General features: G+C 38.3%; 2 protein-coding genes across 3 annotated transcripts; one reads left to right on the top strand and one right to left on the bottom strand.

Annotated features, from left to right (window-relative positions):
* Window positions 1-21,649: 21,649 nt before the first annotated feature.
* Window positions 21,650-56,669, bottom strand: kcnj9 (potassium inwardly rectifying channel subfamily J member 9). Its single transcript, XM_049477437.1, has 8 exons — window positions 56,315-56,669; window positions 43,695-44,144; window positions 42,034-42,253; window positions 40,270-40,471; window positions 35,377-35,569; window positions 31,193-31,390; window positions 30,142-30,272; window positions 21,650-29,370 (listed from the first exon to the last, which is right to left on the bottom strand). The coding sequence occupies exons 2-8, from the start codon at window positions 43,990-43,992 to the stop codon at window positions 29,089-29,091; spliced, it is 1,524 nt and encodes a 507-aa protein (XP_049333394.1). The 5' UTR covers window positions 43,993-44,144; window positions 56,315-56,669; the 3' UTR covers window positions 21,650-29,088.
* Window positions 56,670-60,632: 3,963 nt separating this feature from the next.
* Window positions 60,633-68,890, top strand: LOC111189548 (calcium-binding mitochondrial carrier protein SCaMC-1-like). 2 transcript variants are annotated; one of them, XM_022663203.2, is made up of 10 exons: window positions 60,687-60,973; window positions 62,076-62,202; window positions 62,378-62,465; window positions 62,595-62,706; window positions 63,403-63,561; window positions 63,658-63,810; window positions 64,426-64,530; window positions 65,004-65,171; window positions 65,670-65,820; window positions 66,956-68,888. In XM_022663203.2, the coding sequence occupies exons 1-10, from the start codon at window positions 60,812-60,814 to the stop codon at window positions 67,135-67,137; spliced, it is 1,407 nt and encodes a 468-aa protein (XP_022518924.2). In that variant the 5' UTR covers window positions 60,687-60,811; the 3' UTR covers window positions 67,138-68,888. The 2 variants fall into 2 exon arrangements, with proteins under 2 accessions (XP_049333535.1, XP_022518924.2); XM_049477578.1 differs by lacking the exon at window positions 63,658-63,810 and having other exon boundaries at window positions 60,633-60,973; window positions 66,956-68,890.
* The last annotated feature ends 3,199 nt before the right edge of the window (window positions 68,891-72,089 follow it).

Here is a 72,089-nt window from a genome sequence, read left to right as displayed (position 1 = left end):
TCAAATAATGTAAAAAAAAAAGAAAGAAAAGAAAACAAGTTCATATTTATAAAGTTTTAAGAGTTCATAAATAATCAATATTTGGTGCAATAACCCTGATTTTTAATCACAGTTTTAATTTCATGCATCTTGGCATCATGTTCTCCTCCACCAGTCTTACACACTGCTTTTGGATAACTTTATGCTGCTTTACTCCTGGTGCAAAAATTCAAGCAGTTCAGTTTGGTGGTTTGATGGCTTGTGATCATCCATCTTCCTCTTGGTATCGGCCCAGAATTCCCACACCGGTGCATCACAAGCTACAAGGTTTGACGAGTCGTGACAGTGACTGCATATGTTCTAATATATGTTCCGAGTTCAGAGTAAGAGTCAGTGTAGAAATATTATATTCCACGTTATTATGGAGCATTTCTATTGGTCTAAAAATGTGCCATATTCACAAAAGGAAGAATATAACAGGTATCAGAATTATATCGGTATCTGCTGATAACTGCTTTTTTTTTGAATCATCGGCATATGACTAAAAGGTTTTATTCCAACATGAAGTGAAAAAACAGCAAAACTGGAGACCAGGAGTTTGAAACCTTGAAAACAAGGTTTGACCAGGAGTGACAGTGACTGCTTATGTTCTTATATATGTTCTTAATAATCAGTAGAAGTCAGAGTAAAAATATTATATTCTCTGTCATTATGGGGCATTTCTATTGGTCCAAAAATGTGCCACATTCACATTATAACAAGAAGTGAAAAACAGATATCAGAATATCTGCCGATAATTTTGTTTTTGTTTTTTAATCATCGGCATCTGATGATATGGTCAAATCTTTTAATGTTTTTAATACTTGCTAATGTATTTATTGTATGCTTGAAAAGAACCAAACAACACTAAATACACTACTATAATTTGTTTATTTATTTAAATATGTTTCAATGTTATAAAGGTATAAAATTATAGTAGGATGTGTGATTTCTCTTTAAGCAAAAATGCGTATATCACATCAGCAGCATTTATGTAGTATCAGACATCGGTATTGGCCCACAATTCCTGCATTGGTGCATCACCTGATACAAGGATTGATGAGATATGACAGTGACTGCATATGTTTCTTATATATGTTCTTACCAATCAGTAAGAGTCAGTGTAAAAATATTATATTCTACATTATTATGGAGCATTTTTATTGGTCCGAATAAAAAACAGATATCAGAATTGATATGATGGATATCTGCCGATAACTGCTTTTTTCAGAATCATCGGCATCTGACGATATGGACAATATTTGTATATTTTTGATACTTGCTGATGTATTTATTGTATGCCAAAAAAACGACCAAGCGATGCTGACCACACATTTTTATTAGTATTAAAATTTGAAAGTTATAGTGGGATGTGTATTCTGCTCTCTCTTTTTAAAAATGCATAAATTGGTATCAGCATGTTCTTTACTATCAGTGCTTGTTGATGTAAAAAGGTTTATTTCAAGGATTTAAGAGCATTTCTTTCAAAATAGATAGATTTACATTATAACAAAAGGAAAAACGGCGAAACTGAAAAGATACAAGGTAAAGCTGCAACGATTAATCGACATAATCGACAATGTCAATTATTCAGATTTGCTGACTATAAATGTAATTGTTGACTAATCAAAAATGTGTAACAGTGCCACATTACACAAAGTGCTGGAGAGAGAAGTGCAATGGGAGACGGGTAACTGGAGCTCTCACACAGTTTACACTCAACTCCAAAAGTGCTCAAACACAAATTACAATATATACTCCCTAAATATCAGTACTTTCCACATATAAACAACATCTAGACAACATCATTTAAATGTATTTTAAATCTCATGTTCAGCTGTTTCTATCGTTTTTAGAGATGAAGGACATGGCAGAAATAATCGTTGACTAATCGACCAATAGAAAAAATAATCAGCAGATTAGTCGACTACCGGAATAATCATTAGTCGCAGCTCTAATACAAGCTTTGCCTAGGCATGGCAATGACTGTGTATGTTCTTATATAAGTTTTTAACAATCAGTAAGAGTCAGAGTAAAAATAGTATATTCCCTGTCATTATGAAGCATTTCTATTGATGCAAAAATGTGCCACATTTGCATTATGACAAAAATTGAAAATAAAAACAGCAAAACTGGAGATACAAGGTTTGAGAAGACATGACAATGACTGCGTATGTTCTAATGTATGTTCTTAACAATCAACAATATTATATTCTTTGTCATTATGGAGCATTTCTATTGGTCCAAAATTTTGCCACATTCACATTATAACAAAAGGTGAAAAGCAGATATCAGAAATATATCAGTATCTGTAATATCAGTAATAGCTTTTTTTCAAAATCATCGCCTTCTGAAGATATGGTGAACTTTTTTATACTTTCAATACCAAACAATGCTGACCATGCAACTGTAAAATAATTGACTTAAGCTAATTTTTATTTATTTCAAAAATACAAAAATTAAAGCGGGATGTGTAATCTCTCTTTAAGTAAAAAAGTGTTTATCGGCATCAGCATCATATATGTAATATCAGACATCGGCCCAAAATCGGCACCGATGCATCACTAGATACAAGATTTGACGAGTCGTGTCAGTTAACTGCACATTTTCGATTGCACATACTTTACTATCAGTGCTTGGACATATAAAAATAAGTCATTTTTGAGCTTTTTTCTCAAAATAGATAAGATTCATATTGTAACACAACGTAAAAAAAACAGCAAAACTGAAGATACAAGGTTTGGCAAGGCATGACTGTGATTGTGTTTGTTCTTATATATGTTCTTACATATGTTCTTAACAATCAGTTGAATCAGAGTTAAAATATTTGACTCATGTATTTTTGAGGCATTTCTATTGGTCCATTCATTAAAAAATATATGCCATATTCACATTATTACAAAAAAGTGAGATATAAGGATTTTGCATGACAGTGACTGCAAATACACACACACACACACACTTATATATATATATATATATATATATATATATATATATATATATATATATATATATATATGCTCTATAGCGTGTGTGTGTATATGCAGTATATATACATATATATATATATATATATATATATATATATATATATATATATATATATATATATATATATATATATGTATATATACTGCATCTCTGCTCATCCACATGTGCTGCAGGAGCCACCGCGCTGCCGGGCCCGGTACAGCTGCAGCCCCGGACTTGTTTACCGGGTTCGGGAGGGATGCTCACCGCGGCGGCGGGACCCCCGACCCGGGGTTCTGCGGTGCCCCTGCTTATAGATACGGGTCGGAGGGGAGCGCGGGGCCGCGTGCGAGTGTGATATGAGCGCGAGAGCTGCTGCTAGTGCTCTCACAGCGGTGTTGCTAGGTAGAAAAGGGGTGTTGCTGCCTCATCCTGATGGAATATGAGAGAGAGAGAGAGAGAGAGAGAGAGAGAGAGAGAGAGAGAGAGAGAGAGAGAGAGAGAGAGTGCAACAGCAGCACTGCTGCCCGCGAGCGCACAGAGACAGCCGCTGCCATCTCAGCTCCGCGGAGGGATCCGGAGCTCGTCTCTCCATCCCTCCATCTCTCTCTCCATCCCTTTTTACCCTATTAAAACCATGCATTTGATTTATCTCTCTGTTTCTGAGCTGCTGCATAACGAGCTCGCGTGCCTCTACCCTCTCCTCTGATCCGCTGAAACTCTGAATCGGACGCTGTGATGCTGAAGTTTGAAGGTGTGGAGATGAGGAGGTGATGATGATGATGATGAGGAGGAGGTGATGATGATGAGGAGGAGGTGATGAGGATGAGGAGGAGGTGCATGAATGGACTGGGTGCAGCACTGGAGCTCTGCGAGAGTCTGTGGGTGATGCTCTAGAAGTCTGAGTGTGCAGAACTCTGCATGCATATGCTACTAGCTGGCAACATGGCAACAGCTGCCCAGGCATTTATTTTAGCACACACACACACATATATAAATAAATATATAAATATATATATATATCTATATATATATAGGCCTGGACAATGTATTGTCCCAAATATACTCTCTTGCAAAAATGAGAGCATTGTCTTTTTAAAAACAATAGTCATTTTATAACACTGATATAAGCTATATATAACACTCTAGTATAATAATGCAGCAGCAGCGACATTGGAAATAGCATATAAATGAAAATAAAAGCACTATTTTTTTTTTCAAACACAGTTAAAATACCAGCTAATTCACGTTAATGGACTCTCCTCACTAATGGACGTAATGTCCACATCAGCAGAAACGACTGCTGTTATGTCCATATATTGTACAATATGCTGACAGTGTAATTATTGTGACACAGCATCTCCAGCCGATTCATCAGTGATTATTTCAGCCCAATCGCTCACTAATTCCACTCGTAGGTGTGGCTCTTGTTTTAGTGCTTGTTTTAACTTTACCTGCTCAAGTGTGCACACCTGTATTTCAGAAAACAATGAACAATTGAACACAACATAAAGCTTTCTTCATTTTCCATTGCAACAAAACGACAGAAACAGCCGGACAAAACATGGGATTTAAATGTAAAAAAAAATGCAAAAGACAGAAAGACTTTTAAATGTTGAAAGTAGTTGTGTTTAGACACTTTTAAAGACAGAGATCATCGAGCAGAGAGTCCACTTTGTTTCGTGCAGTTAAGTTACAAATTAACGATTAAAGCTGGAATCCCAGCATCAGCTTCCGGAGCCCTGAGAGAGCACAATTGGTCTTGCTCTCTCTGGGTGGGTACAGTAGATGGCGCTCTCTCCTTTCCATCATCACTCCTAAGGTGATGTGGATCAGCACAAGGCTGCATCTGTGAGCTGATGTATCAGAACCGAGTTGCTGCGCTTTCCTCCAAGCGTTAGCACTGGGATGCTACTCGATAATGTTCAAAAACAGGCGGAGTCTGACTTCACATGTGTTGGAGGAGGCGTGTGCTAGTCTTCACCCTCCTGGTGTTGTGGAATTACTAGTGATAGGGGGAGTCCTAACGAGTGGGTTGGGTAGTTGGCCGTGTAAATTGGGGAGACAATGGGAAACAAAAATTAGAAATAAAAATGTAAAAAGCTGGGGAGTAGAGTCAATGCAGAGTCTAGAGTGTAGCCTAAACAAGTGACCTACACCTTTGTGAGCAGTTAGTGAGTGAAGTTAACTGTGCAAGCAGACGTGCAAAGACTATTCTCTTTCTAACATTTCTGTAGAGGTGTGGTTACAGTACAGGCTATAGATAGATTATGCCAAACATTTATTGTCTACAAACTTTTAGGATTAACTTGTATAATCGATTATCTCGACTAATTGCTGCAGCCCTACACTAGCAGGTAGCTTCTTCTGCTTGTCAGCATGAGCAGGTGAGCACAAGCACACACACCAACACACACACACACACACATCAAATAAACACCCTCTCCCAGAGAGTTTCAAACAAATGTTGCACCTAGCCATATTAGCAACTTTGCACTTTTTGCAGGGAGGGAGGAACCCCAAAATAACAGAACACAGGCGGCTGAGGACCACCCCTCCACCCTTTACCCTTCCTCCATACACACACACACATACACTCCTCCAGATATGCACTACCGTGAAATTTCCACCTCTGCACCACACACACACACACACAGAGTGCACACACACACACTCTCACACACACTGGGGGACTGCTGGAAAGGTGTGTACAGAGCATGCTATGACCTACGCTGCTGCTCCTCCGCTCTGCTGCAGTGGGCTACGGTGCACCTACATTAAAATAGGCCGCTCACACACACACACACACACACACACACACACACACATATATATATATACTGGGGTTGGGCAAAGTGAGGATGCGCCGAGCACGTTCAGTAAGCACGCCGCAGGTGCAGCACGAGCCAAAAAAAGCAAGCAAGCAGGCAAAGGTGCTGCTGCTGCTGCCGGGTGGGATTGGCTGGTGGGGTTGTTGGGGCGGGAGGGGGAAAGGGGGGTAGAAAAATGTCAGCAAACGGACGACTCGCGCGCCAGCCAGCCAATCATCAGTTTCTCCCTCTCTCTCTGGGTCTCTCTACCCCTCTCTCTCTCGTTTCTTTTTTTTTTTTTTTTTTTTTGAAATATTGCCCACGTCGACCAGCGCTAGCATATAAACACGTACCTGGCCTAGACGCCTTTAAACTGCGAAACGCACGCGCACGGGACTGTTACGTATATCTGCTTGTTTGCATATTTTTTCAAACCCCCCTCACCCACCCTCCACCCTCCCTCCTCCTCCCAGTTTTCGCCACGGAGAGAGAAAAAATCTGCAGATGCAGATAGATGATGCCTCGCTGCCGGGGTCTGCGTTTGCGCGCGCGCTCTCGCGTGCATGTGCGAGCTCAATTGCGATTGAGAGAGAGGGAGTGCAGCGCGAGTGCGAGCGCGCGTGTGCAGCCTATGCCAATGCGCGTGTGCTATGTTGCTAGCTATATGTGTTTGCGCGCGCGCGCGTGTGTGTATGTTAGCGCACACGGACGCGCGCGCTGACACACGGTACCGCTCCCTGTACTGCGAACGATGGGGGGGAAACAGCAAAACACGCGCGCGCACGCACACATACATACAATCGCACAAACACACTCCTATAAACACGCAGAAAAACAGAAGCCGTGCGCAGCGCGTGCAGGCCGGGGCTGCGGCTCCCCGGCTCGCGCTCCACCTTGCTTACCTGCTGCTGCCTCGTTGTGCTGCGCGCGCGGCCAGTGGCGCTCCGCGTGCGCCGCGGCGTCGCTCCTGCTGCTGCTGCCGCGAGCGAGCGAGCGCGCGGCTGCCACTGCGCGGGGCTGGAGCTGAGCATGCCTACAGCGGGCCGGCAACGAGCTGCGCGAGAGACAGCGCGAGCGAGGGCTCTGCTGCTAAGCACGCGCTGCGCTCGTCATTCCGGCACGGTGGGAAGGAGGTGGTGGGGGGAGGAGGAGGGGAGGAGGGAGGAGGGAGGAGGAGGAGGGAGGAAAAGAGAGGGGATAGGGTGAGTTCAGGTAAAGTGGGACACCGCTTTTACCCGTTATGACAAGATAAAAACGGAGCATCAATTAAAAAAAAAAATGGGATCATAGACAATTTTATAAAATTAATTATTTAATGACTTGAAAGTAAACACTGATAAAGTTTCTGAATGCACAACTAAATCACACTGTCCATATATGGAAAGAAAGATCCTAAACATTTATATACATAAATATATAGCTTAAGGTTTAACCCCGCCCATTCTCACACTGAAGTTATAAGTAGTGTTACCCAGCGTTAACGCTGTCACTCACATCACTATAAATTTAATTCTGATTTATATATCAGCAGCTTAGTCCACTGCACCACCCACAGCATGTCACCCTGAGTTTGTTATTCTCTTCTACATTAAATAGTGCTTAAAATTGTTTAACTGTTTAAGGGCAAATATGCATCATAACAATCAGTAAAATAAAGAATCAGCGTTTATGAGTGCTGCTGAACTGCTAAGAGGAGAACCAACAGTTCCGAGCTGAAGCTGGAGAACCTCAGACCACCATGTATATGATTGGTCCTCCTTGATGGAGTCCTCCAGGTGGACAGTGGTTGTTTCCGGTTAAGAGTACGCTGTGCGCTATTGGCTGCCCCTTCTCATCGGTGTGTGGATAAGTGCTGAGTAGTATGGATGGTTGTGTGTAAAACATGTAAATTGTAAATAAGTTGAACTTCATGCATTCATTCATTTATGGCCAATTGAGAATTTTATTAATATAATGAATTAGCATAAATATAAACTTAAGACTTAACTAACTTAACTAAATGAAGGTTTAGGAGGGTCTAGTTAAAGTCTGATTGAGATGCTGTGGATCATAGACTGTATATAAAGATGGACGCCGTGTCGCCGTTCCCATTCATTCAATGAAAATGAAGCCAAAATCTTCCGCCATTTTGGCGATTCAGAGACCAGAGTCTGCGCAGTAGAGACCAGAGGAGGGAGAAAGACTGTGGAGAGACCGCCTACTCATTTAAATAACCCCGCCCCTGAGGGCTGCCTCGCGGTCACAGACTGCAGAGCGGGGCGGAGCGGAGCTGACGGTCTGTTATTGGTCCCGCCCATAAGCACCCTTTTTACCATAACCACACCTTTTTTGAATAGAGCCGAATAAAGTTTTAAAATCGAATTCTGTGGGGATATAAAAATTTGACAATATAAGCAGAGGTTACACTAGCTGCTGCATTTAAATAATGGAGGTAGAATTACAGTATATTAGAAAAAAAACGTGATTGAAAGTTGTTCTGTTTTGCCATTGAAACCTATGGGGATGGGTGGAGTTACACAGCTTTCTGCAGCCGAACAGCAGGGGGCGCCACACCTGTGGTGGCTTCACTATTAAGAGACGATGCTCTTTCCAGCTATATACAGACTATGCTGTGGATGATCTTAAACAGAACTTTTCTGCTGAACAATCCGACACAGAGATGAGAAAGACTCGTTATCAGTTATCAGTAAAACTTGATATTTACCTTTTATATTTACTTAGGTTATATTTGTCTGATTTTAAAGTTAGTTTTATAGCTGGAAAAATATAAGTATGGTAAAAAAAAGCAAAAACAAAAGATTTTTTTACACAGATATGAAACATATTACATGCACAGCTTTTTGCATTATAATCGCAATTCACAATGCATAATAAACATGTCTATAATGTGTTATACATCTTTATAAATAGGTATAACCATGAATACATTATAATGTATTAGAGGCAATAAGTTTGTTTATAGAGTCTAATAGACATGAATAGTATTTGTTCATTATACAGTAATAAAGCCGGAAAAACTGCAGAAATGTAGAGTTTACAGTAAAAGACACTTCTAATATACACTCTTCTGCAAAAGCCGTATGCTTGATTTTAAATCATTGCTGTGAGGATTTATTTTGTAACACTTTTCTACGGTGATTAAATAGAAAGTGCATGCACAGTTAAATGCATTTGTCAGTAATGGATGCACTCATTAAAAGGAGTGTCCAGATATGTTTGTATATATATATTGCAGGATCAGTATTAATGGGACAGTGTGTTTAGTTTAAGGGGATTCGTGCAATACGAGTAAAACGCAGGATATGGGGCGGTGGGGGATGGGGATGAAGAGAGGGGGAAGGAAAGCAGGGGAATAGGGGGTGAGTTCAGGTAAAGTGGGACACCTATTATATATATATATATATATATATATATATATATATATATATATATATATATATATATATATATATATATATATATACTGTATATACAGCTCTGGAAACAATAAGAGACCACTATAAAATAATCAGTTTCTCTGATTTAACTATTTATAGGTTTATGTTTGAGTAAAATGAACATTGTTGTTTTATTCTATAAACTACAGACAACATTTCTCCCAAATTCCAAATAAAAATATTCTCATTTAGAGCATTTATTTACAGAAAATGAGAAATGGCTGAAATAACAAAAAAACGATGCAGAGCTTTCAGACCTCAAATAATGCAAAGAAAACAAGTTAAAAAAAGAATAATACTAAAGCTTCATCTAAGGAAGAGATCAAAGCTGAACTGCTTCAATTTTTGCACCAGGAGTGGAATAAGGTCACCCAAAAGCAGTGTGTAAGACTGGTGGAGGAGAACATGATGCCAAGATTCATAAAAACTGTTTGGTTATTCCACCAAATATTGATTATTTCTGAACTCTTAAAACTTTATGAATATGAACTTGTTTTCTTTGCATTATTTGAGGTCTGAAAGCTCTGCATCTTTTTTTGTTATTTCAGTCATTTCTCATTTTCTGTAAATAAATGCTCTAAATGAGAATATTTTTATTTGTAATTTGGGAGAAATGTTGTCTGTAGTTTATAGAATAAAACAACAATGTTCATTTTACTCAAACATAAACCTATAAATAGTAAAATCAGAGAAACTGATAATTTTAAAGTGGTCTCTTATTTATACACAGTATAGACATATATATATATACCAACTTGGGACCAACTTAAAAAATGAATTTGTTACAGCTTAATTTATTCATTTTTCTCAAATTATATTTATAATTTGGTTGAAATGTTATATATTTTTAGGCAATTTTATTAACTTTTCTCAAGTTAATTTTCTGATTCAGTACAAAGTAAAAATACTAATCACACCCTAATCAATACTCAATACTAATCATAAAAATATTCATTGGTTCAACTTAACTCAGTCAAGTCATCATTTAGATTTGACTCAGATAAGTTGTAAAAACATACAATTTTATGTTTATTCAACTTAACTGAGTCAAAGCTAGATGTTTGTTAATTCAACAAAACTTTAATTAAGTTGTTCTGGATGACATTCAGGGCTGTTTATTGATTTAATAAATAAATAATGTATGAGGACACACCTGGGCAACAAAACACAAAACTAACAGTCACATGATCCATTACTTTTACTGGTTCAGGTGGGTTCAGACAGAAGGTGCTGAAATAAAAGCTGAAATGTTGAGATTTTGTTGATCCCATATGAACTTTAGTCAAATTCAAATGTTTTCTGTCTACATGTGAATGGTATAAGGCTACAAATAAAAATATCAATCAATCAATCAACCTTTATTTTCACTCAGGAAAATACTCAATAATCAATAATCACTCGAGTGACCCTCATTTACAGTGTTGCCGAGCATTTGCAGCATCAAAGAGATAAAGAAAAACATTTAATACGAAATTACAAATAATAAGGAATAAAATAGTAAAAAGAAATAATAAAAGAAATACTCATTTTACTTATTTTAAATCAACATTTAATACATAGATTAATACAAGAACAAAACTGATACATAAAATGTAAAGAATTTAAAATATAAAAAATAAAAAGTTAAAATGAAAAGAACGATAAAAAATGAGAAAATGAATAATATTGAACTAAGAACATAATAATAAAAATATAAAACATTAAAATAAAAAATAAAATAAAAACTAACAATAAATACATAAGATAAAATAAATACAAAATTAAAATAATAAGAAAAAGATAAACTCTTAAAAAAACGTATTTAAAACAGTCACAGGAATGTTTTTAAACCAAATGATTGATTCAGTAAAAATAAATGAAGTAAAGTTTACTAAAAGAAAGGATTGATTCAGTAAAAATAAATGAAGTAAAGTTTACTAAAAGAAAGGATTGATTCAGTAAAAATAAATGAAGTAAAGTTTACTAAAAGAAAGGATTGATTCAGTAAAAATAAATGAAGTAAAGTTTACTAAAAGAAAGGTTTGACTGAAGTTCAGTTCTCTTATTTACTCTGTGTAACTCTATTTAAGTCTTGAAACCGAGTTGAAGTTACTTAAGTTTATCTGAAATTAAATTTACTTTAAAAAAAGCAAATGCAGAAAGTTGCAAAACTTTTTTAGGTAAATTTTATGCGTAATTTTTTTTTCAGTGTATTCGGGTTAGGGTTTAATGTTTAGACATGCAGAATGTCTTTTAAAAAAATACCAGTAAAAAGACCAGTAAGGCTCTGCTGGCAGCTGTTATGAGTTATTATAGACAGTGGTTTGGAAAAGTGTGATGTGCAATCTGGAGAGAACCAACAGAAAAGCTACTGTGGCACATCATATATGTTATCAGTATAAAACTGGATGACTTGATGCATAAAATACTGTAGACTTTAATAAGGCATTCGAAAACACTATTGAAAAGTGGCCTAATGCACAGTTTTTCAAGACTTTCGGGGTGCAAATGTCCAGTTGCATGCAATGTGCTACTTTACAGAGGATAATATACAGGTCTACTGATTTTATATCATTTCTAAAAACAGCAATGATGTTCAGTTTGCCTGATAAAACTGAGCAGGCCTCATAAATACACTCATATACACACCTACCTCACCATGAAACACTGACCCAGAATCCCCAGCGCTCCCAGCTGGATCAGAACTGCATGAGCGTTATCTACTCTGACATTCCTCACAGATACGCTAGAGGAGAGAGAGAGAGAGAGACAGAATAAAAGAGATACAGAGAGAGATAAAGAAAGAGAGATATACAGTTGCAAGAAAAAGCATGTTAATTTTTTGTGATTATACTTGTATTTCTGCATAAATTGGTCATTAAATGTGTTCTGATCTTCATCTACGTCACAACAATAGACAAACACAGTCTGCTTAAACTAAAACCACACAAACAATGAAATGTTTGCATGATTTTATTAAACACAACATGTTAACATTCACAGTGAGGGAGGAAAAAGTATGTGAACCCCTAAACTAATGACTTATTGGAGCTAATTGGAGGCAGGATGTGATAAGATGTGTTGGGATGTTAAAGCTGTCCTGCCCTATAAAAACACAAAAGATCGAGCTCTCAGAAGACCTATGTTCAAGAATTGCTGACTTGAATCTGAATGAAGCTGGAAAGGGTTACAAAAGTGTCTCTAAAAACCTTGATGTTCATGTGTCCACGATCTACAAGACAGACGCTCTACAAATGGAGAAAGTTCAGCACTGTTACTGGAGCTACTCCCCCTAGACGTGGTAAAGTCCTGTAAAGGTGACTGTAAGAGCACAGCACATGCAGAATGAGGTGAATCAATGAGGTGAGGAAGAATCCTAGAGTGTCCGCTGAAGACTGAATACAGAAATATAGAACACATGCTCTGGAACATTTTTGTTGACAAATCTACAATAAGGGAAACATTAAACAATAAAGAATGGAGTTGATGGGAGAGGACAAAACGGAGGAAGCCACTGCTTTTAAAAAAAACATATTGCTGCACGTTTGAAGTTTGCAAAAAAAAAAAAAAGAGCACCTGGATGTTCCACTATTGGCACTACTGGTTAATATACTGGCTGTGAACAGAAGAAACCAGAATTGAGTTGTTTGGAAGGAACACACACACAACACTATGTGTGGAGAAAGAAAATAAAAAGACACAGCACACCATCAACAAAACCTCCTCCGAACTGTGAAACATGGTGCAGGGAGCATCATGGTTTGGGGCTGCTTTGCTTTGCTGACTCAGGGTCTGGACGGATTTTGCCGTCATCAACGGAAAAAAATGAATTCCCAAGTTTACCAAGTTTACATTTTGCAGGAAAACTTAAACTTAAAACATCTTTCCTCCCACTGAAGCTCAACAGAGGACGGATGATGCAACAGAACAACGACCCAAAACATAGAATTTAATCAACAACCGAACGACTTCAACAGAAGAAAATAAATAAATACTCCTTCTGGAGAGTCCTGACCTCCTGAACCCAACTGAGATGCTGCGGCATCATGACCTCAAGAGAGAGATTCACACCAGATATCCCATAATATTATAGCTGAACTGAAACAGTTTAGTGAAGAGGAATGATCCAGAACTCCTCCTGACCGTTCTGCAGGTCTGATCTGCAGCTACAGGAAACCATTGGTTGAGGTTTTTTGGTGCTAAAAGAGGATCAACCAGTTATTAAATCCAAAGATGAACAATACTCTGTTTAAAACAAAATAAATCCTCCAACTCGCTAATCTGTGATAAATACACCACAAACAGCCTGATACAAAATACTGTATAACCTATATTTTAATCTAACCTACATATTTATACATATCCTGCAAGATTTTTATTGTTATTGTGCTTTAATTTATTCTAAAGTACAGTATATTTGCAGTGTATGTGAATGAATTTCTGTGTCAGTGCCATTCCCTTTATTATGAAGGACATCTGCATTATTATAATAATAATAATAATAATAATAACAATACAAATATCAGATTAAACTGTATCTCTGCATTATTCTCATAATTCTCCTGATAATGATATTACAAGTTATTTTTGTGATTACAATATTTTTGGTGATATGAAAAAAAAAACACTGTCATATCGCAAGAATACCACAAGAACATTCTACTGCAAAAAAAAAATATATATATATATATATATATATATATATATATATATATATATATATATATATATGAGTATGAGTGATATCTCCTATCACTCATACTTTAATATACCATATATTTATCCATATTTTGGTATAAATTCCTGTTATTAATGCTCAGTTTACTCCTAAAATATATAAAATGTGTATATTTGCAGTGTATTTGCAATGTGTGTAAGAGTTCAGTGCCATCCTCTGTTCGATAAAGGGCATCTGCATTATAATATCAGATTATACTGGAACTGTGAGTGTGAAAAAAACTGCATTTCCCATTACTCCCAGTCTATAGAGCATTATTACACATCCAGTGCAGTATTTGACTTTGAGTTTGGAAGTGAAAAAGACTGTTCACTGTTCCTCACTGTTCACCATCATCCCACACCTTTAATATATAATATATGTGTATATTTGCAGTGTATTTACAGTGTGTGTCAATGCCGTCCTGTGTTCTGTGAAGGACGTCTGCATTATAATATCAGATTATACTGGAACTCTGCGTTATTCCCACTGTTCCCAGTCTATTGGTTATCTCTGCTCATCCACTGCAGTGCTGGACTGACTTTGTGAGCGACTCTGCTCTGAGCGAGTGAACAGAGAAAAGAGAAAAACAGATTTAAAGGAGGGAAAAATCTTCTTCCCATCCCTCAGACTGTTCCTCACTCCCACCCTGCCCAGCGTTCAGCATCCCGCACCCTCCCCAGTGCTCCCAGTGCTCCCAGTCCGAGTGCGGGGTGATCAGGCAGTGGTGGGAAGGTGTGCTGTTGTTCCTTTAAGTTGGGAGATGCTCTGTTGGTTAGTGGACCTGTAGAGACCTATGACCTGTATCTGTTACTAGGTAAAACAGCCGAGCTCAGGCTGGTCCAGAGAGCATGCTGCCCTCCGCAGGCTCCCCGCGGAACTGCAGCGCATCACCTACCGCATGCCCACCACAGACCTGCTGCCTCAGAGCCCAGCGCAGCCGCCTCCCAGAGCATCCGCAGGCTGCGGCGCATGCAGCACATGCAGCTCGTGCAGCGCATGCACTGTACGGTGCGGTATAATGTGGGAACAGTGTGGTCGCACGGATGCTGTTCAGTACATTCAGTCAGAACCCGCTTTGGGTCGCCATCCTGACCCGTATTCCCATAGCAACAGCATCAGCATCATCAGTGAGTCCTGACAGCACAGCACTCTCATCAGCACCGCATCCACCCCCCCAACCACGCACTCACACACACTCACCTTTACAGACTTCAGGAGTTTCCATCACATCACTCACGCTCACATTTTCCTCATGTGTGATTTATACACTTATAGACATTAAAATGAAGAGATCACTTCAGTTTCTGAATCAGTTTCTCTGATTTTGCTATTTTTAGGTTTATGTTTGAGTAAAATGAACATTGTTGTTTTATTCTATAAACTACAGACAACATTTCTCCCAAATTCCAAATAAATATGTTGTCATTTACTGCATTTATTTGCAGAAAATGAGAAAAAAAAAGATGCAGAGCTTTCAGACAAGAAGCTCATTTTTTTTTTATAAAGTTTTAAGAGTTCAGAAATAATCAATATTTGGTGGAATAACCCTGGTTGGTTTTTAATCACAGTTTTTTTCATGCATCTTGGCATCATGTTCTCCTCCACCAGTCTTACACACTGCTTTTGGATAACTTTATGCTGCTTTACTCCTGGTGTAAAAATTCAAGCAGTTCAGTTTGGTGGTTTGATGGCTTGTGATCATCCATCTTCCTCTTGATTATATTCCAGAGATTTTTACCAATATGGTAAAAAAAAAATAAAAAAAAATAATAATAATTTCTTATCTTTTTTCATCTTATGTTTATATCCCATTATATAATATTCTGGTGATTGCTTGATGATGGTGAGTTATGAGTGAGTGTGTGTGAATGCTGGCTCTATTTTATTAATGGTAATTCATATTATCCTCAAGTTATTCATTTTTTCTGAATATCAGCATTATGAGAGAATGCTGCTGCCATCTAGAGCACAGCTGAGGAAACTGAATTTTTAAAAAAAATCCTATTTGCTTCATTTTAAATAGAAGCGTTTCTTTTACTTTATTTTTAGTATATTCTCATTTTGATTTTGTTTTTGACAAATTTATTTAACTTTTTGCGTTTTGGTTAGAAAGATAGAAATGCTACAGCTCTCAGTTTGTGTCTGTTAAAATGTTAAAATGTTCAAATTTGAACAGTTTTCAGTCCTTCAGTATTTTCTATGTTGAATTATGGTTAAGGTTTTTAGTTAACGGTGCTGCTGCTGTATAATATGTATTATACGTATTCTAAACTATGCTCATTTTTAAATAGTCATAACAACTGTCCTATATATACGGTGGCCGAGAAAGCCCAGCGCAGTGCAAATTGAAAAGCGCTGCAAAAGCACAAAACACATCCATCAAAATTACAACACAGGCGCAGCAAATAGAAAAACGCGCTGCAAATACAACCACAACACAACGGAAGTGAGTCACAACACAACGGAATTTTCCCGGGGGACCTTAAAAGATGCTGTACCAGCTGTATACAAAGGACAATAAGTGGCAAACAAGCTTCTGAAAAGTAAGTTATGTTTATTACCTGTGATTACCACGGTTGTGTGCATATTATTAAAAGTTCTGCTTCACAAAACGCCTTGTTTGCCACTTATTGTCCTTTGTACACATAGTGAAGTCCGAGACGTTACTGAAGACGCAGCTTAGCTGGTACAGCATCTTTTAAGGTCCCCTGGGAAAATTCCGTTGTGTTGTGACTCACTTCCGTTGTGTTGTGGTTGTATTTGCAGTGCGTTTTTCTATTTGCAGCACGTTTTTCTTTTTGCAGCGCGTTTTTCTAGTTGCTGCGCCTGTGTTGTAATTTTGATGGCTGTGTTTTGTGCTTTTGCAGCGCTTTTCAATTTGCACTGCGTTGGGCTTTCTCGGCCACCGTACCCTATATAACAATTATCTTATATAACAATTATCTATATAGCAATTATCTTAAGAAGGTGATGAAATTATGTGATAAAATGTAATGCACCTTAAAAGTAAAAAAAAAACTTTTATTATAACATTTTAAATGGGGAAAGTTGGACTGGAAAATTGTATTAAAGTTTAAATCAGGGAAAATATGACAACTTATATCTCTACGTGAAAAAGAGAAATTAAATAAGGAAATTCTTTAAAAATATAAAAGTATAACGGTAAAGTTTGATTATTTATTAGTAACACCAAAATCAATACAGCACACTGTATATTTAAATAATACATATCTACTAGTATATTTAGTTATATTTTAAAAATAAAAGTAACATACTCTAAAGTCCTGCTGCTCCTTTATTTACAGCGTTTCTACAGAACCAGTCAAAAGTTTGGACACAGCTTGTCATTCAGTGTTTTTCTTTTTCTCCTACATAGTAAATGAGTAGTGAAGTGATCTATCAGATTATGAAGGAACACATAAGGAATCATGTAGTAACTTAAAAACAGTGTATTTAGAGCATTTAGATGCTCTTATCTGGGGAGCTGTTTGTTAACTTCTGTTTTTTGAGGCTGAAAACTCTGATTCAAACCTCGCTCTTCCTTTCCTGGAGCGGTCCCGATGAGTGCCAGTTTCATCATTAATAATGTTTTTGCAGTAGCTGCACTTGAGGATTTCTGATCTTCATTTCTTCTTTAAGGTTTTTTTTTATTTTCTTTATTTAGTTGAGTAGTTGTTGCTTCTCATAACCTGGATTCGAACATTACTCAAATATTCACCTATTATTCACTGTATACCTGTAACTCTACCTCTTCACTACTTTACTTTAACTGATGCTCTCAAACACTTTATTAAGAGACAAGAAATTCAAGTAATTAACTCTTGATGAGTTCAGCACAGCTGTTAACTGAAAGCCTGAATTCCAGGAGACTCTACCTCATAAATCTGACTGAGAAAATCCAGCAGAGATGTTCAAAACTCATCATCTAAACAAGAGGAGCTTCTTCTTTAGTATCTTCTGTACTACAGCGCAGAAGATTTAAAAATTCATATAGTGTCCAAACTTTTGACTGGTACAGTACATCCTAATGCGCATGTTCTGTTTTGAATGTAAATGGCAATATTAAGACATGGTCATTTTTATTTTATAAAATAATTCAGTGATAGATAAATACTGTAGATATTTATATTGTCCAGCTATAATTAAAAGTTTATTAAACAGAGCTGTAAAACAATCAATGTCAATTTCTGCAGATAATAATAAAATATCTCTATTCTGCTCTATTTGACTGAATGGAATTTAAAATTATCTTTAGATTTATTCCATTTAATGAGTTTTAGTATTATGAGAGAATGCTGCTGCCATCTACAGTACAGCAGAGGGTACTGTTTTAGTCCTCTTTCAAACACATTTTCATTTATGAAACACTTTTTATTGACTTTATTTGGTTTTCTGTAGTGTGTTTTCATTCTGTATAATCTGTAAAGCTGGTGTCAGTGTCATTATTTTATAATTTAGTTTAATAGTGAGGTTACAGCTTAAGCTAACTGGAATTTAAAAGCTTTATTAAAGACATTTTACTGCTGAAAAACATGATTTATAAGGTGCTGTTTTGTGTAGAGGAGATGAGTGTGAGTAATTATGTAATTAATCATTTATAAACTCTGATTGATCTCAGTTGATTCATGTGAACCTGTGTTTTTGTCATCACTAAGAAGCGCCCTCTAGTGGTGTGATAAACTCAGCAGAGATTACTGATGTAGGGTTTTCTCCTCTCACTACAATTCCCAGCATGCACTGCAACATAATGGGAGCTCCAACTTCCCTCCTCCCAATAACAAAGGTTATTTGAATTGTAGCCAACCTAGTGATTTTGTATCCAGATTTAATAATAAATAAAATAAAAAAATAAAAAGCCACAGAGTAGCATAAAATCTAACAACGTTTTATATAAACCTACAGCCAATAACCACAGAGGAGAATCACCCAAACTGCTCAGCACTCTCTCTATCTCCCTCTCTCTCTCTCTCTTCATCACACCACCAGAGGGCGCTCTAGAGTGATTCCACAATGAATGGGTTCATATGGAGCAACTGAGAAAAATCATTTATTAATGTTTAATAATCTTAATACTGACAAAAAGTTCTTATTTCCTCAACCCAGAACCATATCACATGTTCCAGTACCACATGTTCCAGAGTGATGAACAGTTATAAAGCATTTATACATGTTATAACTCCGGCATCGCAGCCTAGAATCTGTTTACTGGAGGAAAAAAATGAAATATACAGGTAGGATTTCTTTGATTTTTAACAAAATACAGCTCTGGAAAAAAAAATGATTTTGCTATTTATAGGTTTATGTTTGAGTAAAATGAACATTCTTGTTTTATTCTATAAACTACAGACAACATTTCTCCCGAATTCCAAATAAAAATATTCATTGGTCATTTAGAGCATTTATTATTTAGCAGAAAATTAGAAATTTGGCTGAAATAACAAAAAAAAAGATGCACAGCTTCTTTCTCCGACCTCAAATAATGCAAAGAAAAAAACAAGTTCATATTCATAAAGTATTAAGAGTTCAGAAATAATCAATATTTGGTGGAATAACCCTGGTTGGTTTTTAATCACAGTTTTTGTTTTCATGCATCTTGGCATCATGTTCTCCTCCACCAGTCTTACACACTGCTTTTGGATAACTTTATGCTGCTTTACTCCTGGTGCAAAAATTCAAGCAGTTCAGTTTGGTGGTTTGATGGCTTGTGATCATCCATCTTCCTCTTGATTTCCAGTTTTGTGTCACCTTCAATGGTGCAGCAGTTTTGTCCAGGCCCACTTCTCTACTGTTTAAGGTAGAACCATGGGACTGTGTAAATATGACTGCAGCATTTAAGGTGGAACTGAAACTTTATAGAAGTTAACTTAGCATTGGAAATTAAGCATTTTAGTTGCTTAGTTTTTAAGGTGGAATGGGATAGTAGGGAACTTACTAAAGAAACAGTGTATTGGTGTTTTTGGGGAGTTCTATAGAGAACTCTATAGAGTTCTATAGAGTATAAAAATCAGTATTTGTTTATTTGTGGCTCTTTATAGGGTAGTTCAGATCTGCGTCTGCAGGACGGAGAACTGGAACACCGTTCCTAGAGTTCCTAGAAGAAGAATTAGCTTAAATGACGTGTAGAAATAGAGAAAGAGGATAGATCAGTGGTAGAGGAAAACAGAGAGGGCAGTCAGAAGGTCAGAGAGCCGTCGTCGATACTGTAACATTTACCCACAATCCTCCACAGACTCAGACTGAGACATGCTGCTGCATGAGAAGCAGTTATAAACCCCCTGGTGTTCACACTGGAACCGAGTGTGAATATGAATTTAACTCCCGCAGACACAGACATGCAGCACAGCTACAGAGTACTGCTGCTGCAAACTGCAAATTCATACTGGTTTTATACAAAACGATCAAAAACAGCAGGGAAATTAATGCAGGATTATTACTGAGGAGCCACAAAAAAAGTTTATTATATTTTTCTCACTATAAGGCGCACCATGTTAAAATGCCAATTATGCAACACTAGTAAGGAACAGGGGTGTCGCCATGTTTCCCTACTAACTCAGCAGGTCTAATTATTATTTTATTTTTTTTATCAATCTAGCGCTGGATGTTAATCTACACAAATTTCTCTCCTAAAAACTGTTTATTTGGTTGATTAAAACACTTCCGTTTATTTAGAGTAAGCTTAGATTTCCAGATTTCTCCAGCACTAAGGCTGGGTGCAGCAGCAGCAGCAGCTTTAGCATTAGCGACTAACCGCTAGCGCTAGCCATGGTTAGCGGGTAATGCAGCCCGACAGCTCTACACTGAGAAACCCTGAGTGTTCTGGCAACCCAGGGTGATGTTAGCTAGCATTTCCCACGTCCCACGTAGCTTATTGTAACACGGTAAACGCAGTAGCGCAGTTAGCGATTAATGCTAATGCTGCTCCAGCAGTGCTAGCCACGGTTAGCAGCAGGCTACTGAATTATATATGTGTCTCTTAATCGTTTTCATCTCTTTAATAATTATATTAATAAACAATCTAGAAAAAAAAAAAAAGAAAAAAAAAAAAAAGAAAAACACTGAATGAGCAGGTGCGTCCAAACTTTTGACTGGTGTACTGCATAAGTACGTGTGAAGCAGAGAGCAGCAACTGTGATTGGTCGGCTGAGCATCATATTGGAACTTTGGCATTTCTACGTTATTTGCACAAGTATAAATGCTCACAATGGAGTAGACCATTGATCAATTATATCAGTTATCAGTTATACCGGTAATGCATTGTAACCTGAAGCTCCCGAAGCTCTCCATGTATTACTTCGCCACATAAAGGTAACCTAGCAATGCTGCAGCGCTTACAAGCCAAACAGCACAGCTACAAACAAACAGAGCAGCAATAGAACTTTTTTTTTAAACTGGGGGAGTTTTTATAACCAATCAGATCCTATTTTCTCCTCCTCTTTAACTGTGGTATAATCGCAATAATACACTTGAGGTTTGAGATATAACTCAGCCTGTGGCCTCGTATCTACGACCACGGCACAGCAGTGCCAATATTACACGTTATAGCACGAACCTCAAGTGTATTTTTGCTTTATTATATCTTCCTAATACAAGGTATTTTACTATTTTACTAGACCTACCACCCAAATAATTCACAATTTATCAATTTATCAGTGTATTTCCCTGCATTTCGGCTTGTTTCCATAAAAAAAAAAAAAAAACACATTTCCAGGAGATCGTGTTGAATATAGTTTTATTGTGGTTTCTAATACAGGTAATCGTACAGATTAAAAACACTGATTTAAAAAATGCCTAGAGCAGCAAAAGCAAGAGGAACAGAGTCCAGGGATGAGGAGGGGGTTGTGCTTTTCGTACAGTATGTGCAACACTGATCTGCCTGCATGAGCTCCAGACCACATACACACCACATACACAACACACACTCTCCACCATCCTCCCCACCAATCAGAATCAGCCCAGGCTTACACCATCCAATCTCTACAGGGAGCATCCAAACCCTATTCGTTCCATATTAACACTTATATTACATACAGGGCCAGAGAAAAATTACTTTATTAATGTATTAAACCTGTGGAGTGATACAGACTTACATAATTCCAAACACCAGACTGGTGCATTTAGACAAGCATTAAAACCTACTGTATATATAATAATCTATAAATAAAATTACTGATATATTGAGAGTCTGGAAATTTCTAGAATCTGAGAACAGCACTGTTCCCTGGATAACATTCAGTGTGGTAATTTACTTTAAACAATTCTAAACATAGATTTTATTAGTGTTTAAAGGAGAACTATGATGTGAAATGGACTTTGGGACCAAACAGGCTTTACAATGGGTTTTAATGGGGCATATTTAACCCTGCAGAAACAGTAAATCACTTTTTCCACTGTTAATCAGACTCAATGTAGCTTTATGCTTCATTGGTAGAATCCAGAAAGCCCTGACATTCAAAAAAAGGCATTTAGAGCTTTAAAACTGCACAAAAAAGTTTCATAAAAGCCACGTAGGTAAACTCCCATAGCGTAGGTAAATCTCTGGGAGCCGCCATCTTTAATTTTAAGTCACTAAAGTATAAATCCACCATCAGCGTTCTGATTTCGATAGTAACCAGATTTTTTTTAGCAACAGCTGGAATTCATGCATTTCCAAGAAATTAATTTTGCAATCTGCTTAAAACTATCCTACTTATTCGTTCTCGAGCTCGAAGGTTGACTTATTGTGACTTCTAAGAGAAATATTTAAAGATGGCGGCGCTATGGGAAGTAAACATCGCTTTTTAATAAACGTCTTGTGTAGTTTTAAAAACTCTCCGGATTCTACCAATTAGAAGTGTGGAGCTACTTTGAACCTGGATAACAGTGGAGAAAGTTATTTATCTGCAGGGGCAAAGTATGCCCCATTTAAACCAATTCTAAAGTCTGTTTGGGCAAAAATTTGACAAAATACTGGATCTCAGAAAGCTGCAGGAAAGCAGAGGTGGGCTATTCAACAAAGGTAAGAACTTTTTATCATGTTTTAATAAATACATCCAAATTCCATTTCACACTGGAGTTCTCCTTTAAAGTTCTGTGACCTTCTGCATGTTTTATTAAAACCTATTATGTCGAAAAAAATCATGTCGCTGTCATATTAAAAGCATTTCTTTTCTTTCTTTTTTTTCATTTTTAGGTTTATCCTTTATCAATTTCAATTCTTTCCGTTAATTTGGAAGATCAGGACAAATGCATGCCTCCTCCAATACATGTGAAGCCAGACTCCGCCCCCTCTACACCTGCAGCCAATCAACACAAAATCAACAGGTGGAATCTCAGTGCACTCAGAGGAAACACACCTGCACTCACCAGCATCACAACGGCAGTGATGAGGAGGGAGAGTGCCACCTACTGTACCCACCCAGAGAGAAACAGCATCACCTATCACTCTCTCTCAGACTCCGGCTGCTGATGCAAACAGAGCATAAGCTGGAATTTAAAACATTGATATTAAAAGTTCAGAATATGCGGCTTCAAGTGATCCCGCTGCCACTATGATCTGGAGATTGCTGGTCCGAATCCTGGTCATGCAGCTTGCCATCAGCTGCCGGAGTCCCGAGAGAGAGCACAGTTAGTCTTGCTCTCTCTCTGGGTGGGTACAGTACAGTAGATGGCGCTCTTCTCTTTCCCCTCATCACTCCTAGGGTGATGTGGATCAGCACAAGGCTGCGTCTGTGAGATGATGTATCAGAATCAAGTCGCTGCGCTTTCCTCCCTAATGAGTGGGTTGGGCTATTGGCCTTGTAAATTGGGTAGAAAACGGGATAAAATAAATGTATATTTTCAGAATATTTTTTATACTCAAAAAAGTGTATTTTGACATGTAATAGCATATTTAGTCATATAGCCTGCCCCTAGTGGTGGGACGTAGAACTGTAACAAGAAACAGAAAGGCAGAGGGGAAAGTGTATTGCAGGAAGTTTCTCTCTTACGTAATAATACATTCTAAAGGGAGGAGTTTTAAAATATATATTTTTTGACAGATATTACACTTTGAAATGCTGTTATTACACATTTTTATTTTTACAAATGCTATCAACCTTCCACAGATCGTTCATACTGCCGCAAACTTCAGCTCTCAACACAACCTGGCTTTGAATTAGATCAATATATGTGATTAAAGCAATCAACATTCATAAACAACTTTTTTCCTGTATTGAAAGAACTCTTACTATTATGCTTAATTTAAATAAATAAATATAAAATAAATAAATAAATACGTACAATATTAATTTTCATTAGCTGTGCTTAAATAATCGAGAGAGGAATAAACAATAGTCTGTATCCTTATCCTGAGTACGCCTTTAAATATCCAATCAGAAATCGACAGAACAGAGGGGGAGTGGTTTAAGTTTAGTGGGTAACAACAAATGTATTTATATGCACTGAGAATCTAAATATAAGGGTTATATGGGTATTATCACTGCCGTCCAATCACAGTACTGGAGTGTCATGTCCCTCCCTGGTTCACACTACACGATTATAAAACATTACAGTTTTGTTTACTTTGTTTGTCTGAATCGTAAGGGGGAATTCGAACGTGATTTTGAGGGCACTATAAACTCCCATAATGCATCATGATTTATAGTAAACATCGCTGCTTACTAAGCGAGCTAAACGTGTCCCAGAATGCATTGCGAGTCTCGCTACTAAGCGACAGACAGCCGAACAAACGAAGCGGACGCCGAGCCATCAGGGTTGCCAGATTGTTACAGAGGGATTCAAATAAAACCAATTCACAGGGTAAAACGTGTTTCAAATCTGCCAAAATACTGAGAAAAACACCCAAACAGCTGATGTTCATCGATCATATCATCTTAAATAAACTAAAATACCTTAAATATCTTAAATAATATCACTAATTACGTTAAAAAAAAACATGTTTAACTGTTACAACGCTTTCATCATCATGTTTGTATTATATATGTGTTTTATGCATTGTATCATAGGACATACGAACCAAAATTCAAATTTTCATCAGCAGGACTAAAAGCTCTGTCTTTTTAGATATCTAAAACACTGATGAGTACCCTTTCCATCAGCAGGACTAAAAGCTCTGTCTTTTTAGAGATCTAAAACACTGATGAGTACCCTTTCCATCAGCAGGACTAAAAGCTCTGTCTTTTTTTTGAGATCTAAAACACTGATGAGTACCCTTTTCATCAGCAGGACTAAAAGCTCTGTCTTTTTTTCTGAGATCTAAAACACTGATGAGTACCCTTTCCATCAGCAAGACTAAGAGCTCTGTCTTTTTAGATATCTACAACACTGATGAGTTCAATTTCCGAACTCTCACACTTGGTAACACTTCAACACGTCAAATCAGAGTGTTTCCTCCAGACAATTTCAGACACAACTTGACATTTGACATGAAACCACCCAATCTGGCAACACTGTGAGCCGGTGTACGCTGTTAATTTCAGGTTTTCTCCAGGTAAATTAGATCATTCATTTTAGGATTATCTTTTAAACAGGGTAAATTTAACAATCAGAGAGAATAATGACTTCATGATCAGCTCAGAACTTCGCTAACTTTAAATGTGTGTGTTTATGCGAGCGGCGCTGGCGCATGTTAATGATGAGGGCGTGTCCGAATTCCCTCCTGCTACAGCAGACAGTCAGTACAGTATATTTTGGGCTTTTGATGAATTTAATGTTCCTGGACGTCTGTTTCCATCACTGTAAATTTTATATCATGATTTTTTTTACATCTAAAAAACTTATCTAAACAGATAAACTCCCTTTACTCCCTTTAATGCAGGACTCAAGCAGTTTAACCTGGACTCGAGCAGTAACTTTACCACGATTAATCTATAGTAGTTATATCATTGGTTAGTATATATATTTATATATTATAGCTATATGATCACGTCTATCTGAGTCCAGAATATTCTAAAAAAGGCACCACCTAAAGCTCCACGCTGACCCCGGATCAGCTCTTACTCTGTAAAGTGATGGACTCGGTTACGTTTATATACAGACAGTATTTAACAAGTTAATCCGCTGAAAGGTAAAGATTAATAAATCTACATTTACACTGAAAAAAACTCAACATCGAGCACAAGAGACTGTAAATTTAACATCCAGACGATTGCTGTGTGATTTATATTACTGATTTTAACCCTCTGAGTCCACAAACTCGCCAAAAACTCGAATTCCACCCCAAAGTGATTCAGTTATTAACACAGTTCTGATAATACAATAAAATGAGCTATTTTCCTTCTGTATATGCATCAAATTTAACCCCTGTCCTTTTAGCATCACTACTGCTCAGTTAGCTATCGCACCGTTCTGTTAGCATCCATCTGTTAGCATCACTACTGCTCAGGTAGCATCCCTACTGCTCAGTTAGCATCAGTAATAATTAGTTAGCTATGAAACTATTCCATTAGAATCTCTACCACTCAGTTAGCATTACTACTGCCCGGTTAGCATCAGTAATGATCAGTTAGCTCTGACACTGTTCCATTAGCATCACTACCGCTCAGTTAGCTCTGACACTGTTCCATTAGCATCACTACCGCTCAGTTAGCTCTGACACTGTTCCATTAGCATCACTACCGCTCAGTTAGCATCACTAGCATTCAGTTAGCAATGACTGCATTCTGTTAGCATCACTACCAATCAGTTAGCATCCCTGCTGCTCAGTTAACATCAGTAATAATTAGTTAGCTATGAAACTATACAATTAGCATCTCTACCACTCAGTTAGCATCACTACTGCTTAGTTAGCTATAACACTGTTCCGTTAGCATAACTACCGGTCAGTTAGCATCACTACTGCTCAGTTAGCTATAACACTGTTCCTTTAGTATAACTACCGGTCAGTTAGCATCACTACTGCTCGGTTAGCATCAGTAATGATCAGTTAGCTCTGACACTGTTCCGTTAGCATCACTACCGCTCAGTTAGCATTGCTACTGCTTGGTTAGAATCACTACTGCTCGGTTAGCATCAGTAATGATCAGTTAGCTCTGACACTGTTCCGTTAGCATCACTACCGCTCAGTTAGCATTGCTACTGCTTGGTTAGAATCACTACTTCTCGGTTAGCTTCAGTAATGATCAGTTAGCATCACTACCGCTCAATTAGCGATGACCCCATTCTGTTAGCATTACTATAGATCAGTTAGCATCTCTACCACTCAGTTAGCATCCCTACTGCTCAGTTAGCATCAGTAATCATTAGTTAGCTATTAAACTGTTCCATTAGCATCTCTACCACTCAGTTAGTATCACTACTGCTCAGTTAGCTCTGACACTGTTTGGTTGCTAGCGCTCTGTCAGTTCTTAGGATTTATAAAATATTAAATGTATTTTTGTGCTGTACGTCTCAAAGATATTAATAGAAATATTGAGGTGGCTGATGAGTTTGTGGACCCCAGAGGGTTTAGGGTGCCTTTAAACACGCCTGTTTTTCCCATTTACAGGTTAATTAAGCTTATTTTCCACTGCAGGACCAAATTTATTTTTACTGAATCAATCCTTTCTTTTAGTAAACTTTACTTCATTTATTTTTACTGAATCAATCCTTTCTTTTAGTAAACTTTACTTCATTTATTTTTACTGAATCAATCCTTTCTTTTAGTAAACTTTACTTCATTTATTTTTACTGAATCAATCCTTTCTTTTAGTAAACTTTACTTCATTTATTTTTACTGAATCAATCCTTTCTTTTAGTAAACTTTACTTCATTTATTTTTACTGAATCAATCCTTTCTTTTAGTAAACTTTACTTCATTTATTTTTACTGAATCAATCCTTTCTTTTAGTAAACTTTACTTCATTTATTTTTACTGAATCAATCCTTTCTTTTAGTAAACTTTACTTCATTTATTTTTACTGAATCAATCCTTTCTTTTAGTAAACTTTACTTCATTTATTTTACTGAATCAATCCTTTCTTTTAGTAAACTTTACTTCATTTATTTTTACTGAATCAATCCTTTCTTTTAGTGAACTTTACTTCATTTATTTTTACTGAATCAATCCTTTCTTTTAGTAAACTTTACTTCATTTATTTTTACTGAATCAATCCTTTCTTTTAGTAAACTTTACTTCATTTATTTTTACTGAATCAATCCTTTCTTTTATTAAACTTTACTTCATTTATTTTTACTGAATCAATCCTTTCTTTTAGTAAACTTTACTTCATTTATTTTTACTGAATCAATCCTTTCTTTTAGTAAACTTTACTCTATTTATTTTTTAATTAATCAATTCTTTTTTTTAGTAAACTTTACTTAACTCTTTAGTTACCTAAAAACAATATTACATGTCATCCATGTGTTGAGACAAAATAAATATTTGAGATTATGTAAATATTTGAATGTGTGTTTTAACTAAAAATATTAACATTTCAGTAATATTGTATAAATTAAGTAATTGTAATTTGGTAATATTTTTATGCAAAAATGAAGTAAAGTTTACTAAAAGAAAGGATTGACTGAAGTTCAGTTCATTTATTTACTCTGTGTAACTCTTTTTAAGTCTTGAAAGCGAGTTGAGGTTACTTAAATTTATCTGAAATTAAATTTATTTGAAAAAAAAGCAAATGCAGAAAGTTGCTAAACTTTTTTTTACTTTTTAAATTTTACTCATCATCTTTTTCAATGTTTTAAGAACCTTTCACAGCCCTGCAGTGGAAAAGTGGGCGTACAGAACCTGTAGTGAGAAGCAGAATAAATAAAGGCTGGAGGAATGCTGGTGAACGCTGGTTGAGGATCTGCATCAGTGTAACAGGATCTATATGAAGAAGAAATTAAAGATGCATGGAGCTTCCAACAACTGCGATAAAGCGTACCCTGTGTAATTTCAGTGTGTAGAACAGTGTGTGAACAGTGAAACTGCATTCTGGATTAAATTTCATACGTTAAAAACACCGTTTCAGACGTCTGATATCAACCCCAATCAACCAATCAAATAAAAGAGCAGTAATGAGTAAGATTTCCCCGTTGGGGAAAAGTATTCTATGCTATACATTAGCGACTAAACGGCTAAAGTTGAAGAAGAAGGCATGGATTGTTTCACAATCGAGTCTAAGTGTAATATAGTATTAATATCTGTTTCTAACTCTAAAAAACCCTCTCGCGCCGTCGCTCTCTCGCGCCGTCGCTCTCTCTAAGCCTCCGACTCGGACTGGTCTGTGGTCACGCTGCCGTTCTGTTCCCCCACGACCGACTGCTCCGGGGTTTCCGTGACTCCGCCCACAATAAACGTCGGACCGCCTCCTTCTTTTCCGCTGACGGATTCAGAATCCGTGGGCTTTCCTGATTGGTCAGTCAGATTAGGCCCCTCCCACTTCTCTTCGTCCAGCCGACTGGAGATGGACCAATAGAGGTGAGCCTCCAATCGGGCGGCGGCCAATGCCAGTTCTCGAGCAGAGCAGGAGGGCGTGTCCACCTACGACAGATGAAGTTAACAGTTACAGTTAAAGTCTTTGCTATCGTAATGACGGGAAAAGTACACCTTGTGTAGCATGCGTTAATTCTCTTTAATTAATAATTAGATACAGAAGTGTTTTGAACGCAGCCTGAAATAAACCAATCAGCGTGTTACTTTCCATTTCCTTTAAGAGCAAGGTGCGCTCTTTGGTGCATTGCTAATTTAATGACGCAGTGCTTCGGTACTTCTTAAACTGACCTGTTTGTTCACACTGTTCATTTCTGGAACAATAAAACAGTAATTATTCTGTATTTTGTTTATTACTGATTGCTGCCACTGCCCTTGTGCGTGCAATAAGTTGGTGGGGTGTAAGATAGCAATGAGCAGCAATGAGCAAAATGATGGCTCAGTTCTGATATTACTGGTTAAACGCAGGATGACGATCATGCTGGACTCATATCTGGGAGTATTCTGGGATGTCTCGGTGTGTCTTTGGTATCATGAGGGCACCAAAAATATGCCATTCACTTTAAGAGTCGGGTGAGCTCTGACTTTGGCGTGTTCGTATCTTAACAGTGCGGAGCTTTTGTTTGTCTCAGCAGAGAAAACTGAGCTTCTTGTCGTTGCAAGGCGTGAAAATAGACAGTTGACGGGGTGTAAGATAGCAACGAGCATCATAATACTCCTTTCTTTTAACTAGCTTTAGACACATTTATGTACTATACAGGTGGAAAGTTTAATTCCCCTGAAATAAGGAGAAGATATACAGACACTGTATTATTTCTGTACCTCGAAAGTGTGATGAAATGCTCCATAATCCACATCAAAGAACCCCTCAGCCAATGACATCATCGGGCTGAACCTGTGACCCCACATCAGTTCCTCCGCCAGGTAGGAGCTCCGAGCCTGACACGTCATACCTGTCAATCACACACATACACACATACTATATCATCAAATGTAATAAGGCTTGATTATTCAAAATTGTCTGGCTTTCAAATAAAAAATGAATAATTAAAATGAATATATTGTTTATAAGTACAGTAATACAAAATACCTAATCGCCACCGCCCAACACGCGATTTGCTTGTGGTGAAAACGTGATCTGGTCTTAATCTGACCCGCTATCAAATTTACCCCTTTTTATTGCACTAAACTGCTGATAAAATGCAGTTTAATCTGATATATTAGGTGAACAAACACTGTCTCTGCTGCTCCATGCTGTTTACACACTAAGAGCGTGGTATGTGCAGCGCTCACTGCTCACATCAATTTTTAGAGTTTTGTGTTAAATTAGCTTCACTTTGCACAAATATACAGATATACAGATATACACACTGCAACACAGAATCTTCACACTATATTTACTTTATTACTACTGTTACAGACAGCTCTGACCAATCAGAGGAGACTCGTGTGATGTGCTCGTGTGGTTTAATGGTGCACATTTTGGTGCGTTTAGGTTTTTATACCTGTGTGAAAACAAACCAAACAGAGGGAGAAACTGAAGCTCCGGATCATAGAAACTTTCTCAACTACAGGAGTGAAAACACTCTTTTATACTCAGATAATTAATAAGATCTAATTCAGAAATCCTTAAAACCAAACTGAGATGTTTATAATAAAGTAAAAAGTATAAGTATTAGTATTTTATTTATTTTACCAATATAATTACATTTTACATTTCTTATACATTCATAATTTTATTTACATTTGAATATCCACTATAAAAACAGTTAATCACAGAATATTGTTGTGATTAATCTGATTAAATTTTTAAATCGATTGACACCCCTAGTTTAAATATATTGTATATAAAGTATAAATATAACTGTCTCACCTGTAGCCTCCACCATGCCCTCCAGAATAACAACTATTTCAAAGTCTTCTTTCTCCAGCTGGGACTGAGACATGTCCCAGAACGGAGAGCGGGAATCGACCTCGTGAGAGATGACCAGCGGAGACACGAGGAAGAGACGGTCGTCCCCCGTCTCGAATCCCACGCTGATATCCGTCTGATCCAGAGGAATAAACTCACCTGAGGAGGAGAAATAACAGAAAAATATATTATATCTGAGCTTTATTCTGAATTCAGCATGTGATCCTTCATCGACAGCGTCCTTATTTCACACAATTCTGAAGCAGGGTGAGACGTTTCCTCAGCGGTGAAGGCATGAAATCCCATGATGCATTTCACCAGCTCTGGGTTCCAGAGTATCTGTACAAATGTAATTTTCTTCTGTATTTTCACTCACTGCTGCTAGTGCTTAATAAACTATTACATTTAACACTTTTCGTCTGTTCTTTATTTAAAATAAGACCTGACTAGCTAAAGCTACCGTTAGCTTAGCAGGCTAGCTGATTCACTAGCTAAGCTAAACCCCTTTAGCCAGATTTCAAAGAACGAAACGCAGCTGGCGTGCTAAGCTAACACCTGCTAGCGCGCTAAGCTAACCCCGCTGGTGCGTTAGCAGCATCAGGTGGTTGCTCAGTGTACATTGTTGTTAACTGTTAGAGGGAATAACTGTAGACGAACCTGTAACTGACTGATTTAATAGTGTAAACAGGTGGCGTAGAGGCTCTAATAACTAATTATATGTGCAAATAAATAAGGAACTAAAATGTAAAAATAGATCAGCTGACTGTGTATGAACGTACTATTATGAGAAACGTAGCTTATAATTTATGATAATTAAGCTTTAATGGCTTAAATAAAATATTTATTATATTATGGTTATATTACTCATCCATTTTACAAAGCATATAATTAAAAATAAAATAAATAAATAAATAAATATAACTGACCAAACTCTGATTATGAAATGATGAAAAGTGTATAAATTAAAGTAAATCATTCACGTGAATTTATTTACGTTTATCTTTAATATTTGGATGAGGATATTGCTGACAAACGAGAGAACTGCAAATTGGAATGCAGCTAGTGTCTTTCCTTACATAAATAACTCACATGAATTTCCTATCCCACCTTAAATGCTGCTAATTTACCAATCTGCCTTAAATGCTGCTAATTTACCATTATACCTTAAATGCTGCTAATTTACCAATCCGCCTTAAATGCTGCTTATTTTCCCATTATACCTTAAATGATGCTAATTTACCAATCTGCCTTAAATGCTGCTAATTTACCATTATACCTTAAATGCTGCTAATTTACCAATCCGCCTTAAATGCTGCTTATTTTCCCATTATACCTTAAATGATGCTAATTTACCAATCTGCCTTAAATGCTGCTAATTTACCATTACACCTTAAATGCTGCTAATTTACCAATCCGCCTTAAATGCTGCTAACTTACCATTATACCTTAAATGCTGCTAATTTACCAATCCGCCTTAAATGCTGCTAATTTACCATTACACCTTAAATGCTGCTAATTTACCATTACACCTTAAATGCTGCTAATTTACCATTATACCTTAAATGCTGCTAATTTACCAATCCGCCTTAAATGCTGCTAACTTACCATTACACCTTAAATGCTGCTAATTTACCAATCCGCCTTAAATGCTGCTAATTTACCAATCCGCCTTAAATGCTGCTTATTTTCCTATTATACCTTAAATGCTGCTAATTTACCAATCCGCCTTAAATGCTGCTTATTTTCCCATTATACCTTAAATGATGCTAATTTACCAATCTGCCTTAAATGCTGCTAATTTACCATTACACCTTAAATGCTGCTAATTTACCAATCCGCCTTAAATGCTGCTAATTTACCAATCCGCCTTAAATGCTGCTTATTTTCCTATTATACCTTAAATGCTGCTAATTTACCAATCCGCCTTAAATGCTGCTTATTTTCCCATTATACCTTAAATGATGCTAATTTACCAATCTGCCTTAAATGCTGCTAATTTACCATTACACCTTAAATGCTGCTAATTTACCAATCCGCCTTAAATGCTGCTAATTTACCATTATACCTTAAATGCTGCTAATTTACCAATCCGCCTTAAATGCTGCTAATTTACCATTATACCTTAAATGCTGCTAATTTACCAATTCGCCTTAAATGCTGCTAATTTACCATTACACCTTAAATGCTGCTAATTTACCAATCCGCCTTAAATGCTGCTAATTTACCATTACACCTTAAATGCTGCTAATTTACCAATCCGCCTTAAATGCTGCTTATTTTCCTATTACACCTTAAATGCTGATAATTTACATTCCACCTTAAATGCTGCAGTGGCTGCAGATACTGTTTTTGGCACTTTTAAGGTGGAACAGAAAATTCAAATGGGAATCCATGTTCTGTTTGTGATTTGTGCACCCTAAGCAGAAATGTGTAAAACTTTTAAAACACTTTATCATCTACAAACTACAGTCTAAAAAGAGAACTGTGATTTAGATAAAATCGGTTTTAATGCAGGGAAACTGTTAAGGTGGAATGGAAATGTGTTTTAAGGCGGAAGGGAAATGTGAACAAGAAACTAAAAGCTTCATACGCTGCAGTAAATATACCTAGTGAGGAATTAGTCACTCAGATGAGTAGTTTTATTTTACAGTAAACTGGTGTATTACAATTGTTAAGCTAAGACTTATTTTTTATACTTATCTTTTTATTAGACTACTTTAAAAATGAACAATAGCCAAGCTATAAAAAGCATTCCTACATCTCCTCTTAACATTTAATATTGTAGTGCCAGTGTTCGAATATGTGGATGAGATGAGACAAAAGCTGGGCCCCATCTTCAGGGATTTTTAAATGCATTGATATTTTCTATTTATTTAGTATTAAATAAGAAATAAGTCCTGTGGGAGAGATCCTGTAGAATATGTATTAAAATGTAATAGTGAGAAAGCTGCTGAAAGATAGGAGTCAGTGAGTTTTTGCAGGATTAACTGTGGATTTTGCTGTATAATAATATTATTTATGAGTATAAAGGTTACTGTGTGGTATATATGTGCTTCATTAGTAGCATTAATGTACTGCTTTCCATCTACAGCCTCCGCTCTGTGAATCAGGACACCAGTCTGAGCTGAGGTGGAAAATCTACAGCCTGTGTTTCACTGCTTCTTATTAATAATCTGAGTACCTGCTGTTCTGCTTTAATTACGGAAAGACCTCCAGTATCTGGATGGAAACAGTGGGAGAGAATCATCTCAAATGCAGGTAAACAACCCAGCCGTGACCCGGGGAGTCCGTGATCCAGATTCCAGTAATTTATCTGATCTGAGATCAGAGAGTCTGATTTATACCTGGATCAGATTTCAGGATAATCAGGCTGCGTAAATACATACATAGATATTTACACTGCACACATAAATTAAAATAAGATATACAGTGCCATCTATCTCTTTAATTCTTACTTTGATATTAAAATATTAATATAAAACAAATCCCAAAATATACGGACATCAGCTGTAATTATGGACGATAGCCTGTCTTAACTTATTCAATTAATATATTTACACTACAGATCTTTGTAGATCTTTTCTCAGGGGGACGTCTGTATATATAAAATTATTTCACACTTCTACTCTTTAGTGATAAAACTCCTGCATCCGGACTGCAGTAGAAAAAACAGGAGGATCAGTGAGTTTTAGGCGTTCAGTAGCTCCTCCATTTCCACTCGCTGTTGTGTCTTTTTTACACGGATCTCCATGGAAACGCGCGCCCAAACTATAATTATGGTGCGCAGCAGTGGACAAATATCTATTTTATTAAAGGCGAGGAGACGAAACTCAGAGATGTGCGTCCGGACGGGACTAAAATTACCGGAGGAGCACGGAGTTCCGAGAAAAACAGTAGATAATTCAGCCTGTAATTTTCTCAGAGGACGTCTGAGAAAAACACGTACATGATCGTTCTGGACGGGAATAAAATCACAGAGGATAAAAAAAAAACATAAAAGAGAAAATTAACCCAGAAACCCCTGAGAAACTTTGTATTTAGAAGACACCAGCACCTTCCTTCCACCTTCCCAGAGTGTTCTGATTTCACGCTCAGTGATTGTAGTCTGAGTGATGTGAGACGTGGTGTGAGACGTGGTGTCTCACCCTCTTGAGTCTGTTTGGATTTGATGAGCTTGGCTCTCATGTTGGCTCCGACGATGTGTGAAGATCTCAGATCTCCGACTCTGAACATCAGACACAGCTTATCGTCCCTCAGAGAGATGACCGCGTTCCGCGAGAACACCAGCGTCTCCGCACGCTTATTCGGCTGAGAGATCTTCACAAACATGCAGCCCACCTGAGAGAGAGAGAGAGAGAGAGAGAGAGAGAAAGAAAGAGAGAGAGAATTAGAGAGAAAAAGAATAAATACAAAAACAAAGAGATACAATAAAGAGATACTTAAAGACTCACTTAGAATCCTGTTCTTCACAACAGGTGCTACAGTTAAATGAACCATGTCAAAAAAAACTCATTCATCAGCAAATAAACGTGTAGAGCCCTATGATTTATTTATTTTATGGTGCAAATTCTGTTTCATTTTTTTCTGTTTTCAGATTTTAGCGTTTTTTTATTCGTATTTGTATTTTTAGGACTTTGAAAGTGCTGTCAGGCAATTAAAATAATCTTGTCCGTCAAGAAAAAACTTACAGACTAAACCAAATTTTAGTGGGATTTGAAACAAACAGGGTAGGTCTGAAAGCATTAATCAATCCATGCTGGTGCTTGATTTCCTGAGCTCTATCCGGACGGGATTAGTATCTCAGGTGATGAGATCAGTAAGATTTTAGGGTTCTTTCTCGGTCACATGACATCATCACATTCAGTAGCTCCTCCATTTCCACTCGCTGTTGTGTTGTTTACGTGGATCTCCGTGAATTTTTCCTATCATATTTTATTAGTTTTTTCTTCGAATTACGTTATTTTTAGGTTTTTAAAAGTGTTGTCAGGCAATTTAAAAAATCTGTTCTGTCAGGAAAAAGCTTCCGAACATGAGTTTTAATTTTGGACGATAGCCTGTCTTAACTTATTGAATGAATATATTCACACTACAGATTATGAATGAACCAAATGTTGGTGTTTTGGTAAAAAAAAAAGGTCAGAAGATTTAGAACAATCAATGCTAGTGCTTCATTTCTTGAGCTCTATCCAGACGGGATTGGTTTCTCAGGGGGACGTCTGTATATATAAAAATATTTTACACTTCTACTCAGTGATAAACTCCTGCATCCGGACTGCAATTGAAAAAACAGGAGGACCAGAGAGTTTTTAGGTGTTCAGTAGCTCCTCCATTTCCACTCACTGTTGTGTTGTTTACGTGGATCTCCGTTTTTAAAAGTGCTGTCAGGCAATTAAAAAAAATCTTTTCTGTCAGGAATGTGCAGAAGCAATTGGAGTCCCACACACCGAGAGAGTCCTCATTAAACTCAGGCCCAGAGACAGTCGAAGTGATAATAATGTAGATAAAAAAACAGGAAGGCTAAAAAAACAACCGAGGAAACCAAGAACTATAAAACTAAACAGAAAACAAGAAACACAAAAGAAATAAACAGGAGAGTAACGGGAGAGAAAACGCTCTAAAATCAACAAAGACAGACAAAGGAAACGCAGAAACACTGGGGTATAAATACACTTGTAGGGAAACGGAAATGCGAGACACCTGGGGAACAGGTAACGAGGAGGCGGAGCTACAGATTACAGTCACGTGGGGGAACACAGGTGAGAACACAGAGCACGTGCAAGAACACGAGGGAACAAATGAATGAAGGAATAACTGGAATAGATGTAAAAGCTCCCTGTAATGAACATCAGTCTGTAACACATCTTACTATAAATACTGCTGTCCCATGATTTCTGGCATGTCAGTGAATGTGAAATACAGCCTAAGGAAGAGACATTAAACCAGGACACTGACAATAACTAGAATAATGAACTCCTCTAAAACACACACACACACACACACACTCAGAGTCCTCATTAAACTAATTATAAAATAGAATCAGGCCCAGAGACAGTCTGAGTGATATTAATGTAGATTAAAGTAAATTAAAGAGGATGATAATCAGAATAATGAAGGACAGAGATAAAGAAGATGCTCCCCAGAGATAAGAGAGGTGAAATCAGAGCGGAGGAGAGGAAGAATCAGGATCATCCTCCTTTTAAAACATATGACTCATTTACCTCTGTCTGAAATAACTCTCTCACACACACACATACACTGAAAAAAGACACACACACATACACACACACACACACACATACACACACACACTGAGAAACACACACTCAGGGTTGCCAACATCTATAGCGTAGAGAGAACGAATTGAGAACAGAAAAACAGAGCATATTCTCTCAGACAGAGCACAGACTATCAACCCAAAAGAAATGCGAGGAAAGATCGAATAATTTATATCACACAATAACTTCTTCATTTAACATTAGTATTGTTTCAGCAGTGGCAGCAGGTCTAAACAAGCTAGCTAGCTAACAGCATTAGCATATGTGTTACCAAAACACGGCCTGCAGTTCTCTGTGTAAATTTCACTTACATGTGACTTGAGCAGACCTGACGAGGTAAGAAATGTAAGAAAAGAATAGCACTGCTGAGGTAAATTCATGATTAGAATAACTCTACGGAAGTAAATTCATGATTAGAATAACTCTACAGAAGTAAATTTATGATTAAAGTAAAACTGCTGAGATAAATCTATGATAAGAGTAGCACTGCTGAGATGAATGTCGGATTAGAATAGCTCTACTAAAGTAAATCTATGATTAGAATGGTGCTGCTGAGGTAAAAATATGATTAGAATAGCTCTGCTGAGGTAAACATACAATTAGAATAGCTTTACTGAGGTAAATATATGATTAGAATAACTGCACTGAAGTAAATGTATGATTACAATAGCTGTACTGAGGTAAATATGTGATTAGAATAGCTCTGCTGAGGTAAATATATGATTATAATAACACTACTAAGGTACATTTATGATTTTAATAGCACTGCTGAGGTAAATGTATGATTAGAATAGCAATGCTGAGGTAAATCCATGATGGGGATAGCACTGCTGAAGTAAATTCATGATTAGAATAGCTCTACTGAGGTAAATACATGATTAAAATAGCACTGATAAGGTAAATGTATGATTATAATAGCACTGCCAAGGTAAATCTATGATTAGAATAGCACTGCTAAGGTAAATCTATGATTAGAATAGCACTGCCAAGGTAAATTCATCATTATAATAGCACTGCTAAGGTAAATTCATGATTATAATAGTCCTACTAAGGTAAATCTATGATTAGAAAAGCACTGCCAAGGTAAATTCATCATTATAATAGCACTGCTAAGGTAAATTCATGATTATAATAGTCCTACTAAGGTAAATTCATGATTTTAATAGCACTGCTGAGGTAAATCTATGTTTAGAATAGCACTGCTGAGGTAAATGTTTGATTTGAATAGCACTGTTAAGGTAAATTCATGAATAAAATAGCACTGCTCAGGTAAATTCATGATTATAATAGCACTGCTGACATAAATCCATGATTAGAATCTCAAAGCCTGTTGAAATACAGAGTCCGGTTGATAGAGCGATAAAGAACGAGGGATAAATAAACAGAGAGGAAGAGAGATGTACATCTGGTGGAGAGATATGGTGTGAAGCTGAAGTGTCAACTCTTCATTAATATTAATGAGCATCACCCTGAATACTACACAACTACTCCAGTATGCTAATGAGAGTATTAGTCAGTATTTGAGGGATCTCCTCTATGGGATCTCCATGCAGATCGTCACTGTCTGTATCATCACTGTTCATTTTAGTGGATTTATAGTCCCAGAATAATCGTGATAAATTATATTATTATTATAATTATAAGCCCATTTAATAAAGAGCACTGAATAAATAAAACATGAATATATTTAATATTAATGAAAGCTCCTTGCTAGAAGAAGAACACATTGGGCTATACTGAGATCAGCATAAATTAGTGTGATATGGCGCGTCATCGAAAATCAACAGCCAATCAAAACCATTTCTTTCTGTGTAATCACTGCATTGGCATAGGAACTAAGGGGGTGGGTGGGATTTGGTCCACCTTAAAAATGATCCCGCGAAAAGCAGAAGCTGTTTTAAAATAAACTTTTATTTTGAAAGCGTGCTGAGAGAGGGTGCTTTTCCTGGCGGGGGTGCTGAATTCGGCACAACACAACGCAACAATATATAACAATATACCGCAATAAAAACAACGACTTCTGGATAATGTTATTTAACGTAGTAATGTCATCTCTATAAGACTCTATAAACATACTCATAGCACATTATAATGCATTCATAAGGCATTATAAACATGGCTGTACATATTTATAATAATGTATAATCCATCACAACCATGTTTATCATGCATCAAATTCTAGAATTTCCCCTCGGGGATCAATAAAGAATCAATCTATCTATCTATCTATCTATCTATGAACTGTGATTATAATGCATTAACAGCTGTAGTGTTTATAACATGTTATATGTCAATACCAAGAAACTCAGTCCCAGCTTACAGAATTATGTATTATTATGACATAAAAAAGCTTCCAATTTATAAACACACCCTATATAATCCTATAAATATATTTTTAACCACTCATAAATTATTCTTGTCTTGAGCATAATATTAGTTATAGTCCATTATAACGTATTATAACAGGTCCAAGTAAAGTGCCAGACTGTCATTGTAGATTGAGATTAACGATAGATATATACTATTTCAACATATGTATTATAAGCATAATGTTTAATAAACATGGCTATAATGGGTTATGCATGTTTATAAATATTCATAGCCATGTTTATAATGCCTTATGAATGCATTATAATAGGTTCAATAATAATAACTAAATCTGATGTTATATTATCTTAAATATTAGGTGAAAACTGACCAGTTTTTGTCTTATATATATATCTATATAATTCAGACACTGCATGCATAATGGTAATGCCTTACCATGAAGGCGTTGACCATGGAGCCGAGTATGGCCTGCAGCAGCAGGAGCATGGTGCCTACAGGACACTGGTCGGTGATGACGCGATGCCCGTAACCGATGGTGGTCTCGGTCTCGATGGAGAAGAGAAACGCCGAGATAAAACTATTAACATTATCCACACACGGTGTCCACGTATCATCCTGAAGATGATCCAGATCTCCCCTACAGACAGAGACAGAGATAAAACTATTAACATTATCCTCACACGACGTCCTGTATCATCCTGAAGATGATCCAGATCCCCCTACAGACAGAGACAGAGATAAACTATTAACATTATCCTCACACGACGTCCTGTATCATCCTGAAGATGATCCAGATCTCCCCTACAGACAGAGACAGAGATAAACTATTAACATTATCCTCACAACGTCCTGTATCATCCTGAAGATGATCCAGATCTCCCCAACAGACAGAGACATCTGTAAAATAAGGGACAACTTGTATGTATTATTTCTTTTTCTTTTTTTCTGCAGAAAGAAGATAAACAGTGAGAACGATAAAGTGAGAAAAAGATACAGAGAGAGAAAGGTACAGAGAGAGAGTGATAAAAAGAGAGAGATACTTAGAGAGAGAGAGAAAGTGATAAGGATAGAGAGAGAGAGATAAAGAGAGAGAGAGAGAGAGAGGGAGAGTAGGAGTGAGCTGTATTGGTGTTCTCTAGTACTCGCCCACTGAAATGACTGCAGGTTAATCTCAGGTGGATATGCTTCATGCTCATGTGTTTGTGCATAAATGTATTTGTGGGAAGTGTGTGTGCGTGTGTGTGTGTGTGGACGCATGTTTGTGTATGGTCTCCAGTACCTGCAGGAATCCCAAAGGGATAAACTGCATCAAATACAGTATAAAAACAGTGTATCACAGCTGAGCTGTGTTCGTATATATATATATATATATATATATATATATATATGTGCTGTAATTAGGAGTATATACTGTACATCCGAATCAGAGGTAGGGCTGGGCGATATGGCCATAAAATGATATCACGATATTTCATGGTATTTTTTTATTTTTCACGATTACGATACTCTTGGCGATATGACAAAACACTGAATAAAAAATATATATTTGAAGAATACACTACCGCAACAAAATTAAATACGTTTTTACCATTGCGTACAAAATTATATAACTGAGATATTAAAAAATACAAAAAAATGATCAGATTTGTAACAGAAGTCAATGATCCAGAATCATCACTGAGTCATGATACTAATTATGCTAATAATGCACCCCAAATATCTCCATATATCCAGGATTAAAGTAAAATAAATGATACTGGACAGATATAATCTGTCTCTAGTAGATATATATAATGGGAAAAATAAAATTAGAACAGTGTGAATTTTTTTATTATTTACTGTTTTTTGCTAAAAACAGTGAAAATTAGAGGTGGGTGATTTGGCACGATATATTTCAGAGGATAATATCATAGTTTACCATATTCCAAGAAGTTGGATGTATTATTGCGTGCAATACGATATGCCACACCCCTAATTAGACGTCCTGAGGACTGATTTCAGCTGTAGGAAGGAGTGTGTAATAGTGAGTAATAGAGAAGTGGAGCACAGTGAGTGATGATTAAACACAGTGTTTAAGAACTCCAGCAGCACTGCTGCAGTATCTGTATGCTGTATAAACAGGGTGAACGGAGGATAATAACCGATCAGTGGAGTGTGTGTGTGTGTGTGTGTGTGTGTGCTGTGGGCCCTCATACACACCTGCAGTACGCAATAAGGTACCAGATCGCTCCGAAGAAGAGCCAGGTGACGGCGTAGGCCATGACGAAGACGAAGAGCGAGCAGCGCCAGTTCAGATCCACCAGGGTGGTGAAGATGTCGGTCAGGTAGCGGTACGTCTCCCGCATGTTCCCGTGCTGTACGTTACAGCGGCCGTTCTTCTCCACGTAGCGCTGACGCTTACGCTTACGCTTACTGCGCCCTACACACCAGGAGAGAGAGAGATAAAGAGAGAGAGTGAAATATTCACTACATTTTAAATTGAAATAAGGCCTAAAACAATTTCAATATATATTTTTTTATTATACACGGTAGTGCTAGGTGAACTAGAATCGGTATGCGTTTCTCTCATACCGCCACACAGCTAGAGGGCGCTGTGGAGCGCCATGCAGAACAGCACCATCAGAGAAGAGAAATCAGGACAGCTCCTGCTGCTGTTTCTACTGTATCAGGGTTTTTATCCCAGTAAAATACAGCAGTAAATACAGCTCTTTTAAAATATATTAATACTGCAGCTTAAAGGATAATTTGAATGTATTTATTAACTGGAGAAAGAAGGGAATTGTAGCTGATTTAAATACTGTAATGCCTCTAATGTCTTCAGAAATAACATATAGTAAATTTACTGTATATTAAACTTGTATCTAAGTTGTGCAATAGAACTTTTGAGAAATTTCTCTTTGTAGTGTTTATGAAACTATTTATAAAAATATTAAATTTTGTAAAGGAAGCCGTGTTAAATTTGTTAGCGTATCTATTTTTAAGGTCTATTGTATACATTCTTTATATTGTGTGTATTTACATTCATATACATTCGTATATCATTTACATTCATATATTGTGTGTATATTTTGTGGGACAAAGTAAACCCTATACTTTTCAAAGCCTTAATTTAAATCCTTAGTGTTTTAAAATATATGTACTCCTAACAGTACAGTAGCTCACAAACCTATATTAAAGCCCAGTAATGCAAAAAAAAAAAAATAAATAAATAAATAAATATATCACACTACAGCACTACATCACGATAATATATATTGCTCACACACACATTTATTTTTAGCTTGACATGGCTTGTATAAAACAATCTTGAATAATGAAATATGAAATATTTGCTTTATTTTAAAATGGGAAAAAGGCCTGAAACAATTCATATATATATATATATATATTTTTAAGACAAGCTTATTGTTAAAAAACAAATATTTGCACCCAGAAGAAATCAGCCAACAGAAATGAAACTTGGTGGGTAGTTGTGCCAGTCTATCATGAGTGACATGGAATGATAAGTGATGGAATGATGTCAACAACTAACTTATTATGGGATGGATTATCACAGGAGGAACATTAGGAACCTCTACAACTCTCTACATGCTGAGACGTCTGCCATATTGCAGCTTTATATATGCATTACACACTACTACTGTACGTGTAACTTAGTAAATATTACCCATATCAGTCTAAATTTATAATCAATTATTGATCCTGATAAGTCACTTTTATCTTCCTTTAAAATAATATCCCAATCCCACACTTCCTTCTGGGTGCAGATATTTTTGCAACTATTTCTTTAATGATGAGAATCCATTAAAGAGTTTCCTCACGCCATAATGACGTATGATGAACAGGTTAAAATCTCTCACCCCAGCCGAACTTCCCCCGCTCTTGCCCCGCCCCCTGCAGCTTCTTCCGGGGCTGATTGGCTTGGGCCTCCCGGGCGGCCATCTTGTCCTGGAAGGACATGTTGTTGCTGGTGGGCGGCTGCGGGGCCGGGGACGTCTCCGTGGTCACCACGTGACCGAGCTCCTCCGACACGTTAAACACGCCTGTGGGAGGAGGAGCATCTTCTTTAGCCTCCTCCGCAGGCTCCTCCCCTTTCTCCGGGACGGGCAGAGACAGGGACTCGGGCCGGGAGGAGAAGGTGGAGTTTTCCAGCGCCATCTGTGCGAGTGTGTGTGTGTGAGTGTGTGTATGTGATGAGGCTGGTGCTGGCGTACGGGTGCTGGTGGGCGGATGGACGGTCTCAATGTGTTAATGATCTCTCCTGGTATATTATTCTCAGCAGCAGAAGCTCGTCAGCTCCAATCCGCTTCCTGTACAGAGAAAAACACATCAAACAGATCAGATTAATCAGACTGAAGAGTTACACTACACTACCTATACTACATTATATTACCCTACACTACCATATACTACCTTACATTACCCTCGACATTAGTCCTCGAACCAACACTGTTCTCTATATTTTTCAGTATGATGTTGCAGCAAGCCACCCAAGACACGGACCCTGACGATGGCATATACATCCGCTTTCGCACTGATGGCAGCCTTTTTGGCCAGCAGGTGCCCGAACTATTCGCAAACTGTTGTTTGCTGATGATGCTGCTCTAGTTGCTCACACAAAGCCAGCCATGCAGCGTATTGTGTCCTGTTTTGCAGCCGCAGCCCGGCACTTTGGCCTGGAGGTCAACTTGAGGAAGACAGAGGTGCTCTAGCTCTATCAACCAGCACCCAATGAGCCGTATCATCCCCCTCACATACCTCATTGACAAGACTGCGCAGAAAGCTGTCCAGCAGTTCACATACCTTGGGTGCACCATTTCTTCAGGTGCCAAGACTGACAAGGAGACCGATAGTAGACTGGCCGAAGCAAGTTGTGCCTTTGGAAGACTCCATAAAAGAGTCTGGTCAAATAAACATCTGAAGTTAAAAACAAAGATCAGCGTGTACAGAGCTGTTGTCGTGACCACCCTCATATACGGCTCAGAGTCGTGGGTCCTCTACAGCCGTCACCTTCGACTCCTGGAGCGATTCCATCAGCGATGTCTTCGATCCATCCTAAATATTCACTGGAATATTCACTCAGCTCGAACCCCTGACCAGTCTTTTACTGAATTGGCCTCATCAGTCACCAGCGGTAGTCTTGCAGTAGACATGTGCAGTACCCTCCCTGATCTTCGTTTGCGAAGTCAAGCCAAGAAGATACTCAACTCTAATACCTGTTACTTTCATTAACCTTTAATTACTTATACTTTTCTTTACTCCCTATACTATCCTATACTCCTCCTTATACTACTACCATATTCCTCCCTGTACTACCGTGTATCTTCCATACTACTGTATACTCCTTATTCTCCACTTACCACCCTGCTACACTATACTCCCTGTAGTACTGTATACTCTCTACAGTACTCTATTAGAGATGGACTGATGGTCTGCTGGTACTGGCAGCAGATTAATCAGACTGTAGAGTTTCCACAGAGCTGAAGATGATGGAAGAGCTGGGCTTCATTCTCTCAGATTTAGATCTTTATAACAGGCTTTATAATGAGTCACAGAGTCAGCTGCTGGCACTACACTCAGCCATATATGGCCCTGCTTTCTACAGTCACACCTACGGGCACTACAGAGAGAGAGAGGAAATAAATGATGCCAAAAGAAGCCAAAAGGAAAAACACATTTCTTGGGTATATAAGGTACTATTTACCTTTATCCATAAAAAGAGATAGAATAAAAGTGGTATAGCAGCAGGAGATGCTGAGATTAACTCATTAGAGCATAATGAAATCCCCTAGACCCAGTCCTAGTCCAGAATACTCCATAGACCATTCCATCTTATTCCAGGAGAAAGCAGATGTATTTCCAACAGCAGAAACACCAGTAGATGAACAATAGTCCTTTTCCATTAGGCTAAATTCTTAAAAAATCATTTTTTCAGTAGCCCAGTACCACAGGTAATGTATACTCAGAGCAGCAGAAGGATATACGGCAGTATGTACGGCTCTCAATGTTCCCAGCAGGTTCCTCTGTGATCTGAAATGGAAGAAGTTTGGCAGAGTCTGAAATCTTCCTAAAATTGCATTTCCAGCCAAACTGGCACACCGGCAAAAAACAGCCTCGGTTAGAACAACACCAAGCATATATTTCAGATTATCCCCGAGTCTAATCGTGCACAGGACTCTGCAAAAAAAAAAAACACAAGCATACAGGCATGTGCAAGAACTAAAAAAATAAATGCAGCTTTTATTTTAATTTTGTGCATTTCCCTTTTTATAACTAAAACCCATTTTTATGCTTCAACTGCACCAATTACTGGTTCCTCTCTATTGCCATCAGAAATGAAATAAATCCTAAATATGAAAACATTTGGAAATGAGAGACTCATTGTAAAAACTTAAAAAGAACATTCTTATTACATTCTTATTACAAATTGTTGGTGAGTTTGAGTAAGGCCCAAAAAGTTTTGAGTGGTTTTTAAAAATTGGCATTTTCAAGAGATTTTCACTGTATTTTAAAGCTGATGTCCGTAAGTTTTGGGGTTTAGGGGATTTAGTGCCCTCTCTGGTGAGAATGGGTAATTGCACCTTAATTTCTTTGGTTTTACTAAGAGTGAATGAGCTACTGAGCTCTGAGTTTCCTCTTCTGAAGTCTCCATTGCTCCACCAGCCGCTCACGTTCAGTAAAACCGAGCCGGATCCTCTTTTAGAGGCTGTACGTGTGACATTTAAAGTACGTTAAAATGCGTGACGTGGCCAGAAGAAGAAATCCAGTGGCGGAAAGCGACCTGACACCCCAGTTTTTTATATATATATATATATATATATATATATATATATACAAACTGCAACTTTAAGAATCATTTAGGTAGAAAAAATATTCATTTTGTTAAAAATTGGTTAAATTAAAGCCACTTCCCTACTCGCACAGAACTTTACCCAAAGGACCAAAAACCTGACTATAAAAACCTGACCCAGGCTTTTTCAACATAATTAATTAGGATTACAGTGATTAGCGTAGCTCGGAAATAGAGTTGCATGGCCAGTTAGCCGTTAGACATCACCATTAACACCAGCAGTCTGTTAGCCTAGCTAGCATTAGCACAGAAAGCAGCATTCTAGTGTTGTAAAGGTATTAAAACAACGGACTGGAGTAAAATATAGTTATAATCCACATATCATATAAATCCACAGGATCTACAAACACTAACCAGCACAAACACACCCATCTGTTATTAAAAACAGAGATTAATTTAGTTCAGAAATACAGTTAGCATTCCTAGTTAGACGTTAGCCATTTTCAGTCAAATCTGCAGTCTGTTAGCCTAGCTAGCATTAGCACCAAAAGCAGCATTCTGGTGTTGTGAAGGTAATAATAAACAAACTCAAGTGAACTGCAGTCATAATCCACATCTAATATCAAACCACATATTCTCCCCACTCTAACCAGCACTAATAGTGATTAATTCAGCTAGGAAATAGAGTTAGGTTAGCCGTTAGCCATTACAGCTAATCTACTATCCGCTACGTGTCATAGTAAATCTCATAAGTCATCAAATCAGCTTGTAGACTTACACTTGTAAACCAAGACCAATAAAGAAAATCTTTTTTGTATTATTTTGACCTTACTAAGTACACTTTTTATCAAAATATGGTAAAATATCTAAATTATCTTAATAATTGCATTTAATTTATAACAGTTTTAAGCAGGGCTGGTATAGATTATTATTACTGCAGTGCAACACATTTCAACTATTTAATGTAAAAATGTGTTATAGTGTGGTTACTCTTTAAGATGTAGTGTGTTTTTTTTTAGAAAAATCATTTTAAGTGAATAAAGGTGCATCAAGCTATATAAAATCTGTCTTGGGTCATGGAAAATAATCCATAAAATATTGGCAAAGGATATGGTTCCTTTTAAAACAGTGATAAACAAGCCAGAAATATTTGTTCTAAATTACATTGTCAGCTAAAAAGTTAAGTCTTAAATCCTGTCAAAACATTGAATGCTAATAGTAACACTTAAATGCTTAAATACTTTTTTACAACAATTTTTCATTTAACCGCTTTTATTTAATTGTTACTCTCTTGGTCTTGCCTTGTTATTTCTGTGATAGGCTAAGTTAGCTGTTTAAACAGCAACTTTACTGCACTTTACCTGAATGGTGTTTTTCTGTATCATTTTAAACCAGTATTAATGGATTAAAATCTGTTCAAAAGTGGCTTGGCCAAAACGGTTTGGTTTTTAGTGCTGTATTTAAGGATTATTTAATTAGATTGTTTGATTGTACTCAATCAACATGAAAATAATCGTGATAAAATTATTATCACGATTATGAAGAAAAAAAATTGTGATATGATCATTTTTCCATATCGCCCACCCCATTGCACTTTTTTTTTATATATTACATTACATTACATTACATTACATTTGGCAGACGCTTTTGTCCAAAGCGACTTACAATAGTCAAGTACAATGTAAAATAAGTTTAAAGGTAAAACATCTTTGGATAGGGATAAAAGGAGGACAAAGGGGAATAATAGGATAGAGGAGTGAAGGAGGGGAAGAAGGAAATGAGGTTAGAAGTAGTTAGTGTGTTAGAGGTGTTAGGAGAGTAAGTGCTCTTTGAAGAGCTCTGTCTTCAGGAGTTTATTAAAGATAGTGAGAGATTCTCCTGATCTGGTAGTAGAAGGTAGTTAGTTAGAGGTGTTAGGAGAGTAAGAGCTCTTTGAAGAGCTCTGTCTTCAGGAGTTTATTAAAGATAGTGAGAGATTCTCCTGATCTGGTAGTAGAAGGTAGTTAGTTAGAGGTGTTAGGAGAGTAAGTGCTCTTTGAAGAGCTCTGTCTTCAGGAGTTTATTAAAGATAGTGAGAGATTCTCCTGATCTGGTAGTGGAAGGTAGTTTGTTCCACCATTGGGGAACTCTGTATGAGAACAGTCTGGATTGCTTTGTGTGAGTTTTTGGCAAAGCGAGGCGACGTTCATTGGAGGAGCGCAGCGGCCGGGAGGTAGCGTAAGCCTTCAGGAGTGAGTGCAGGTAGGAAGGAGCTGTTCTGTATCACCTTGTAGGCGATTGTAAGAGTTTTGAATTTGATGCGAGCATCAACTGGTAGCCAATGGAGCTCAATGAGCAGCGGGGTGACATGTGCCCGTTTTGGTTGGTTGAAGACCAGACGTGCTGCTGCGTTCTGGATCATCTGGAGTGGTTTTACTACACAGGCCGGGAGGCCAGTTAGCAGGGCATTGCAGTAGTCGAGGCGTGAGATGACGACCGCTTGCACCAGGAGTTGGGTGGCCTGTTGAGTCAAGAACGGTCTAATTTATTTTATTTCAAATTTTTCCCATTTTCTCCTCAATTTACACGGCCAATTACCCAACCCACTCATTAGGACTCATTAGTAATGCCCCAGCACACCAGTAGGGTGAAGACTAACACATGCCTCCTCTGATACATGTGAAGTCAGCCACCGCTTCTTTTCCAGCTGCTGCTGATGTAGCATTACCGAGCAGCCAGCGCGCTCCGGTACATCAGCTCACAGATGCCCTGTGCTGCGGACATCACCCTAGGAGTGATGTGGGGAGAGAGCGCCATCTACTGTACCCACCCGGAGGGAGCAGGCCCAATTTTGCTCCCTCTGAGCACCGGCAGCTTGATGATAAAGCAGCATGAGCGGGGGTTCAAACCTGTGACCTCCCGCTAATAGTGGCAGCACTTTAGACCACTCGGCGCCCCCTACTTGCAATTTTACATTTTTTTTTTCTCTGTCTCTCTCTCTCTCTCTCTCTGTCTCTTTCTTTCTGTCTTCTGCTCTCGTTTACCCGTCATTCTCTGAGACTCTATAAATTCTATATTCTATAAATGATCTATTTTATTGATTATTGTATAAACTGCAGTATAGAACATTATCCTATCTGATCTGCATCTATCTGTAATCAGACTGTAGCTGAGGCGAGTCTGATTCGCTGTGGCTGGCTGTGTGTGCGAGTGTGAGTGTGTGAGTGTGTGTGTGTGTGTTTACTTTAGGGACAAAGCGATGTGAAGTCCAGCCGGTTCTATATTTAGCTCAGAGATGGTGGTGGAGTGGGAGTGATGGGGCGTACTCGTACTCGTGCGACGCCGCGGTCCTGATGCCCTGATCCTTTGTCTGGTCTATATTTAGATTCGGTAAGACGGCGTGCTCACGCGGGTTCACGTGTCTGCGTGTGTTTTTCGGGCAGCAGACTCTCTTCCCTCTGGCGCTGCTGGATGTTCTAATTTTGCTCCATTAGCTGATGAACATATGTGCCCTCACACAACACTGACGCACGCCGGGGACGGACCGATACACACAGACACAGCGATAATCACATCAATATTTCCATCACCTTATCTATTTCTGAACCAACGATATACTGTCCCAGAAATTATTACTGTAGTTTAAAACCATTCAATTCCAGTGATATAATGATAATAAAATCACATAATAATGTAATTACTCTCCTTTTAACAGCAGTGAACTTTTCATTATCCTTAAAATGTCCTTTAAATGTAAATAAATAGGCGTGAGGAATATTAATTGTGATAATCGATATATTAAAAATTGTTATATAAGTAATTACCATATCGTAATATCGGTGCAGTTTACAAATAAGTGCAGTCGTTTTCATTTATTATTAATAAATAAATATTTTACATTTAAATTTCATATATATTTTTTTATCACTATACGGTATAATAGTGTTAAACAAGTAAATACTGAAACACTGAAACACTACACTTATTATTGTTTTTCAATGTATTGTATTGTATATTGCATATAGTATATTTTTGGGTAAAAACATATTTCCATCATAGCGCCCAGACTTACAAATAAACCTAAATAACACAAACCAAATAAAAACTTTTTGTCAGAAAGAGAGCTATGGAGATGGGGGGAGGACGCAATTGCGTGTATTTATTTGAAAAACACAAGAAAACCGACAAGGGACACTGATATAAAAGGAACTATACATATACACTGCAAAAAATCTATTGGCAAAAACTAGACAAAATATATGTAAATTGAGACGTAAACGCTTTAATTAAGCACAAAACAAATATGCCAATGGGATGAGCAAATTTTTCTTGGTAAGATTTTTTTTAAATAAGCAATCACAAAATATCAAAATGAGTGAAATAAGCTTAAATCATGCAATAATCCATTATTACAGAAGCATTAGAATAACTTGACTAGTAACTTTTCATGCTTATTTTGGGTTCAAATTACTTAAAATTTTTACCTGTCTGAATAAGATCACGTTCCTAAAAAATCTTACACATACATTGCTTAGTAAAACTAAAATTTAAGATTTATTGCCTTGAAATGAGATAATTTCACTTGCTAAGATTAATGCAGGAAACACCTGCGGACAGGTAACAAGGGGGCGGAGCTACAAATGAACACAAGTGACAGCACTGAAGACAGGGGCGGAGACATGGGAGGAACACAAAGGGCCACATGCAGAAAAACACAGAGACATACAGGAGAGACACAAAACAGGATGAGATCATAGCACTTTTAGACAAAGTCCACAATTTTGTCCTTACAAAACCATAATAGATCATTTTAAGGTGAGGAAAAGTAATTGAGGTTATGTTTATATATTATACAATAAGTCAATAATGTGGTTATTGTGACACATCAATATCACAGCATATAATATTATCATAACAATCATTATTGGGGGAAAAAATTAGTATAATGCCTGCTGTCTCTCCTACACCCAGCTCTGCCTGCGATCTCCAGTCTCCAGACTACGTTACCCAGGATGCACCACACACTGACACTCACGATCACATGACACGACACGTGGCACCACCAGGAAGTAAATCACCAGAATTCTAAAAACACCTGTGTTAGGCCCTTTTTTCTTAAAGGGCTCAGTTAAACTCAATCTGTGCTGAATATTGATGGACTACAACTCCCATAATTCACCTGCACCCACTATCAGTCCTCACTACAACTCTAAACCTACATGACATGATCCTGTGTGAAAAAGCAACAAATGTATTAAAGAGTCTAAAGCTCTATCCAGGCGGGATTAGTTTCTCAGGGGGACGTCTGTAAAAAAAAAAAAAAAAAATCACACTTCTACTCAGTGATAAAACTCCTGCATCCGGACTGTAATTGAGTTTTTTTTTTGGCTTTCTTGGTCACGTGACATCATCGCATTCAGTAGCTCCTACATTTCCTCCATTGTTGAGTTTTTAACATGGCTCTCCGTGGAAACACGCGCCCAAACTCTAATTATGGTGCGCGGCAGTGGACAAATAGCTATTTTGTTAAACACGAGGAGACAAAACTCAGAGATGTGCGTCCGGACAGGACTAAAATTACCGGAGGAGCACGGAGTTCAGAGAAAAACCGTAGATAATTCAGCCTGTAATTTTTTTTTTATCAGAGGACGTCTGAGAAAAACACCTACATGATTGTTCTGGACAGGAATAAAATTCCAGAGAATAAAACCCCGCATAAAAGATAAAATTACCCCAGTAGGATTACAGTGCATGAATTTCCCTCTGAAATGAGTATATAGTGATATATAAAGTGTGATGTCGCACGGCTCTTGTGTAACTGTGTTCTATCTAAAGGCGGGATGTGCTGAAGGTGGTCCAGATCTGTCAGTGAGCAGATCCGTGTCTGATTGGACTGATCCGTGAGAGTAATCCGTGCTCAGAGCCGGTGTTATCCCGGGTCACGAGTGCCGCTGTGTGATTACAGCTGGCTTTTCACGCAGTCAAGTGTAATCCATCCGTGATCTGCTGCTCACAATCACATGCAAGGTGTAAACAGCCTGGATGTGACAGATCCAGAACCGGAGCCAGAACCAGAACCGGAACCGGAACCGGAGCCAGAGCCGCCCGTCGGCCAAACTGCAACCGTATTCATAACTGAAGAGCAGTGACTGTGACTGATACGCTGCACTGTGTGTGTGTGTGTGTGTGTGTGTGTGTGTGTGTGTGTGTGTGTGTGTGTGTGTGTGTGAAATGTTGCGGTAGTCTTTTTCTTTTATTGCATCTCTGTTACTCAACCAAACCACCAATACTGAGAGACCGTGGACACGGAACAGCTCTGATACACAGAGGGAAATTAAAAGAGCCTAATTAAAATATCAGGACTAAATATATCTAGAAAATATATTTTTGATGGCCTCAACATTTTATGCTAATGTTTTATTAAAATATCACTGTTATAAAATTGTCTTAAATTCACAATAATATTATTTATCCTAATTCATTTGGGACTCTATATCACTGAGAAAAGACCTAAAATATATATAGTCATTTTAAATGTAAACTTTCTAACATTTAAACTTATTATAAATTATTACTTATAAATGTATTAACTTATTGGCTGTGTGAGTAAACATACTGGACAATTTAATTATATTTTAGACTTTTCTGCATTTTTGAGAAGATATGAAGAAAGGGTACTAAAGGAACATAACACCAGTGACAGTAACACCAGTGATGGTAACACCAGTGACATTAATACTAGGGACCTTTACATCAATGATAGTTACTGCAGTTACTTAACAGCAGTGTCGACATTAACAACAGTGACAGTAACATCAGTGATGGTTACACCTGAGACAGTAACACCAGTGATGATAACACCAGTGACATTAACACGAGCAACATTTACACCAGTGACATTAACACCAGTGATAATTACACCAGCGACATTAACACCAGTGACAGTTACAGTATAACAGTCAGAGTAACACCAGTGGGAGTAACACCAGTGAGAGTAACACCAGTGACAGTTACAATATAACAGTCAGAGTAACACCAGCGACAGTTACACCAGTGAGAGTAACACCAGTGACAGTTACAGTATAACAGTGATAGTAACACCAGTGACAGTAACTCCAGCAACAGTAACACCAGAGACAGTTACACCAGTGAGAGTAACACTAGTGACAGTTACAGTATAACAGTCAGAGTAACACCAGTGGGAGTAACACCAGTGAGAGTAACACCAGCGACAGTTACAATATAACAGTCAGATTAACACCAGCGACAGTTACACCAGTGAGAGTAACATTAGTGACAGTTACAGTATAACAGTGACAGTAACACCAGTGACAGTAACTCCAGCAACAGTAACACCAGTGACAGTTACACTAGAGACAGTTACACCAGTGACATTAACATCAGTGACAGTAACACTAGTGATAGTTACAGCAGTGATGGTAAAACCAGAGACATTAACACCAGTGACAGTAACACCAGTGACAATAACACTAGTGATAGTTACACCAGTGACAGTTACACTAGTGATAGTTACAGCAGTGACAGTAACACCAGTGATAGTTACTGCAGTGATGCTAACAGCAGACATTAACACAGATAACAATAACACTAGTGACACTAGTGAGATTAACACCAGTGACATTAACACCAGTGAGAGTAACACCAGTGACACTAATACCAGTGAGAGTAGCGCAAGTGACAACAATAACAGTGACAGTAACACCAGTGATATAACTAACTAAGTTAAGTAAAGCTAAGCTAAGTAAATAAAACTGTAATAAAAATGTTTTCTTTTAAAGTCAAACAAGTGCTGGATGTTAATCTACACAGATTTCTCTCCTGAAAACTGTTTTTTTGGGTGAGCTTTTTCCTTTATTTACATTAAGCTTAGATTCCTAAATTTCTCCAGCACTAAGGCTAGAGCATTAGCATTAGTGGCTAATGCCACCCAACAGCGCTACACGTAGGAAGCCTGAGTGCTCTGGTAAGCATGGGCAATAGTAGCAAGTGGTTTGTACCACATAGCTTGTTTTAACACAGTAAACACACACAGACTACAGTCCAATATACTCGCCTCTGAACGGCGAAACGGCTAGCACGGTTAGCCGGTAATGCTAATGCTACTCCAACAGTGCTAGCCGGGGTTAGCAGCAGGCTATAGGCCGATAATACTCTCCTTTGATTAAAGGATTTTAAGTGCACCGTATAGTGTGAAAAATACAGTAACTAAATCCTACAACTGAAACTTTATTTAAGTACCGAAATGCATTGCTGTTGTGATTTTTGAAGAAAAAGACATTACATGAGTACAATTAAAAAATTCACTCATATTTAAAAAAAATAGGTGCACCCAGAAGAAACAGGAACAGGAATGAAACCTGGTGGGTAGTTGAACCAGACAGTCATGAAGTGACTCTGTCTTCTTGCAGACAACCAACTAATACCTGTGTAAAGGCACCATGTTCAGCCTCAAGATTAGCAGTTTGTTTTGGTCTTTATTACAGGACATTTAATAGCACAACTTTATGTTAATGAGGTCCTGCAACCAGTGACCCTACCGTTACTCAACACTGCACACACTGCTGCACTATTGCAGCAGGACAGTGGTCCTCCACACACTGCCACTGTCTCAAGAGCTTTGAGTCTTGAGGACGCAGCAGATATCTATCCCTGATTATAGAAAATGTGTGGGATGTGTTTCTATTGGATGCTCTATCAACACTCCTATACCCCTACCACCCAATCTACAGCTACTGTGTATAAAGAATATTGGAGTTATTATGGGATGGATTATCACAGGAGGAACATTAGGAACCTCTACAACTCTCTACATGCTGAGACTTTTGGTATGTTGCAGCGTTACACATGCATTACATACGTGTTACACCCTGATGATGAATGGGTATATACAGTATTAGAGCAATAGTTTAATATATTTAGTGGTAGTAAATGTGGTAGTTTCAGTAGCATGTGTCACTGAAAAAAATGTTTTTAGAAGTTTGTAGGTACATACGTCCACCAAACTGTAAGGTGTAATATTGGCACTGCTTTGCTTATCTACAACCACAGCACAGCAGTGCCAATATTACACATTATAGCACAAACCTCGAATTGAACACATTTTGCATAATATATAATAATATGATTTTTTTTATTGTGAGAGATCCTGCTGCTGTGATTTGGTGAATGCACTGTGACATTTTGGTGCATATTAAATATATATATATATATATATATATATATATATATATATATATATATATATATATATATATATATATATATACTTAAATACAACTAAATTCTCTTCTGAATAAGAAGAGTATGTAAAACATACAAACACACACACAACACTACCACCTTATTATACACAGCAACCAAATCTGAGGATGTGTAGGTGTGTGTTTATGGTTTATGTGCGCGTGTGGAGTGTGTGTATATAGTATGTGTGTGTGTGTAGTGGGTGTGTGTGTGTGTTTATATGTTTGTGTAATTATTTGCCTGATTCATTCATAACAGAATCATTAATACAGCAGATGATAAACAGCAGTAAAAACCTAGAAACCTGACACACCTGCACACACACACACACACACACACACACACACAGAACCTACACAATAGAAGCAGCAGAGCTTTCACCCAGCAGCAGCTGCAGCAGACTCCCTCCCTCCCCCCTGCCCGGACCTGTCCACCTCCCCCCGGACTCACCGCAGCCCTGCCCGCCGCTCTCTCCGCAGTCCTGCCCGGCTCTGATGCTGTTAACCCCGGCTGGCCTTCCTCAGCACCTCCCGCTCCTGCGGATCACGGCGTGCTGAAAGCCCCCGTCATGTCTCCGCTCGGCGCCGCTTCTGTCTGGGGAGGAGCGCGTCCGTCTTCCCCCGGCGGGGAGCGTGATCCGCACCGCGGCAGCCTGTCCGCCTGATGACCGGCGAGCGCGCTGCGGGCTCCGGGGGGGAGCCGTCCGCCAGGCGGGTAAAATGGAGGCGCTTCACCGCTACCTACCTCTCAGAGAGACCGGAGGATCTGGAGAGCGTGGTTCACCACCGGAGAGAGAGAGATACTGAGAGAGATACAGAGAGAGAGAGAGAGAGAGAGAGAGAGAGAGAGAGAGAGAGAGAGAGAGATACAGAGAGAGAGAGAGAGAGAGAGAGAGAGATACAGAGAGAGAGAGAGAGAGATACTGAGAGAGAGAGAGAGAGAGAGAGAGAGATACAGAGGTAGAGAGAGAGAGAGAGAGAGAGAGAGATACAGAGGTAGAGAGAGAGAGAGAGATACTGAGAGAGAGAGATACTGAGAGAGAGGGAGAGAGATACAGAGGTAGAGAGAGAGATATTGAGAGAGAGAGAGATACTGAGAGAGGGAGAGAGATACAGAGGTAGAGAGAGATACTGAGAGAGAGAGATACAGATGGAGATATACAGAGAGATATAACAAGAAAGAGAGTGTTACAAAGAGAGAGATATTGCATGGTATCAGTATAAAAGCATCCAGATCGTTCATGCTTTTATAATAGTTAAAATCAAGTTTCTCATGAATATTGGCACAGCATCCCAATCTGCTGTTTGCTCTATTTTGTTCTTTCTGCTCAATGAAATAGACATCTTTACTTGGCCATGGACAAAATAATGAACTGACACTTGTACATTTGTCTCATGACTATATCTAAAACCAAAGGTAAAAACCTGGGCTTTAAAATTAAGAAATTCATCTGAACAATGCAAAAAAATCTTGGAACACTGTCTTTCTTTGTGGACAAAAAGGGCATTAAACCTGTAAGTTTAAACATCAAGTTTTCACCACTATAGATTTAGAACTGGTTTTGTTAATGGTGGTTTGTATAGAGCTCTCCATTCTGGTCTAATGTCCCCAGCAATAGCCTAAACTCCCTCCACGATGGAGTGTCCACACTCCCCTCGAGTCTAAGCCTGTTACATAGTTTCACACTTACAACCCAAAGTCCATACTGGTGTCTTCACTTTCCCCCAAGTCAGGGGTAGTAGAACACTTAGGGAATGGGTCATCCAACTCAGGACAGTCTCCTGCTGAACACACAGGGTTTTGGACAGGGCATGAGCTTCCATAAATCACTTGAAAGCCTGAGAGATTCAGCCAATAAAAACCTTTCAAAAATATGTTTTATCCATTTCTAAAATCCCAGTGGTTTGCCATATTCAAACAGAAATATACATTGTGTGATTCAGAAGCTCAGCTGCTCAGCCAGTTGAACCAGCTCTACCAGCTTGAGCAATTGGCTCTTTGTGAGGACCACATGCTCTTTAGGAAGATCAACATGATATGGACATTGTGGGGACATTTGTCTGGTCCTTGTGTTTTTTGATTGTTTGTTTAGATTTTAAAGATTTTAGGACCTTAAATAATTAAAGGTTGTATCCCCATATAACTGATAATGAACACATAGGTCAGTTATGGCAACAGCAAGTGTACTGTGAGCCAAAACTGCTCGAATCACAAGGAAAATTATGAAATCTGGGCCACATGTGGTTATCATGAAACACAGCATATATATAATGGTTGTACAGCAGATCTATTTTGGGTCAGAACTGGCCCACGCTGTGCCAGGTTCGGCTGTTCTGCACCCAGATTTGGACAAAGTCTCCATGGTGGTATGTGGGCTGTGTGATTGCTATCTGGGCAAGAGTAAGGCTTTGTAGTAATCGTATCTGAGTCATGGTGAGGCCAGATTAAGATCAAATGAAAATAAATGGAATACACTTATTATATCAGTCTTCATCCTGACCTTAAAAAAATAATATTTTAACATGATGTTTTGATAGTGATATGCTTTAATTTTCCACTCAAACATTTACCACCACAAATCTTAAATGAAAATGTTATTTATTTAGTTATTTATCACTGAGCAAAAAAGCAGCATGGTGGCAGCAGAGTTGTTAATTTTTGCCCAGCTTTTTTTTACCAGTCACTCGTGAGGGACAGGATGTGGGAGTGTATTTTCTACACTTTTAGAGAAGATTGGCACAGAAATGAGTGTGTGCATGCTGGATTGTCGGCTTGTACAGTTTTGGTACTCAGTTTAACAGGCAACACAGAATAACACAGATGTCATAAAAAAAGACAGTAGACAAAAAGGAACTGATCTTGTCATGATCAAGGACTTTGTTTGGGGGGGCATCACAAAATGATGCACCAAATTGTCTTTGCAATACTACAGTAAAATACATAAATAAACCAAAACATGCTTGCTAAATATACTGACATGCCCCCACTCTACAACTCCTATAATTCACCTGCACCCACTATTATCAGTCCTCACTACAACTCCCATAATTCATCTGCACCCACTATTATCAGTCCTCACTACAACTCCCATAATTCACCTGCACCCACTATTATCAGACCCTCACTACAACTCCCATTAAATTCACCTGCACCCACTATTATTAGACCTCACTACACTACAACTCCCATAATTCACCTGCACCCACTATTATCAGACCTTCACTACAACTCCCATTAAATTCACCTGCACCCACTATTATGAGCCCTCACTACACTACAACTCCCATAATTCACCTGCACCCACTATTATCAGCCCTCACTACAACTCCCATAATTCACCTGCAACCACTATTATCAGCCCCTCACTACAACTCCCATAATTCACCTGCACCCACTATTATCAGCCCCTCACTACAACTCCCATAATTCACCTGCAACCACTATTATCAGCCCCTCACTACAACTCCCATAATTCACCTGCACCCACTGTTATCAGACCTTCACTACAACTCCCATAATTCACCTGCACCCACTATTATCAGACCCTCACTACAACTCCCATAATTCACTTCCATAATTCACCTGCCCTTACCATGAGCATGCTGACCAGTTTTCATTCTCACTCACAGGATAACACCTCACCGCTTATATTAATACAGTCTTTACATTTTGTAGTTCAGTTTCTCACTTTCATCATCTGCTTCCTGTCTTGTAGTTTCTCATTGGTAAGTGCTGTGCTGCCCCCTGCAGGATTAAATCTAGCACATCTTGTTCTATCACTGTCAGACACAGATGTTTTTTATGGTAATATTTTTCCTGTGATATTTGGCCCTATATTACAGGTTAAATACGAGCAGTTGTAGTTGCCAAGAAAAGTGAATCTCAGTATGAACTGTGTCTTTTGGTCCTAAAGACTTTTAATTCTTTTGACTATTCATGATAAGACTAATACATGAACTAATAATGCACCACAGTTAAATTAAGTTTTATCTGGGAGCAAACACTTTTTCACACAGAACCGTATAGGTTTGGATTTATTTCTCCCTTTATAATAAAAACCTTCATTTCACCTTGCCCTTTAACTGCATTTTGTGTTTACTTGTGTTGTCTTTGACTAATGTTAATTTATTTTTGAAAAAAAAAAAAAAATCACACCACTGTACGCAGTCCTGATGAGAACCAGTTCCATCATAACATTTTTGACAGTCTTAAAGCATTTTTTTCTTTATTTAGTTGAGTAGTTTTTGCTTCTCATAACCTGGATTTGAACATTACTCAAATATTCACTATTCACTGTATACCTGTAACTCTACCTCTTCACTACTTTACTTTAACTGATGCTCTCAAACACTTTATTAAGAGACAAGAAATTCAAGTAATTAACTCTTGATGAGTTCAGCACAGCTGTTAACTGAAAGCCTGAATTCTAGGAGACTCTACCTCATAAAACTGACTGAGACAATCCAGCAGAGATCATCAGGAGCTACTTTGTAGAATGCAAAACATAAAACATATTTTGTTTTGTTTAACAGTTTTTTTGTTTAATAAATAATTGGACACATTGGAAATGTAAAACTCTATAAATTGTAGAAAATATCATTTTTAATGTTCTGTCCAGCGGTTCAGGATTTGATTGATAGTCGCAGGATTGTGATGCAGGTTTCCTATTGGTCGTTCCTTTAAATGACCCGGCAGAGTGGGCGGAGTCAGCCATAAGCCCCGCCCACCATTCCGCGGTTTTCTCGGGTGCTGGATGCGGTAGGTTAACGGGTCTGTCTCTCTGAGGGAAACTGCGGTGTTTAAAAGACCCCGCTGCCCCCCCGAGCCCACCGGAACCCACCCGGAACCCCCGGAACCCACGGAACCCCCGGGTCCAGTAGCAGCAGCCCCGCGGACCCCCCGAGCCCATGCGGCGGCCTGCAGGAGCGCGGCGGCGCTGAGCTGAGGATGGGTCCGGGCGCGCGGGGCGGGCGGGACGCGGGGAGCGCGCGGAGCTACGCGGAGCTGTTCGATCAGCTGGACACGAACAGGGACGGGAAGGTGGATGTAGCCGAACTCAGAACCGGACTCATCGCCATGGGCATCTCCCTGCGGACCGGAGCGGCCCAGGTTACCTCCCCCATCCTTCCTCATCCTCCCCATCATCCTCTTCTCCATCACTCTTCTCCTCCTCCTTAGTATCCTCCTCTCCATCTTCCTCATCCTCTTTTCCCTCCAACTCCATCTCCCCATCTCCCTGCGGACCGGAGCGGCACAGGTACCTCCCCCCTCCTCAGCATCCTCCTTCTTCCTGTCCTCCCTATTCTCTCCATCTCCCTCCTCCTCATCCTCCTCCTATCCCCTACCCATCCCAATATCATCCCTGCTCATCCTCTCGCTACAATTTCCCTCTCCTCCGCATTCTCCTCCCTATCGCTCTTCTCATTTCCATCTCTCTCCTTCTCCTCCTCCCTATCCATCTCTCCTCCTATCTTTTCCCCAATCGAATCCCCTCCCCCCTTTCCCTCCATCTCCACCTTCTCATCTCCCTGCGGACCGGTTCTGTAGAGAAACGGTCCGGTTCAATTTATGTGTGTGTGTGTGTCTGTGTGTGTTCCCTGACACCACGTGACTGCAGGACTCAGCACAGATTTACATATCAGTGAAGGGAATCAATATAAATATAAAATAAATACTTACTCTCTTATCAGCAGATACAGTAACCTATTTCAGTGTTTTTTTTCTTCATTATTTTAAAATGTTCTGTATTGTAGATTAAAAATAAAGCCATCCAAACATATGAAAAACATATAGAATTGTTTTGTAAACAAAAAAGTGTTAAACAAACCAGAATATGATTTATATTTTACATTCTTCAAAGATCTGGGTCTTGTATTCCTCAGTATACACTATACAGTAAATATAAGTGTTTAACTCATCCAGGTTCCTGTAGTGTCTAAAGCAAAATGTTTGCTTTAGATCTCATTCCATTTTCTGACAGCCTATTAGCATCAATATTATATAATATTGAGATATATAATAAATACAGTCAGCAAATCATCAACCTGATCAGGTTAGACCATGATTATGATAAAGCTTGACTAGACTGGTCCAAGCAACAAGACTACAAACATAGTACATAGGAAAACTATTGTAAAAATGCCAGCTATTTCTACTCTACCACCACCATGTTTTAAAGAATGTAAAAAACATTTTTTATTTGCATTTACAGAAAATAGTCACCACCGGGGACAGAAACCGGGACGGCGTTCTTGACTTCACTGAGTTCACCAGATACCTGAAGGAGCACGAGAAGAAGCTGTGGCTGACCTTCAAGAGTCTGGATAAGAATAACGACGGTAGTGTAGCTCCATATTGTTAAAAACTGTAAAACTTTACAGTGAAATAAACCCATAATTCACATTTCACCAATCCGGCTATGTGAATTCTGCTGTAGTCTGATTGCATTATATCTTGTCTCTTAATTATCCTGTGTGAAGTATTTGGTGCTGTTTTATGTCTCGCTGTTATCAGGACGTCTGGACGCCTGTGAGATCAAACAGTCCCTGTCTGAACTTGGGATGGACATCTCCACTGAAGCAGCGCTGAAGATCCTGCAGAGGTTTGAGCTTTCAGAACTGTTTTAATAAGTATAAATGCAAGAAAATATTTTTTTCATGATATTTTACTAATGTATACAATACATGCATAGTATGTATTATCTTGTTATCTGGTTGTTTTTTTTCTGCAGTATTGATGTTGACGGCACCATGACTGTGGACTGGAATGAATGGAGGGAGCACTTCCTGTTTAACCCCGCCACAGACCTGGAGGAAATCATACGATACTGGAAACACTCCTCGGTCAGTTACTGCTTCAGCACACACTGTCTGACCTACTGCAAATACGAACATACCGTAGTTTTAGCTCTATAAGACGCACCGATTAAGGCACATTTTATGTGACACTAGTAAGGAACAGGGGTGTCGCCATGTTTCCCTTCTAATTCAGCAGGTCTCACTGCAAAAAGATCTAGCGTTTAGCGCAGTTAGCAGGTAATGCTAATACTGCTCCAGTTTTAAGTCTTGGTGCTAAACTGAACTCATGTATAACAGATTATTAGATCAGAGTAAAGTAAACAAATCAGATTAAGAATTCTGATAAAGAGAGCCGAGTAATCAGATTTCTTAGTACATATAAACTCTTAACTGAAGTATTCTGGGTTGTATCAGTCTGACTTTGACTTTGGCAAACTTAAAAGTAACTTAAAATTAAGTAATTCATAAAGTAATTAAGTTACTTTAATCAAATTATTTTTTTAAAGTAACTATATCATCACTGATCTGATTATTTGGTGCATATACAAGCATTCGGGAGGGTCATTGGTAGCGTTTGGGTAGAAATAGAGAAAATAAAGTTAATTTTACATGTGTTTCCTGTAGAGAAGCTTGAATACAAGGCTGTTGAAGGTTTTGCATATGGCTGTGTTTATATGTGTTAATTTAATTTAACAAAAGGTTCATATTATTAACATTATAATTGATGGCTCTCCAAGTTAGCAGCTGGACATTGGCGACAATCTGGCCATTCCTGATGAGTTCACCAGTGAAGAGAAGACCACCGGCGGTTGGTGGAAACAGCTTGTTGCCGGGGCAACGGCAGGGGCGGTCTCCCGCACCGGCACCGCCCCTCTGGACAGGATTAAAGTTTTCATGCAGGTATAAAAAAACTGGTTATATTCTGGTTTATGATGGATTATGCATGATTCCGTGTGAATTATCTGATTTTATATCTTGGTTGTTGTGGTGTTTTAGGTTCACGCTTCCAGGTCTAACCGAATCGGGCTGGTGGGGGGTTTCAGACAGATGCTGAGGGAAGGGGGCGTGGCCTCTCTGTGGAGGGGGAATGGCCTTAATGTGTTAAAAATTGCTCCAGAGACGGCCATCAAATTCATGGCCTATGAACAGGTAGGTCTAAAGTCTGTACGAATACTGATTCAGTGTTATCTGTTCCCTACAGCCAGGGTTAGCAGCAGGCTACAGGCTGATAATACTCACCTCTAAACGGTGAAAGAGCTAGCGCTTAGCGTGGTTAGCGGCTAAGGCTAATACTGCTCCAGTCTCAGTGCTGGAGAACTAAACTGAAACTCCTGTATAACTCTGTACTTCAGTGGAGTGGCTTTACTGCTCCTTAATACCTGACCGCCTTTTAGTCGGTTTTGTTTTAGAGCACATGGCCTGTATTATTGTCCTCTTGTCTTGTTTGTAACCCCGTCCCCTCATTTCCTGACCCAGGTGTTCCTCACCCTCCTCCTGTATTTAAGCCGCTCTGTTTCAGTGTTTGGTGTGGATCGTTTTTGTATACTTTGTGTTCTCTTAGTCAGGTTTGTGTGTTTTTTAGTTTTTAGTTTTGTTTCTTGTTTTCCAAGTTTTGTTAAATTGTTCTTTAGTCTCTCCAGTTTAGTTTGATTAGTTTTGTTTATTTGCTTTGCGTTTACTCGTGTTTTCTTTTTGTTTTATGTACTGTGGATCTGTTTTATGTACTCGTCAGTGCGGATGTTCAGTGTTCTTCTCTCCTGTCAGTATAAGAAGCTTCTGTCTGAGGGGGATAAAATCGGGACCACTCAGAGATTCATGGCCGGATCTTTAGCTGGAGCCACGGCGCAAACCGCCATCTACCCCATGGAGGTGAGAACAGTGTGCTGTATTTCTAATATTTAACATTAAACATTAGCTTTCCCTTACCGGACCTGTTTTATACAGAGAAATCTCAGATTTAGGCTGTATTAAGAGCTAATTCTCAATTATTTATAGTTCTTTTTTAAGACTTTAAAAGGAATTCTGAATAGAATAATGATCTAGAATTAGGATAAATGTTTAAGAGTGAAAAAATATATATTTTTTTTAGCTGAAACCTAAACCAATACTAGGTTTTGGCAGTATCCACTTTCTTTATGCAGTCATACCGTGTGAAACCATGTTAATATTATATTTTTAAACTATTTTTTTATTTGATTAAAACAAAGTTCAGTTAGTTTACACAGTAAGTGAACACTGAACACACGTTTAAGCCATTAAGCCATAAGTCACACAGTAAACCATTAAAACATGTTTTAATCAGAGGGCTGCACTTAGCCTAGCATGATCTCTGTATTTTGTAGGTAATGAAAACCAGGCTGACTCTCAGGAGTACTGGTCAGTATTCTGGAATGATGGACTGTGCAAAAACCATTCTGAAAAAAGAGGGAATCAAGGCTTTCTCTAAAGGCTACGTCCCCAACCTGCTGGGCATCATCCCTTACGCCGGGATCGACCTCGCAGTTTACGAGGTACTCGCAGTAACCCTCACTACAACTCCCGTAATTCACCTGCACTCACTATTATCAGACCCTCACTACAACTCCCATAATTCACCTGCACCCACTATTATCAGACCCTCACTACAACTCCCATAATTCACCTGCACCCACTATTATCAGACCCTCACTACAACTCCCATAATTCACCTGCACCCACTATTATCAGACCCTCACTACAACTCCCATAATTCACCTGCACCCACTATTATCAGACCCTCACTACAACTCCCATAATTCACCTGCACCCACTATTATTTCCCCCGTTCTCATTTTTCGCCCGTTCTTTGGCTCCCTATCTCCTTATAAGGGCTTTTTTTTCCTGGCTTGTGTTCCAATTCACTAACTTGTGCAGCAGTTCTTGGGTTTACCTGCTTTGAGATCAACTGTTCTGCAATTGGTTTCAACAATTGCAAGTTCATGTCTCTCTCTCTCTCTGTCTCTCTCTCTTTCTGTCTCTGTCTCTCTCAGAGTCTGAAGAACGCCTGGCTGTCGCACTACGCTCGAGACACAGCTAACCCGGGTGTCCTGGTGCTGCTGGGCTGTGGGACGGTGTCCAGCACGTGTGGGCAGCTGGCCAGCTACCCCCTGGCCCTGGTGCGCACCCGCATGCAGGCACAAGGTACGCCCTGTTCACCATTCAGAGCCCTGAGGAGCTCCAGAGATACACTCCAGCACCTAACAGAGGACTAATCTGTTCCCCCGCCGTGTGTGTGTGTGTGTGTGTGTGAGGGGCAGAGCTGGCGAGAACTCAGAGACGAGTGATATTTAAAAGGACATTTAGAAACTTGGCGCTGGGTATGTGGATGGGAAGCTGGTAAGGAAGGTCAGGAGATGCTGCAGGGCTAAATGTTTAAACACCAGAGTTAATGCCAGGCTGCAGGCCAGCGGTAAACACTGTAATCTGATTGGTTAGAGGTTTGGTAATACCGTCAATTTTAGAGATGTCTTTCAAATGTGACCATATATTATTTATATAATATTTTTTATTTAATTCTAATTTATTTCTAATATTACCCAATTTACACGGCCAGTTACCCAATCCACTTATTAGGACTCACTCTATCACTAGTGATTCCTCAACACCAGGAGGGTGAAGACTAGCACACGCCTCCTCTGATACACATTTGAAGTCAGACTCCGCCTCTTTTTGAACCTCTTTTGTTGAGTAGCATCCCAGCACTAACACTCGGAGGAAAGCGCAGCGACTCTGTGGTTCTGATACATCAGCTCACAGACGCAGCCTTGTGCTGATCCACATCACCCTAGGAGTGATGAGTGGAAAGAGAAGAGCGCCATCTACTGCCTTGGACCCACCCAGAGAGAGCAAGGACAACTGTGTATGCTCTCTCAGGGCTCTGGCAGCTGATGATGGCAAGCTGCATGAACAGGATTCAAACCAGCAATTCGAACCTGGTTGCATACCCTTTCAACCATGCAGGACATAGACAAAACACTTGTTGCTGAGACACATCCTATCAACCACATGAGATACCACAGCAACTAATGGTTGTTAGTAGACATTTTAGCAGAATAGTTTTAAACCACCTAGTAACACCCCAGCATCATATCATCATTACATAATAGCACCAGCACAGCAACCAGTTGAAAAGCCTAGCAACCGCATAGCAACCACTTAAAATATCTTAACGAGCAGTTTGCAGGAGCATAGCACTCATTAATTGGGATTTTTGTAGATCTCAGGTATTTCTCATGCTGAGGTGTGAGATGAATATTGATGTTGTTGTGATTGACAGCGTGTCTGGACAGCGCGCAGCAGATGTCCATGCGCTCGCTGATGAAGAGCATCGTGATGAAGGAGGGGTTTCTGGGGCTGTACCGCGGCATCTTACCCAACTTCATGAAGGTGATCCCGGCCGTGAGCATCAGCTACGTGGTGTACGAGTACACCAAATCATCACTGGGCATCTCCAACTGAACACTGTTCACTTCATACACCTTATTCTGCACTACACATACAACTACATCCAGGAGGAGGAAGAGGAAGATGGGACATGTCCGTTTCCTTTGTGTTGGAACTTCTGGTGCAGCAGCGGATCACTGATATAGATTAATATAATCACAGAGAGTAAACGAACAGGATGAGTAGTATTATATACTCAGTTCATCAGTGGATGTTACAAATACAATACAGTTGCATGGCTGTGAGCAGTGAGCGCTGCACAGACAGCACTCAGTGTGTAAACAGCGTGGAGCAGCAGCAGAGACAGCGTGTGTTCATAGCTGTGGTAATTAATTAGCGTCATCTGACTAATATATATTATATTACAGATTAAACTGCACCTTATCAGCAGATTAGCTCAAATAAATGTACTATATTTACTAGCTGGATTGGATCAAGACCGAATCACGTTTTCACCACATCATTTGGTTTTGTTTTGATCCACACCAGAGTGTGATTACTGTTGTCACACTGTTTTCTGCTCAATAGAACCGCACTAAAAGAGTAGAAACCAATCAGAGTCCGAATTTAACCAGAACAAATAAAGCTGGTGTGAAAACAACCTAAGATACGAACATAAACCATTTAATATAAAGTGAATGGATAGTAGTGATGTTTATATTAATAATTCATTTCTTGTTTTCCCACTTTAGATAAGGATTAAAGATCAGCACAGACGTGTTTGGAGTTTTATTAGGTCTGCTCTGTTGATAGAAAGCTAACGTCGCTAATTAAAAGATGCTAAAAAAACTCGTCATTTACATTGCAGTTAATTTTTACAATATTTTATTCTGTGATATGTACTGTACTGCTAAAATAAAAGCGGTAATATGTATATAAATCCCAGAATAACAAATTAGCACAACTGTTTCACATTTTTTTATCCTTTTGAATGATTTTCTGATTTTTATGTATGCAGATTCAAACGATCCGAGACGCATTTGAGCCGCATTTTACAACAGTGTGAACGCATCTGTCTCTCCAAGAAACCTTCCAGAACTTTTAAAACTCAAAACTCCTCCCAGTATTACAGTAATCGCTGCAGGATGAGTGAATTTGCCTATTTAGACTATTTTGACTCTCACAGCAGATTAACATTAGATGAATTTAACTAGCAAGTGTAAATGGATGTGGTTTAAAATCTGGTTAGGATATAATCCAGATTCCAGTTACCTGAGGTGTGAACCCAGTCTCTGGTACGGGTTAGCCTAATATTAGCCTTGTAGCAAAACTGAAGAAACAGACTGAACTGGTCTTTACAGAGTCAGTTTCTCTGATTTTGCTATTTATAGGTTCATGTTTGAGTAAAATGAACATTGTTGTTTCATTCTATAAACTATATTATATAAATCAATATTTGGTGGAATAACCCTGTTTTTTTCTGGCTGAATGACTAAAAAGCTCTAATAATGAGCTTTGGGGCATGTGAAACACAAAGCACATGGAGCAGATAGGACACCTGGACATCTTAAGAAGAACAAGTGTTATTAATCACAGTTAATCACAGAATATTGTCTTTTTTTTAATCGATTGACACCACTAAAAAAGTGCTTTCACACTACAAATGAACTGAACCATGCTTCCAGTAGATCCAGACCGAGATCACGTCTGAGTGTTTTTGGTACTTTGGTTTAGACTGTGGTTTTTGGCACTTTTTTATTTTGTTTTGGACCAAAGTAAAAGTCTAAAACTCCAGACCAAACATAAATGACATCACTTTTGAGTTTCCATTCCTATTACATTTATCTTGAATATGGTTTTGGTGGATGTTCTGTACCGTATCATAAAATATATATATTTTTTGTCAAAAAAATAAATAAATGTGTCTGACGAAGACCAATAGTAAACCATGCTCAAATATTGATGCTAAACTGCCAATTTACTGGAGTTAAATCAATAATCAATGTTAAATCAGTTAAATAAAAATCGATAGATTTGTGATTTAAACACAAAATCAGTAAAGCTATGAAATTCCTGAAAGGAAACTGAAACAGATGATTAATAGATTAAAGGATAAAACCTCCTGCCTGTGAAAAGTCCTGAGAGTTATGGTTCTCCAGCTTTTATTAAGAACTACAGGACTACAGGATCTGCAGGAGATAAATGGTGTATTGCTGCTCTCTACAGGACACAGTGGGTAATACACGAGAGTTCTCTATAATTTCTGTTGAATAGAAACCTTGTATCTCTATGTTTCCATTCAGTCTTTCATTTTTTTTTTTTGACAAAATATTTTTTATACAGTGGTATAAAAAAGTTGAGTTGGGCACCCCTGATCATTTTTATATTTTACATAATATTTATATTTTCCTTTAGAAATACTATTTTTTAGATCAGCAATTTCAGTTAAATATATGATATATCAGATGAACATTTAAATTTAAATTTGAGAAGTGAAATGAAGTTTATAGGATTTATAGAAATTAATAATAATTATTTAAACTAAATTAAACAGGTGCATAAATTTGGGCACCCTTATTGTACAACAAGTACAATGTTCTGAAATGATCATCTCAACCCCCAGCAAGGTTATTATAGTTCACAAAAATGAAATACAAATATAAACTATAATGAAAAATTCTAAACTAAAATTATAACATTGATCCCCAGACCTGAATATTACTGAAAATCTGTAGTGTGATTTAAAACAGGTTGTTCATGATCAGAAACCTGAATCAAACCTGACTGAACTGGGGATGATTAGTAAAGAAGAATGATCCAAAATACCTTCAACCAGATTCTCATAGGAATCTATAGGAAAAGGCATTTAGATGCTGTTATTTCTGTAAAGGAGGATTTAAATACTAAATATTGATGTCATTTTTCTACCTAATTTAATTAAAATAATTATTGCTCACTCTCTGTAAATCCTATGTAGCCCCGGATAAAAATATAAAACTCCCTAGTTCTAAAATATTTACACTAATAAATACAGTAATAAATAAATTAATATAAATTCATAGTGATGGTTTAAAAGAGTATGAATAGGCTCAGGATAGTTATTGTGTTTGTGTAAATAGTTTAAAAAGAAAACAGAAGCAGCGCAGAGTACATATTTAATTTATTTTCATTTTTTTAAGCTAGAAAGTCACTTAAAAGTGATTAAGGGCGCTACTGAGGGGAGAAGTGTACAGGTGAAGGGTGGAGTAGAGGATTGGGAAGGAGCCCAGCGCCGGAACGAGGGAGGAGTAGCAGCGCGGGAGAGGCGAGGAGGATAAAGTTCCTCACAGGCTGAACTAAATTCACTAATAATCAGTATTAACTAAACTAACCGGTAACTTTAAGGACACTGAAGTCCATACTGAGAGTGTACCGGTGGATAAAGCTGGGATAATCTCTCTAAGTGAAGTTCTGTTAGCTCTGTTAGCTTAGCCAGCGCGGCTAGCTGTGTTTAGCTAGCTCGTGTATTAGCTGCTCTGCGCTAGCCGTGAACTCTCCGCTGCAGCGCCGCTCCGACAGACTGTTCCCCGGACTGAGTGCTGCTCTCTCCGCCCTCACTGAACACCAGGACCCGCTAACACTGCTAACCAGCTAGCGCTAACCAGAGAGTTCCTCTGAGGGGAAGCGCTCCTCCGTGCTGCAGGACCCCGCCGCGCTCTGCTCCCGCTCATATTCACTGAATCTGAGGTAAATCTGAAACTCTTATTTCTGCTCGGTAGAGTTTATTTAATTGCTACAAATATAGAGAAGGCAAAGAATAGATAGAACTCAGGCCCTTATTTCTTCCAATTAACTAGGGATAGGGGTTACACCTATAAACTTCATTTCACTTCTCAAATATCACTGTGTTCATCTGCTATATTATATATTAGCGTGGTGTTCTGGAAATGGGGTGTGTTCAGGTACATTTCTGGCGTATTATTATTATTATTATTATTATCTTGGTGGTGGGAAATACAGGTGCACTACTGACTGATTAAAACCCTGACAACGCTATCATAGCAATGCATAAGCGTGCTAAACACCCTGCAGAGTGCAAACCCCACTTTTAACTTAACAATAAACAGAATAAAGAATAAAATAACAGCATTACTGTTCCCTTAAATGAGCTGCTGGTGTATCTTCACAGCGTAAACGTGCAGCTGAGACGCACAAAAGCGGTGCACTGTTAAGATACGAAAGCACCAAAGTCAGAGCTCACCTGCTTCTTAAAGGGAGTGACAACTGGCACACTGATTTGGCACCAGTTTATTTCACGCTACGCCCAAAATTAACCACACCCATGATTAATAAAAAAAAATACTAAATGCCTTTTGTGCGTTTCCAGCCTCACAAGGAGTTTTTTGGGGGGGGTTTGTTGTGCCCTCATGATACCAAACACACACCGACACATTCTAAATACAGTTGCATGATGAGCAATTGACCATTACGCTATAGATCTTAAAATAGAGACCTAGACTACTGCTAAATAAAAAAAATATATTCCGAGTCAGAGCATCATCATGAATCATCATGTCATATGTGTTTGAGTTTTATCTCAGGGTAATTACATGTGACTACTTAAAGACAAATTCATTTTATCAGGACAAGCACGGATTCACAGATCATACACACTACAACTCTGTATTATAAGTGAACACAGTTGGTGAACGTATGAATTAATTCTAATTTGGATCTAAGTGTTAAGCTTCAGACTTATTAAACACTACTTCAGTCACATCATTTCTGTTGATCTGGGTGGGTTAAAACTCACTTCCTGTTTCTGTATTAGTGGTGTTGTACTTCCCCTCTTTAAGCAAGCTGGCCTGACACAAGCTCTTGTGACAAGTCTCTGTACTTTTTACTATTTTTATAAATCACTATTTGTCAGTTATGTATCATCGGACATTCCTTTAAATCAGGTATTTTTTGGGGGGCGTACAGCATTTCTTGGTGCCTCATTTTAAAACTCTGTGTAGCTTCTGGAGTGAAAGTGTGTGTGCAGGGAG

The sequence above is a fragment of the Astyanax mexicanus genome, chromosome 4 (genome assembly GCF_023375975.1).
Source record: "Astyanax mexicanus isolate ESR-SI-001 chromosome 4, AstMex3_surface, whole genome shotgun sequence".
NCBI lineage: Eukaryota > Metazoa > Chordata > Actinopteri > Characiformes > Acestrorhamphidae > Astyanax > Astyanax mexicanus.
The sequence above is the reverse complement of the archived record's forward strand: the minus strand, read 5'-3'. Positions and strand labels throughout refer to the sequence as shown.

Bases quoted from the DNA above. Each gene is read 5' to 3' on its own strand.
- kcnj9 (XM_049477437.1), bottom strand. From the start codon at position 43,992: ATGGCGCTGGAAAACTCCACCTTCTCCTCCCGGCCCGAGTCCCTGTCT. The intron at 40,472-42,033 runs GTGTGTATGAGG...CTCTGTCTGTAG, and splicing joins TACCTTATTGCGTACTGCAG to GGGAGATCTGGATCATCTTC. The intron at 30,273-31,192 runs GTGAGACAGTTA...TGTGATTGACAG, and splicing joins GGGCATGGTGGAGGCTACAG to GTATGACGTGTCAGGCTCGG.
- LOC111189548 (XM_022663203.2), top strand. From the start codon at position 60,812: ATGGGTCCGGGCGCGCGGGGCGGGCGGGACGCGGGGAGCGCGCGGAGC. The intron at 64,531-65,003 runs GTGAGAACAGTG...TGTATTTTGTAG, and splicing joins CCGCCATCTACCCCATGGAG to GTAATGAAAACCAGGCTGAC. The intron at 65,821-66,955 runs GTACGCCCTGTT...TGTGATTGACAG, and splicing joins CACCCGCATGCAGGCACAAG to CGTGTCTGGACAGCGCGCAG.